This window comes from Anolis sagrei, chromosome 3 (assembly GCF_037176765.1).
Source record: "Anolis sagrei isolate rAnoSag1 chromosome 3, rAnoSag1.mat, whole genome shotgun sequence".
Taxonomy (NCBI): Eukaryota; Metazoa; Chordata; class Lepidosauria; order Squamata; family Dactyloidae; genus Anolis; species Anolis sagrei.
This window is the reverse complement of record NC_090023.1, coordinates 208,748,508-208,820,596: the sequence shown is the minus strand read 5'-3', so window position 1 is coordinate 208,820,596 and position 72,089 is coordinate 208,748,508. Positions and strand designations below refer to the sequence as shown.

Below are 72,089 nucleotides of genomic sequence, written 5' to 3'. Positions count from 1 at the left end.
GGTTCAACTTGAATGGAATTTTCACACACATCATTCACAAATGATCTCTAGTGAAACCTTCAGAAGTAGAACCAATATCATAATTCCTTCTTGTATCTCTTGTGAAAGAAAATGGAAACATGAATCTCCTGCAGCTAGATTGACAGAATATACCTCTGTTGCCAACAGTGACTGTAGTCTGGTATGTCAGGATGGGGAACATTTATCAACCCTATGCATATCCTACAGCATTGAATACATGGGTTTAATTAATTTAAAAAGTTATGAATGCATAATTCTATCTGAACATTAAGAAGAGCTTCCTGACTGTATGAGCTGTTCAGCAGTGGAACTCTCTTCCTTGGAGTGTGGTGGAAGCTCTTTCCTTGGAGGCTTTTAAACAGAGGCTGGATGGCCATCTGTCAGGGGTCCTTTGTTTGTGCTTTTCCTGCATGATAGGCAGTTGGACTAGATTGCCCATGAGGTCTCTTCCAACTCTATTATTCTATGCTTCTAACCCTACATACATTTATAACTGCAATAGTAAATCTCAGTCATAGAATATTCTATGGATATAAATATGTCCATAATTTTGAGGACAATGAACTCTTCTTGCCTGTGATTCTGTTGAGAAAAGAGAATCAGGCTTAGGGAGTATGCTGCCTTTTCAGAACAATACATGGGAAAATTGGTTACCAGGAGATTTTGTGGGAAATCCTCCTAGTCTTCCCATTGCCTATTCGCAGCCCACTTTATGTGATCGTTCTAACATCTTGTGTGAAAAAAGAAATTATGATGTGCTTTCTGTTATATTTTTAAAGAATAACGATAAATTCTAAGTTCCCTTTCTCGAATAAAATTCTGTTAAACTTTTCTGGAATTTCTTGTGAGCAAACTTGCTCAATTTCAATTCTAAATGAGCTTGGTTGCTCCCACCTCAAAACAATAACTCGGTAGCTTAACACTTCTAATGTTTATTTTCCCTTGGTTGTACTCTAGGGCTTCAATAATTTTCATAGACATACTGGAACTTAATTGCAGGAGTATCATTTCAGTATGTGCAACTATGAATGTCAATGCAGGTCTACTAACATCCATGATTCTTGAAAGCACTTGTAAATTACAATACGAGATTGAAACCTGCCTCATAATTAGCAAATCGTATGCACAACGCAAACTCATTTTCATATCATCCTTAGAATAATTCATGAGGAATTTCTAAATGTTCTAATGTACTGTATTTGCTTTACAGAGCTTTTTGTTTCTTTTCCTATTTAGAAACTAAGTTTTATTTAATTACTGATGGTTAGCAATTACTTTTTTACATTTTCTCTGCAGTCTCATTTACTCTATTACCATTACTGTTGGAGTAATGCAGCAACAGCTATTTGGCATTAGATGCACTCTCAAGGATTGCAAAATCATTAGGTTTTTCCATAGCTACATATGAAAAGGTAAACTTTTTTTGAAAAAATCTAGAGGGTTATGGGAAACCAAAGAACTGATGTTTCACTATACTCTATGGCAGGGGTTCTCAAACAGTGCTCCATGGAGCCCTTGGGGCTCCATGGGTGATAGTGAGGGGCTCCATGGCACCCTACTACTTCCTGCCTCCTCTTCTTTACTCCTCCTGAGAAATGCAGGGAAATTAACATTTTGAGCTGCTGGAAACAGCAGCAGCATCTTCCCGGGACACAGACCCTTTCTCACTCACTTCCCTCATTGCCCAGACTCTTTACCTTGCTGCACAGACCCTCCCAGCCCCCATTTTCTTTGCTTGCAAAACCCTATTTCCCTCTTACCACTCAGAAGGTGCTTAGATTGTGTTTTTCCTGCATGGCAAAAGTGGGTTGGACTAGATGACCTCTGAGGTTTCTTCTTTTATTATTACTGTAAGGCCTGCATTTTTTGTAAGAGTATCTGTTGAGATTGAAAAGAGTCCTGCGCAGGTTAAAAAACACTCTTCTCCCCATCTTTATGCAATTATACAATTATACAATGGGAGGTCAAGTACGCTAAACCATACAAATCAATGATTCAAGAACTGTATTGTCGAAGGCTTTCATGGCTTTCTGTATAATTGTATAATTGCTACATTGAGCATTCTGTCCTTTCTTCTGATTTCTCTGCCTACACCTCTCCCCCGCCCCTTAATTCCATTCTAAAAGTGGCTTAATGGGGGGGGGGGGGGGTTAACAAAACCCATAATATTTCTAGTCATATGTTGGCTTACTTATTCCAATATAATTAAAATTGCCAGATATGTCATATTTGTTTTTCAGATGTGGCATTAACATTTCAGAAAGCACTGCATTGTGAAATCTGAATAGCTCTTCTCTCTGACTGCTTTGCTTCAATATCACAATAAAACTCTCTCTCTCTCTCTCTCTCTCTATATATATATATATATATATATAATATTTTTATTCCAATCAGCATTTTCTTTGTTGCCATTTAAACATGATAACATATCTGTCATGGTTGCCGGTGCTGCATTTTTGTTCTGTTTTTAATGAGTATATTGTTTAATATGGTATTGTGATTGTCAGTGCTTCTAAGCCATCCTGAAGGTTAAAATGTGAGCCCAGAGGCAGACATTCATGTCTGCTTGTCTTGACCTTTAAAATTAAGAATTTTGGATAAACAGATTTACATCACCCGCTAGCTCAACTGTTGGAAAATCATTGGTGATATATTAGATAACATAGTGAAACTTACAACATAATGTCAGCATACAGTAATTACATCAAACATCCTCTTTAAAATATAATTTGTCAGTAGCAAGATATGCTCTATATAATCATGTATAAGTCTAGAAAAAATAGTTTTTAAAAGCCCCCAAAACATGGGTTAATGGGTCAATGGGAGTAAAAAACAACAACAACAAATGTTGGCCTGCAAGGTTTATGGCTCTTTGAGAAATGACAATGACAAACAAATGACAAAGTGCCTCCATCCTGTCATTTCCCCATTTTCCCTCACCTTGTTTGCTTCTGGAGAGCTGGTGTGCAACTCTGCAGAAATTGGGGGGAGGGTTCATGGAGTGGTTTGATGCCATGCTCTATGGTTAATGCAATCACTTACCTGATCTCAAACATGGCATTCTCATCATGGCAGTCCATCCCAAACTGCATTGCAATGTCAATGTAAATGTAGATGAGGCCTTCTTTAAAAAAATCTAATTTATTTAGCTAAGTTCTTCCTCTAATTTATATCTTCTAATGATCAAAATATAAAGTTATCATACCATTGTCTTTTTTCTGCAAAGAGACAATCAAGTGTTCCTGGTCTCATATTTTTCCTTTTTTACAGTAGTTTCCTTTTGACCAGTCCCTGCCACTAGGCAGGAAGAATCAATTGACTTTGAAACTTCTTGAGATAGTTATGTATATTGCTATATTCACAAGACATTGTGTTACTTTTGCAAATACAGTAGAGTCTCGCTTATCCAACCTTCACTCATCCAATGTTCTGTATTATCCAATGCAGTTTGCTCCCATCCAGATCCATAGCTGTTTCAATACATTGCAATGTTTTGGTGCTAAATTCATAAATACAGTAATTACTACATAACATTATTGTGTATTGAACTGCTTTTTCTGCCGATTTGTTGTAAAATATGATGTTTTGGTGCTTAATTTGTAAAATCATAATGTAATTTGACATTTAATAAGCTTTTCCTTATTCCTTCCTTGTTATCCAGCATTTTTGCTTATCCGGCGTTCTGTTGGCTCATTTATGTTAGATAAGTGAGACTCTACTGTATCCATACAATAGTGGACTACATTGTAACATATTCATCATTATCACTTCTGTCATCCAATTCGTTTCTTCACCAGTGCTTCCCTCTTTCCAACTTGGGAACTTTTTCACTTCTGCCTGCCATAAACTACACTATAATAAGTGTGACTGTTGACTGTTGTAGTACTAGGGCTTTTCACAAACATGATAAAGATATATCCTATACTCTTTTATGCAAATAGCTCGCAGTCCACTCAAAGTGTAGTGGGCTGGTCAATGAGCTGGTCAGGGTGAGAGTCAGCATGATTTGAGTGGTTTGAATTTTGAACGAAGACTCTTGAGACCAGAGATCAAATCTCCACTCAGCCATAAAAACCAATTGGATTACTTTAGGCAAATCTCACTCAGAGAAAGGCAATGGCAAACCTCTTCTGAACATACCTAGGTTTAGCTTAGGGTCACCGTAGATTAGAAACAACTTGAAGACACACAACGACAACATGAATGGCTGAATACTGCTTTGGCCAGGCATGATCAGAATAGCCATAGGATTGAGTGGAAAGCTGCCAGCCAACCCCACCCCCCCCCCCCCAACTGGCTAACACCATCTTCTATGTGTAAATGAACTGCTAGAAGTGTATGCCCCACTGGCTCTAAACAAGATGACAGCTACAATTATTTATGTCACCATTTAGGCTTAATTCTCAAATTACTTCTGATGCTTTCAAATATTCATTGTGAACACTCCAAAATAAATTAGTTGAACAGAAGTGCCAGACTGTTTTATTTTTAATTGACATGGATACTGGAGGGGGGAAATATTTGTGGGATGGAAAATAAGAGAAATAATCTACAGACTTTCAGAAATGTAACACAGAACACAGATTAGGGTGAATGTTTTCAATCCACTCTTTTACTATCTGACTCATCTGAAACAAGGGTGATGAGGCCACTTATAAATATCATTTTATATAAACCATGCAGTTCTTTACCTACCACCTTACCTCTGTTAAATAGAATCAATTGCCCTATTTACACATTTCTAAGCAATATAAAATTGGGTGAAATTGCAGGCTGTCTTATTTTTCAGTAAAAATTCAGCTTGTTGCTGTATTGCCAATTAACACAAATCTTAAAGAAACACAAAAAAAAATGAGACAAAGTAATTTGGATTGGCAAAGAAAGTCAACACAGTGGAAACAATCTTTGATTCAGAAAGCCACCTTAATGTGTTTTGTGAAGACAGAGAGGGGAGGGAACTACCACAGCTTTTGAGACAAACATAATGAAAGCTACTCTTCAAGATATTTTAGCTTTGATTTTCTCGAACATTAACTCAATCTCCTGCTGTAAAGTTCCCTTCTTTCATATGCTGTTCCTCCAGCTACCAGAGATTTGTAGCATAGGTATTTGCTTCTATATGCTGGATTTAGGATACTATTAATGCTGACTTATTTTTATATTTTAAAAAGGTACTAAGGATGCCTATAAACCAGGTGAACTTGATAGTTTGAATTGTAAAGAGATGTTAGAGAACAATCTTATGTGGAAAAAGCCTAAAGGATTGAGTGCTCCAATTTCAAAGCCCCTGCTCTATCTAAAATCTAGTTGTTTCTGCCCTGCTCTATCTAAAATCTATCTTACTGGCAGGGCAGAAACAACTAAGAAGCTAAGCTCAACTCCCCATTTCTCTATGGACTAAAAATATCTTTAGAAAAGAATAACTCTCTTTGAAAGCTAGAGGAAAGAAATCATTTAGAGCATATCTGTGCGTATGGTTTTGGAGCTGAGAGAAGATTCTTGTCTTCTCCCTTCCTGGAGGAAAATAAGGTCATTTCCCCCTCTAAATGATAATTCTACCTCCATGAAATTTTCCATTTAGTTTTCAAATATCAAGCACTGCCAAAGGTAAGACACTGAACATTGTTCACATCTAGAACTCTTATACAGAACCCTTTGCAACTTCCTGCTCCTTTCCTTTGGATGCCTATACTCTATTTCTGAATGCTCAGCTGAGCTTTTCATTCGAAATGTGGGAAATGATGTAAACTTATATTTAGGGACAAAATTTATATTTGGGGACTATGCTTTCCTCTCTCTCTCTCTCTCTCTCACACACACACACAAACACACAGACACAGTCACAGTGACAGCCACACCCACAAAGCCACACAGCTTCTTCTTCACCTCTAGAATTGTCACCATGGAAATCTTGGTCACTTGGTGGAATCAAAGTCCAAGAAGAGGGAATTTGCAGTCTTAAATCTGATCTGTTCCTTTGAGATCAATGCTTTTTACAGACTTGAGGGTGAAGATATCTGCCCTATCCTATGATATGAATTCAGGAATATTGGGTGCAGTTTTAAAATTTGGAAGCCCCTGTTTTGGAGCTTTTTTCATTCTAAAACACAGGTGCAGTTGTATTTGTTAAAAAAAACTCTACTGTACTTTTGGTAGGCATAATAACTTTCTGTAATCTAGAAATGCATCTAATTGTAACAACAAATTATAAGTGCTGATTTGTTACAATAGCAGGAAGCTATTGTATTATATTACCTATAAAGCCCCAAACACTTTGGATCCAGCTTATCTTCAAGACCGCATCTCCTTCTTTGAACTGGCGCAGGTTCTAAGATCTGACAGGGAGTCCTTCCTCTCAGTTCCACCTCAGTCTCAGGCATGGTTGGTGGGGATGAGAGAGAGGGCCTTCTTAGTGGTAGTCCCCCAGGTTTGGAAGGCCCTCTCAAGGGAGATGGTTAGCCCCCACTCTTCAAGTTTTCCAATCAAACTTGATGGTTAGCCCCCACTCTTCAAGTTTTCCAATCAAACTTGAAAACATGACTCTTCAAACAAGCCTTCAACCATGATTAGAATCTTAATTGTTAAATTCGAGGTGATTTGTTTCACTTTATGAGATTTTTTGGTCATGTCAGGAGTGACTTGAGAAACTGCAAGTCACTTCTGGTGTGAGAGAATTGGCTGTCTGGAGGGACGTTGTCCAGGGGATGCCCGGATGTTGAGGTGTTTTAACATCCTTGTGGGAGGCTTATCTTGATACTTGAATACAGTCTATTTTATTTCTGCAGCCATTGCTGTGTTTTACTGATTTTTTAAAATAAGACTTATGTGATGTTTAAGTAAAATTGTTATGTAAATTTACATTGTTATTTTATATGCTCATGTACTGTTGTACTTTATGTGTGTTGCACTTTTGAGTGCTTTTGTGAGCCACCTCAAGTCCCTTTGGGGATATGGTGGCGGGATACAAATAAAGTTTTATTATTGTTATTATTATTAAGCAGAAAGATTTAGATCTATGAACTAATATTTGGATTCAGACCCAAATTGAAACTGAAGGCCTCCAACTTAATCCAAAGTGAAATGGGCAGGTTTTTTTTCCTACCTTGCTGAATCAAATTTGTGGTCAATGTGCAACCCTAATATCTGTATGATTGCTGGTCATCAGCGATGTACTTCCAAACGCTCAGAGAAACAATTGAAGAAAACAAACGGTTTGATAAAAATATACATTAGTACAAGAAACTTGAGTGCTTTTTATTTTTAAAAGAACTGTGCCAATCAGAACTTTGACATAATTTGCAAGTTTTTAGAAAACAGAAAGCTTTCAATTTTTTTCAAACTACATCTGCTTGTTCCGTCTAGTTTATCGCTATATATTTATGCAATCTGTTCCAAAATATCTCTTTGATTAATACTTTGTGCTTAGATATTTATTTTCTGGATACTGAGATGACAATAGATCATTTAGGTAGCAAATTGTTATTTGTGCACTATATTGATAAATATTTTTGTTTCACTGTCATTTTTATTGTCCTGTAATGCTCTTTTATTGAGATGCTTATCTGTATCCAGCTTTAATGGGCTTCTAAGAAGTAGATCCAATGCTATAGAAGTGCTCTTTCTACTAGAAGTTTGTGAATTTAATCTAACAATCGCTCCATATAACTGGGTCTCTGTTTATGTTATTCACTTTAATTTTAATAAAAGACAATGTGTACCTACAGGTGCAGGTGCAAAATCCTTCTTGTTTTTTTAAATCAACTTAAATAAACAAAATATCTCTCTATTCCATCTACTGATCCATATGCAATTCATGTATCCAGTTCTTTCATTTCCCAACAGCTTTAGTTGCACTTCAAGGAGAAATATTTAAGCTCCTGTATCTCAGCTTTATCTTCGTGAATTTTATTTTTCAAGGAAGGGCAGCTTAGGATTTTTGTCATGTAAACTCTCTGTGCCAAACAGTGTCAAGTCTGGATTTCATAATTATTAGAATGGCTTTGTAATGATAGAAAACTGTTTAATCCCTCTCCTTAGCTCTCATAATACACTAGATGAGAGGGAAACCTTTCCTGTTTTGCTATCTCCAAACATTCTGGACTGCATAGACAAGATAAACATGCTCATTCTCTGTGTCTGTAAATAATGTACAATATAAGCCAAGGAAAGAACTTATTGCCACAAACACATTCTGCTGTATTCTACTCTTATATTCAAGCAAAATTCTTGACTTTGGTTTTGATGGAGAGCAAGGTTAAAAGGTCTTCTTCTGAGAGCAAACATTCTTCATTTCAGTAGTTAGAAATAACCTTTAAATGGTCCTCTTCCTATAATTAGATTACACCCAGTTCAAGCTGTCAATTTGTCAACTAAACATGAACGCCCTCTAATCTAGGCAGAACATGTGAATTGTACACTAGGTGAAATGCTCCCAGGCTAATCTGCGCCAATGTACCTTGTACTGATGTGTACCGCCTTGACTTTGACAACCTTTTGCAAATTGCAACAGCTGCCAGTACTGGTACCGTATTTACATTTCAGAACTTCCTATTTGCTTTTGCTTTGCCAGGGTGAACTGGCTGCTGCTCTGTGCACATTTGTTTATTTATCAGTGTTCTAGTTTGATAAGAACCATTTTCAAAATTGCCCTAAAACACCCTCATTCCTTTAGAGGTCATGGGAAACTTGTTGAGTGCTTTGGAGGTTTCATAAGGCATACTAAAGTGTCACAGTTTTGAAGAGAACTTTCTCACATCTCCAACAGAAGCATATTAAAGGGTCAGAAAGAATTTCTTCTCTCTAAAACAAGCCTTTAAAATGACCAGTAACTATCTTTACAAGGGCTCCAGAAATTGTTATATATTCAGGGGGAACTCTGCCTTCTTTTTTTCCTAAAATATATTTTATGAAGATGCCATATAACAGGCATGGGGAACCTTTAGACTTCCAAGTGCTACTGGAGTATAAACTGCAATCATTCCTGATATTGTCCAAACATACAAAATGGGAGATGCCTGATTCCAAAACAGTCCATGTGAGAAAGATCTTGGAGTCTTTATGGACAAGTTAAACATGAACCAACAGTGTGATGCAGCACCTAAAAGATCAATGGGATGTTGAGCTGCATCAAAAGTAGTATAATGTCTAGTCCAATGGAAGTCATGGTGCTTTTGTATTCTGTTTTGGTTAGACCCTGCCTGGAATACTGTGTCCGATTCCAGGCACCACAGTTCAAAAGCAATATTGACAAGCTGGAAGGTGTCCAGAGGAGGGTGACTAAAATGATCAAAGGTCTGAAGATCATGCCCTATGAGGAGCGTCTTAAAAGAACTGAGCATGTTTCGCTTGCAGAAGAGAAGGTTGAGAGGAGACATGACATTCATAAATAGATAAGTGTCATAAGGAAGATGGAGCAGACTCCTTTTCTGCTGCCCTTGAAACTAGGACTAGGAGTAATGGGTTCAAATTACAAGAAAGCAGTTTCCATCCGAACATTAGGAAGAATTTCCTAACTGTATGAGCTGGTAAACAGTGAAACTCTCTGCCTCAGAGTATGATGGAAGCTCCTTCCTTGGAAACTTTTAAGCCAGTGGTTCTCAACCTGGGGTCCCCAGATGTTTTTGGCCTACAATTCCCAGAAATCCCAGCCAGTTTAGCAGCTGTTAGGATTTCTGGGAGTTGAAGGCCAAAAACATCTGGGGACCCCAGGTTGAGAACCACTGTTTTAAGCAGAGGCTGGATGGCTATCTTTCAGGGATACTTTGATAATGCTTTTCCTGCATGGCAGGGGGTTGGACTAGATGACCCATGTGGTCTCTTCCAACTCTATTATTCTATGATTCTATGTTTGGATCTGATGAGACTTCAATTAGTTATTCACTCTTCCTGTAGAATCTCTGCACAAGTATTCCCTGTAGATTAAATCCACAATGAATTCATATAATGTTTAAATAAATTTTACTAAGCAATAATATGACCACTGTATGATTTTATCCATGAATAGTACCATTTCTGGGGATTTGGGCTTGTGGGACACAATGTTTTCAGATGTTTTACCTCCCTGCTAAGTACATAGAAGCTTAATTAGCTTCCCTATAGGGAACCTCTCAGCAAAGAAGAAACAGGATGGATATAAATGTTATGGCACTTTATTGTGTTTTTCATTTACGTTAAAAGACCCCACATCCAATCAATGCAACACCCACGCAAACATTCTCTTAAATATACATGTCATTTATTTCAAAACACACAAAATATATTCTCACATATATACAAGGTTATTTATATGTGTTAAATATGTTAAATAACTTGTAGGTTATTTAGGAAGTGAGATATTCAGTGGAAGGCTAAATTTCCATCCAACTATTGATTTGAAAGGTGTTGCTTGTGTCAATTTATATTAGAATTTGCAGAGCCAAAATTCATCTATTATCCCTAAGTCAATAAGTGTAGAATACTTGGATGTGTCAGAACATGTTGTGTTCTAATGTACAAAACATGTCCAAACTATCAAATTCCCACCACTACACTTGGTTGTTGGAACTTCTGCAGTACTGAGGCATACTTAAAAAAACATTATTGTTCATTATCTTCTGGGAACACACATATTAGCCATGGCAACAAGGGTCTGCATATCCTGCTCATCTTGGATTTTATTCTGAGAATCTTTGTGACTTGCATAATTTACTGCTTTGCTTTTTGAGAGATCTTGATAAGATGATCACTCTTGTGCAGAGAGATTGGAATCTTGAACTTTTTCAGTGTGTAGAGTATGGAAATTGCAAACTGGCACTGAAGTAAGATCATCAGTTTTGGTGATGGTCCTTATCAGCAACCCATTGCCGATCTGCCACATTCCCACAACAATCTTGTCTCTTATTATTACAGGTAAGATCTGTCAATAGGCCCTGATTGCAAAACCATGTCTTAATTTATTTACTGTGATGATCTCCAGCTGCAAGAGGCACTGTTTTTGATTTTTAAAGACTGTCAGGGCAAAACCATGCCATTCTAGTATTTATTATTGACAATGTTTCCCCATCACCAAATTCTCATAGTTACTTTAGTCCAGTGCATGTGAATCAGTTCAGCTTGCATCATAATTTATCTAACACCCCTAATTAAGTTATTCACATTTCACCCATACTTCCAACACACAAATTACACATTACTATGTAGGGCTTCAGAAAATTTTGTGGAACCTAATTCATGTTTAATTCCGAAGTCAGAATTCTGGAGAACAGGGTTATTTAAATGATTAGAATAACTGGGCTGAACTCCATTTTTAAAAGATAAATCTGAATTGATAATGTTTCCTAAATTTACAAATTACATTAAAAACTGCTCAGTTGGTTGGTGAAAACAGAAAATAGCTTGCATGGTACTTCAGAATATCTTACTTTGCTTGGCATTTGTTCAAAAAGATGTATCTCTGGGCAATATTAATGCATGGAATTGTCTCAATAACAAAACTATCTGAAAAAGATACACTCAGTTATTAATCTACCTTACAATTAATTTCAACATGCAAAATAATCAATTATTGAAAAGGCTTAGCTCATTTATAAATTATGACTGTGCAACCTGAAATTAAATAACGTGAAAGAAAATGTAAAACAGTTAACACTTATAGTTTATACATTGAGGAATGGTAAAGTGAATATAAAGTAAGTAGTTCAAATTGCCCCTGGTGGCGCAGGGGGTTAAACTGCTGAGCTGCTGTACTTGCTGACCAAAAGGTCAGCAGTTTGAATCTGGGGAGCGGGACAAACTCCCGCTGTTAGCCCCAGCTTCTGCCAGCCTAGCAGTTCAAAAACATGCAAATGTGAGTAGATCAATAGGTACTGCTTCTGCAGGAAGGGAACAGTGTTCCAGGCAGTCATACTGGCCACATGACCATGGAGGTGTCTATGGACAACACTGGCTCTTTGGCTTAGGAATGGAGATGAGCACCACCCCGCAGAGTGAGACATGACTAGACTTAACTGTTTGGTTTTAATTGTATAGTTTATTTGATACATGTATGTATGGCATCGAATTGCTGCCTGTTGTAAGGCTGTGGGATACAAATGTGGCAAATAAATAAATAAATAATGTTTTGCAATACATATATTCATAATTTTATATGCTATTTGCAATTATATTAACCATTATTCCTAAAGTGCACTGCCCTAAGTGTATCATCTGTAAAACCAAAAGAATTGGCTTAGTTCCTTCACTTTAGTATTCCATTTTATTGTCCCAGGTAGCAAACCTGTGTGAAAGAATTATACTCTATTCTGTGATGAAAATCGATGAAATGTGTTCAGTACTTGGTGTAATCGTTTGTTTTAATCAAATTTACATGAAATTGAGTTCTGCATATAGGGGGATAATATTATTCATTTTATGCTCCAATGGACTAAACTGAACAAAAACACAAGACAAGTGAAATCGATGGAGATTAAGTACACTCTTACTAAACTCTTACTTTATAATGTTCCAGTGATACTCTTTTTAATAGACTCTTGGTTTCAGCTGCAGAAGCATTTAACCATCATTCTCTTATTCACTCCCCCCCCCCCCCCCTGGAAACAATGAATACCAATGGTATAGCTGCTTTGTGATCTTTCATTTTCCCTACTGTGTAAAAAACAGCAGCCAAGTCTACAACTGTTCTTTGTATCGAACATTTTGATGAGTTGTTTCAGAAAAAAATCTTCATATTTTTAAAGCTATTTTGAACCATTTTAAGGGTTGCTGAAGTCTAGTAAAAAGCCTACCACATTACCAATATCACCAAGGCTGGCCCCACCATCAGGCAGTAATCAACCATAATGCCTGAAGCAACAATGGCAGGGTTCCAGCCATCCTTACTCAGGTACAGCACTGAAGAACAGTGCTGTATGTGCCACACAGGATATCCTTTCTAGTTCTTGAATGTTGAAGATGACCATATCGCATGGTTTCATGTGAAAAATGAAGGGAAAGACATGTTCTTTGGCCCCAACTACACTCACCCCAGAAAGTGTGCACTTTCTAGGGTAGGTATCCAGATGTCCAACTGGGACTTCCTAGTAGAACACCGGGACACTTAACCCCCTCACCAAAAGCCCCCTAAACAGAATTTTTTAAAAAAGAAAAGAACTCACTCGGGCTCTGTAAGATGGTTGCTGGAGTCCTCCTGGCACATACAAATTACGCGCCAGGAGAAGGGGGGGGGGGGAGAAGAACATCACTCCTGCCCCCCTTTCTCTTAGCACATCATTTGCTCCATAAGAATCCGGCAGCCATCTTATGAAGCCCCGGGTGAGTTCTTTTCTTTGGTATTCCCACAGTTTTCCGGGCTAATTTAGCCTGGAAAACTGTGGGAATACTGTCTGGACTGCAGTATTCTGCAGTCCAGATACCGCAAGTAGTGGGTTTAACCTGCACCATCCAAGAAGGTATGGAATAAACCCACTATCAAATCAATTAACCACAAATCAGGGTTTTCTTAATTTGGGTTTGTCCAAGATGTTGTCTGGAAAAAACCCTTTTTATTGAGGAAGTTTCTGCATTAAAGGAGCTGTCTAGATCCACCCTTACAAGAACATATCACAATCATCACATCCCTTAGAGCAGTGGTTCTCAACGTGCCAACTTTCAGTCATATTTGTGGCATATGCCTTCTCAAAAGTAAATTTCATGGAACTCTTTCTCCCAAGATTTCAGGAAAGAGTGTCTAGTATTACAACCTCACAAAGACACTAACAGTGGCAAGATGACATTCCCTCTTCCTCCATATGAAGGATTCAAGAATGGAAAACGAATGGAAATGTTGGTGGGCAGGAAAAGAGAATTAAAGATGGGCTCAAAGTGAACCTTAAAAACTCCAGCATAGACACTGAGAACTGGGAAGCCCTGGCTCTTGAGTGCTCCAGCTGGAGGTCATATGTGACCAGCAGTGCTCTAGAATTTGAAGAGGCACAAATGGAGGGCGAAAGAGAGAAATGTGCCAAGAAATCAATGCCCTCACTGTGGGAGAAGATGCAGATCAAGAATAGGGCTCCACAGTCACCTATGGACCCACTGCCAGTACAGATCTTGGAAGATTATCCTGCTTGGACAACAAGGGATTGCCTAAGTATATGAAGGTTAAATTAACATGGTTTACTTTGTAAGTCCTGCAGACAGCACATAATGCCACTGGATTTGAGGGGTGGTGGTGGAGGGAAATTGGTAGTTTACTGATTGTGGCAAGCATAATATTGCTGGATTATTTTTCAGTTTGTAAATTAGGGAGCTTTTGCATAACTGCATCTACTGTCTTCCAAAAGTAGTTCATTCTGCCTAGTTGTAGGAGCAGCAATGAAAGGCTGTCCCAAATACATAGGGAAACTGCCTATCATATTATAAGATCAATAACTTGAGAGAGTTTCAGGAAATATGAGACTATATGATACCATGGTTGAAGAGAGGCAAAAAGAAATATTTAGCACAACATCCAGATCCTCAACCAGTATCTCCACTGGAAGATGCAGCAAAATAGTTTCTTTTTGGACACTCTTCTTGATAGCTTTTAGTCATCCTGTTATACCTCTGACACACTTGCTGGTAGAATAAGGGAAGGATTAGAGAAGAGACTGAGTGTTGGAAGTAAACCCTCCTTCTAACTACATTATTCCATTGTGTTTTTCTGCAAGCTGTATTGCTATATTACTTTACAAGCTCTTCATCATGCAAAGTTAGATATATAAACTTTTTTGTTCATTTTGTACATCTGCAGATCTGCTCTCTCTCTCTCTTTCACCCCTCCCCCCAAAATGGGTCATTTTCCAGAGAGCACCTGTTGTAGTAAATAGTCATCTATATGATAATGATTTTCCAGGAAGCTATGAGAGGGAAAGGAAGGCCAGCCGTAGTTAGGGCATCGTTTTAAAGGAATCTTATTTGTATCTACGTGTTCACTTAAAGACCTCAGATGAACACTGTTGATACTCTGGCTCAGCTGTAACCCTGTTTTTGTACTTGCTTCACTAACATTCTTGAATAATTGTTCCAGGTTGGTAGCATGTTGGAGCTACAAATCCAAGCAACAGAAACAGATTTGTAGCTCCAACCTGCTATTAACCTGGAACAACTACTTAAGAGCGTTAGGGAAGAAAGACCAAAAACATGGTTATAACTAAATATTAAGAAGATTATTTAAAAAAACCCAAAGCCCGGGACCATAGAGGATTTACATAACTTTAAATAATGTAATTTTTTTCATGTCAGAAGCGACTTGAGAAACTGCAAGTTGTTTCTGGTGTGAGAGAATTGGCCGTCTGCAAAGATGTTGTCCAGGGGATGCCCAGATGTTTTGATGTTTTACCATCCTTGTGGGAGGCTTTTCTCATGCCCCCGTAAGGGGAGCTGGAGCTGACAGAAGGAGCTACTCCATGCTCTCTTCGGATTCGAACCTACGATCTGTCGATCTTCAGTTCTGCCAGCACAAGGGTTTAACCCACTGCGCCACAAGGGATTCCTAAATAATGTAAAGAAGACATTAAAATGGTTAAAATTTCCCTATATCTTGCTTCAATCATTAACAAAAATATAGACCATACCCTAGAGATGACACATGAAGTGGGCAAATCGCAATTACAGCAGGCAATAGCATCTTTGACTGAGACTTATTAAATCTTTTATTTTATAACACAAATAACCCATTAATCTACCTCCTTTTGGAACAACAGAAGAATAATGATGCCATGTTTTTATCTTTCTGCAATTGGTTTTGGGGGAAAGGGGGAAAGACTGGTGACTTTGGAGGACAGCTATCATAAGACATATAGTAGAACACAAAAGTCAAGGTTATCCATATCACATTATTTCTGATTTTGGAGTCTAAAGACAAATAAATGAGTTCCAGAGAAAATCAAGTCTGAATTCTCATCAGAGACCAGGCATGAAGGCATATATCATGAAACAACAGGATTATTGTTAAAAGCAATAATGCTTTGTAATATTGAGGGCTGTAGGAAAAGAGGAGGACTGCATTATAGGTTGTTCAAATTAATCTTGCTGCCAAGGCCTTGAATTTGCTAGGTCTGTGCAAGTTTGCTCATAACAAGATCTCCTGGAGATTTCTCATTCACTGATTCTCCAGAAGACAAAGTCAACTTGACAACACATAACAATTTAGCAGATTACATCTGGACCTTAAGAGGAAATCCAACTGGCATATAATCAATAAAACTGATAGATACATGTTCATGTAGCTGACATGGTTGGTAGCATATGGTTTTATCTTGAAGCAGTATTCCTTGCAATCTTTGAATTTTATACTATCACATTTTAAACTGTAAATGTGCTCACAAATAATTTTTGTTTAGGCTTTCCTTTCTGGATAGAATTAGAGCTTGGAGGATATAGCAGATATAAATATGCTTCTTTCCATGCATTCAACCTGCACAAGTCAATTGGTAAACTATGGTAAGTAAAGGTAAAGGTTTGCTCTGACATTTCCTCTAGTGGTGTCTGACTCTGGGGTGGTGATGCTCATCTCCATTTCTAAGTCGAAGAGTAGACGTTGTCCATAGACATCTCCAAGGTCACATGGCCAGCATGACTGCATGTAGCACCGTTACCTTCCTGCAGAAGTGGTTCCTATTGATCTACTCACATTTATATGTTTTTGAACTGCTGGGTTGGCAGAAACAGCCTAACAGCAGGAGTCCACCCCACTACTTGGATTCGAACCACCAACCTTTCGGTCACCAAGTTCAGCAGTTTAACCCACTGCGCCACCAGGGGCCCTATGGTAGCAGGATAAAATATGATCCACAGAACATTCTGGCTTATCAGTCTTGCATTCTGAACCCCACCAAAGATAGAATTGGGCCAAACTTCCCAAACAGACCCCTATGGACAACAGAAAATACTGTGTTTTCTGATGGTCTTTGGTGACCTCTCTGACAACCATCCTCATGACCCTCCCCCCCCCCCCCCGCAGGTCCCGACCCCCATGTTGAGAAATGCTGGATTAGACCAATGCACTGCTCAGTCCAGCAAATCAAAAGCATGAACATCATCAACTGATGGCTGTCTAGTCCCTGCTTACAAACTTCCAGTGAAGGAAAAGCTTGTTAGTCCATTAAGTATCTGGTATCATGTTCAAATTTCCAGCATCACTGGGATATTTCTCCTTATGTTTACAAAACAATATCCCGGGTGGCCATAATATCACCTAGTAATCTGTGGAAAACAAGACTCTGAGTGCCATTATACTGTAGACTTATTGCAATTTGACATCAATTTAACTATTGTGGCTCAATAGTATGGAATCCTGAGATTTGTAATTTGGTGAGGCACCAGCCCTCTTTGTCAGAGAGGGATAAAGACTTTATAAAGACACCTCTGTGATTCCATACCATTGATCAAAGGCAGTTTAAGTGATGTCAAATGGCATTAATTCAATAGTGTAGAGGTAGGTGACATTCAAGCTCCTTTCAATTGGAGCTTAAACCCAGAAAAGATTTAGTTTTCCTGACTATAGTCAAAAGTAGCCATCCTGGCATTACTGCCTCAATGAGTACTAAATCCCTGAATTGTCAAGTTCTGAAATATACACCTAGCCTTAATTAATATGTTTTTTTAGAAGTAGCATAATATAAATCTCTGAAATTAAGAAGCACCTAGTTTCTTCTGTGAAACTCTTGATGACTCAGAGAGCAAAATAATAGATGCCCAGACACATCGAGGAAAATGTCTTTAGAGCTTGTGGGAGGTTTCCTAAATTTTTACCACAACTCAAATTAAAGCACATGAAAAAATGTGTACAGTCAAGGAATCGTGGAAAACACTTCTGAGTGATTTTAATATAAACTAGATTTGACATATACACTGTCAATTTTGGGAGACTGCAACAGTCTGAGATGTTAATTCTGACCAATGACCAGCTCATATTAGGCATGCTTCCAACACTTTTAAATGTAATGAAAAAACACAACTTGCTCTTTTTTTTGTCGTGTCAGGAGTGACTCCTGGTGTGAGAGAATTGGCCGTCTGCAAGGACATTGCCCAGGGGACGCCTGGATGATTTGATGTTTTATCATCCTTGTGGGAGGCTTCTCTCATGTCCCCGAATGAGGAGCTGGAGCTGATAGAGGGAGCTCATCTGCCTCTCCCCAGATTCGAACCTGCAACCTGTCGGTCTTCAGTCCTGCTGGCACAGGGGTTTAACCCACTGCACCACCGGGGGCTCTGATTTAAATTAAATACATATTTTACTTCTTTTGTTTTCTTGAATCTCAGGTGTTACAAAGCCTCTACAAAGATGCTAATAACACGTTACAACATGGATATTTTGCAATACCAAAGTGACTCTGATTTTTTAAAAATCTTAAAATTGAAGGAGAGTTGTTGAACTTTATAGAATTCACTTTCATTGTGCAATGATACAGATTGCCTATTCCATTCATATCAAACTCTGCAGCATTTTTGACCCATGGGGGGAAGGGGAGGTCATGAGAATGGTTGTCAGAGAGGTCACCAAAGACCATTAGAAAACACAGTATCTTCTGTTGGTCATAGTGGTCTGTGTGGGAAGTTTGGCCCAATTCTATCGTTGGTGGGGTTCAGAATGCTCTTTGATTGTGGGCGAACTATAAACGGAAGCAACTATAACTTCCAAATGTCAAGGTCTATTTTTCCCAAACTCCACCAGTGTTCACATTTGAGCATCTTGAGAATTTGCGCCAAGTTTGGTCCAGATCCATAATTGATTGGGTCCACAATGCTCTCTGAATGTAGGTGACTTATAACTCCAGAACTCAAGGTCAATGCCCACCAAACCCTTCCAGTATTTTCTGTTGGTCATGGGAATTCTGTGTGCCAAGTTTGGTTCAATTCCATCATTGGTAGAGTTCAGAATTCTCTTTGGTTGTAGGTTAACTATAAATTCCAGCAACTACAAATCCAAATGACAAAATCAATCCTCCCCAACCCCACCAGTATTCAAATTTGGGTATATCAGGTATTTGTGCCAAATTTGGTCCACTGAATGAAAATGCATCCTGCATATCAGATATTTACATTAATAACAGTAGCAAAGTGGGCAGTTATGAAAAAGCAACAGAAATAATTTTATGGTTGGGGGTCACCACAACATGAGGAACTGTATTAAGGGGTCATGACATTAGGAAGATTGAGAAACACTGGTCTAATCTCAGTTGAACATCTCAGATTCTATGTCATGCCAAATCTCATGTTGATTTCTTTATATAAAAGGCAAAAGGACTAGTCAGAACTTTGGAACAAACATGTTCCAAGTGTTCCTTTCAAACAGTAAATCAATTATTCAGCCTGGCCTTTTTTTCAGGATAAGAGCATCTTAAAGAGCTATTCATCTGAAAACCATCAGGCATTCATTGAACATGTGAAAAATGGTGTTCAAGCTGAGCTCCTGTTTTCATAGAGGGATTCTATTGTAATGTTAGATGTAGATGAACAGGCAGTATAGAGCACAAAAAATTATGTGGTTGTTACTGGGAATGGTGAAAAATAATAAATACATATCTTCAGCAAAGTAAGGAATATTGCAAGGCAGAAAATGAACAACAACCAGTGCTATCCCCACCCCCAAGAGTACAGCAGAGGAAGAAAAGAAACATTACATTGCATAATTTTCATTGTAAAGTATATACAGGCACTCCCCAAGTTATGAACAAGGTAGGTTCATACATATATTCTTAAATTGAATTTGTATGTAAGTCAGAAAAGATAGATTTTTAAGTAGTACAGGGAAAGGTTAGCAGCCCTGTGGGGGTTGTTTTGCTGACTGTGCCCTTGTTCTGAAGATTTCATCTCATTTTTTGTTCCTATGATAATTGGATTTTGGACAATTTGGCTTGTTGTGGAAACAAAGATTGATTAGAAAGTTTCAGTGGAGATACTTTTTCCCCATGATAATTCTTCCAGGAATTTCCCTTCCAAGGGGGCTACTCTCACTTCCTGTTGCCTCATCCCCATTCTTAATTAAGAGTTGTTTGTAAGTCGGATGTTTATACTCACGGACTGTCTGTATACTATACAAGTACATATCTATACTTACAATGCTTGCCCATGATCAAATACAGCTCATGGCAGAAAGATGAGGAAGAAGAAAATAGCTTTAAATTAGAGTGATGCAGGTAGAGGGAGGATGTGGAAAAGCAAACAAATGGAAATGGGCAAACAAATTAGGAATTACTACAGGCAACAAAGGTTTTTAACTAAGATCATGATCGTTCTTGGGACATGCCTGGCAGGTATAGTTTAACTTCATCCCCACAAGTTTACTGAACTCAAACTGTCTAAAAAGCTGTAAAGTGCACTGATATTTGACAGCCTGAAATTAAAGCCTAGTATACTAAAAGATTGGGAGGAGAGCAATGACCAATTTCGTTAAAATAGTGAAGAGTAGAGACATTACACTGGCAATGAAGATCCGCATAGTTAAAGGAATGATATTCCCCGTAGTCACCTATGGATGTGATAGCTGGACCATAGAGAAGGCTGAGAGAAGGAAGATAGATGCTTTTGAATTGTGGTGTTGGAGGAAAGTTCTGAGAGTGCCTTGGACCACAGGAAGATCCAACCAGTCCATACTTCAGGAAATAAAGCCTGACTGCTCATTGGAGGGAAGGATATTAGAGGCAAAGATGAAATATTTTGGCCACATAATGAGAAGACAGGAAAGCTTAGAGAAGACAATTATGCTGGGGAAAATGGAAGGAAAAAGGAAGAGGTGCCGATCAAGGGCTAGATGGATGGATGGCATCCTTGAAGTGATTGGCTTGAACTTGAAGGAGCTGGGGATGGTGACGGTTGACAAGGAGCTCTGGCGTGGGCTGGTTAATGAGGTCATGAAGAGTCAGAAGCGACTGAATGAATGAACAACATACTTAAAGGTACATTTTCCTTTTGGTGACAGAGTACAGGTAAATACTAGCAAGAGTCAGCATCACATCAGATTAAGCAGTTAAAAGTCACTGACCTTCATAGGCCACCAACTGCAATGGCAAACAAGGCTGCATAGAGTAATGTGAGGCAAAGCCACCGTAATGTGGTCTGGTCTTGTGTTAGTAAAAGTCGAGTGGAACATTTGAATTCTACTACAGAATTTAGGACAATACCACATTAGAGTTCTAAAGTGTAGGTCTGTGTTTTCGTATCACCCAGTTTGCTCCTGCAGAATTCTGGGAAATGTAGTTTAGGGAAGCTGAGGACCTGTCTGGTTATGATTTTTAAGGGCTCTGCCCTAAACTACATTTGTAAGAATTCTGCAAGAGCAAACTGGGCAATAGGGAAACACAGACCTGTGCTTTAGAACTCTAATGTGATATTTTCTTAGACTGTCCCCTAACTTGGAGCCTATGGAGACAATTTGGCGATTTCCCAAACAAAACTGCCTGCAACTGTCCAGTCTGCAGTCTTGTGTTTCCTGCACTTGAATGGCCTGGGACATGGAATGGCATTCCCGTCCCTCACCCTGTTGTGGCAGTTTCTGTCAGTGAAACTGTTCCTACTTGTTACTTGGGGCAGGTAGCCAGGACAATGGAGAGTGATGGAAAGGGAAGGAGAGAAGAGGGAGGTTTCATCAGATCACACAATAGAAAGGTAGGGCCCATGCCATGGAAGGAGATGACCATGATCTGGAAGAACATCAATCAACACTCTGCATGAATTAAAGAGAGAGCAGATCTTTCCTCAAATCAGGGTACAAGTGGAGTCTCCCTTATTCAAAATACTTGGAGCCTACCTGTTTTTGCATATATGTATACAATGACAGACCTTGGTGATGGAACCCAAGTCTAAGCACCAATTTTACTTATGTTTCCTGTGCACCATACACACATAACCTGAAGGTAAGTATACAATATTAGGGGGGGGGGGACAATTTGGGGCATGAAGGTTTGAGTACACTGAACCATCATAAAGCAAAAGTATCAATATCTCCCCATCCATATGGGCAAAGCCTGGAGGATTTCAGATTTCCAGACAAGGGATGCTCAGCATGTATTGCTTTGCAAATATATCTATGTTAGGGATCAGAGAGCACATGCCATATATCCAGACTGATCTGCTATCTCTGCTTTGGTAAGAGTAGGTTGCACCTCCCACCCAAGGAGCAGAAATACCTTGAAGCTGTCAGTTTCTCTCTTCTACAGCTTTCCAAGTTCCTTCTGGTTATGTTTCTCTTCCTGTGCCAGGTCACCATAGAAACAGCACTATGTAACAGCATTGCCATGGGAATTTGACTGGCACAGGAAGGGAAATGCACGCAGAAGGAACTCGGAAGACTGCAATAATGAACGGTATGGCAGTTTGTGGATTGTGCTTTGAAAAATATTACAGGAGGAAACAGCCTTGTGACAATTTCTCCATAGATGTTATGCACATAACACAAGACCTCCAGTCATAGAAAGACAATGCACATTATAGCAAAGCAACTATGGGCTATGCACACAGAAGTGACCTACATATAGAAATAGATGCAGGAGGTGGATCCATTTCTATGATATTTTGGGTAATTGGACTGACTAGTAAGTGAAAAATGTTGACCAAAAATCATTTTAAAGTGTGTGTTCATTCCTGTTTATGTCAGGAACTTTGTCAGATTTTGTCTAAAGTGAAACTCAAATTTGCAGGAAAATTCAAAGTTTTGGTAGAACTTTTTTTCTTTTCTTTTTCTTGTTGTTTTATTGGTTTTTTCCCACTCCCCTCCTCCCCTCCTTTTACATGCAACTTATACATCAAACTACAGACGTTACATTTGGAATATCAATCTCAGTCTTAATTTTTCTACTCCACATCTTAGCACATTCTCTAAATAATTCCTAACGGGTCCCACATCCTCTTAGTTATTGTAACCTTTTCAATTTTATCTATATTATTCAATTTGCAATTTGTTATTTCCACATTTAACATATTAACTATATGGTTATACCAATTAGTCAATGTCTATTTTGTTGTATCTTTCCAACCCCTCACTAAAACGATTTGTGCACATGCTATTAATTTTTCTTTTTGTATAAATGAAGAATATGCATGAAGAAAGTTATGTGAGGCGTTCTACCAGGTCTTTAAGAGTTTTCTTGCTTAACTTTAGCTACTGGGTACTGAAGATGATAAAATGATGATGATAGGGTGATTGTTGATGAAATGGTAGAGTTATGTGTATTAGGAAAAAATATATCCTCAAGGCATGTATTATTAGGAGCACCAAGTCATCAAAGGGTTAAGATGAAGCCAGGGTGAAAGTTCAGACATTCCAGGCTAAGTCACCTTTTGGTCAAGGGTTATGTCATATCCAGAGTTGTGGAATGGAGATAAGGGATTCTGTACGTAAGCCAGCGACATAGGGGAAGACTTTCTCTTTCATCCTCAATCTCCTGCTGTAACCTGAGAAACTTGTAAATAAAGTCTTTGAACTGCCCGGCTGGGCATAAACTGTAGCACAAGTGTACTTAAATCAAAGGGTAGCAGAGAGGGAAAGAGCAAGAAGAGCAGTGCAGTGTGCATACCACAAATTCAGAGAATCTCTGTCTGCAAGAGGAAGGAAGGGAAATCCAGTCCTCCCCCTTAACAGTGATGATGTGGAAGAAAGATTAGACAAAGCATTCATAGAATCATAGAATCATAGTTGGAAGAGACCTCGTGGGCCATCCAGTCCAACCCCGTGCCAAGAAGCAGGAAAATCAAAGCACCCCAACAGATGGCCATCCAGCCTCTGTTTAAACACCTCCATAGAAGATGCCTCCACCACACTTCAGGGTAGAGAGTTCCATTGCTGGAAGTTTTTCTATACATCGATTTAAGAAAAGGTTTGTTGTGTGTTCGGTTTTGTGATTTGAACAAATATGTGTCACAAGGAGTATAATGCAATTTGCTATACTAGTTGTTTTGTATAGTGTGTGTTTATAAGTCCCATCTTGAAGAACTAAAGATGTGGGATGATGAAAATTGCCATCTGAGAACATTTTGAAGGCCACATATTGTTCACCCCAAATATAAAGGAAAGTTTCCCCCCACAACACACACACATTTGGTACAATAGAAAGCAAAATGAAACCAAGAACAAATTCAGCTTTTGTGCTCATAATCCATTGTGCTTCAGATATATTTCATAGTTGTAGTTTTCTTTTCCTTGAGGTCATATAGAAATTAAATTGCATTTCTAGCTGAGAAAGCGAGAGAAAGAGAAAGAAAAGTGGGAAAAGAAAGTAAGGTTGCTTACCTGTAATCATGTTTCTTCTAGTGGTAACTGTGAAATTCACACCTGTGGTATTTCCCTGCGTCCACGCAGCTGACTCGGATCTTTCTTGAAAGCTTTTCCTAATTAGGGACTCCAGCCCCGCCCATCTACTCCTAATAAAGCCAGGCAGCGGGGCTTGGAGCCTTAATTCTGTACTGCGAAAGACAGTCGGAGATAAAAGGCATGACAAAATGTGGGGAGGATGGGCGGGTTGTGTGAATTTCACAGTTACCACTAGAAGAAACATGATTACAGGTAAGCAACCTTACTTTCTTCTGCGTGGTACTGTGAAATCCACACCTGTGGTAGACTAGCGAGCAGTCCCACGGATGGCGGGTGTCATGCTAGTGCAGAAAAAAGTACCGCTCTCCCAAAAGCTGTCTCCTTCTTGGCAGCTAAATCCAATTTATAATGGGAGACAAAAGTATGCGGTGTTGACCATATGGCCACTCGACAGATATCATGCAGAGGCACACTGTGCAAAAAAACCATGGAGGGTGCCAATGCTCTAGTGGAATGAGCATGGATCTGAACAGGTAAGTCCAGTCCTGCCATTTCGCAAACTAGCCGGATAGCTGCAACTATCCAGGTCGCCACCTCTGGGTAGAAACAGGAAGGCCCACAGTATCCCTACGGTACTTAACAAAAAGTCGTAGGGACTTCCGTAATGGAGCTGTGCGGTGGACATAAAAAGCAAGAGCCCTCCGCACATCAAGAAGGTGCAAAGACTGCTCCAGGGGAGTAGAAGGATTTGGAAATAAGGTTGGAAGGACAATGTCCTGAGACATATAAAACTATGATGCTGACTTAGGTAAGAAGGGAATGTCTGTGCCCAGCATGACATCCTTATGAAATTTCAGGTAAGGACTATCGACTCAAGAGCCATAAGCTCGCTAGCGCGACAAGCAAAAGTAATAGGCACTAAAAATGCCGTTTTCCATGATAGATGGAACATGTCAGAAGTGACCATTGGCTCAAATGGTGGTTTCGCAAGGGCGAAAAGAACAACCTCCAACCTCCAAGGGGGGCACAGGCCTACTTGGGGCCAGAAATTTCTAAAGCCTTGCAGAAATCTCTTTACAAAAGGATCGGATAAAGGAGAGGGAAGAGAATGCTCGCTTCTAAACGAATCTATATTTGCCAGATTGACCTTCAAGAATGATAATGAGAGTCCTGAATCTGACAGAGAGATCAAAAAATCCAGGAGGAGGGAAGTGGAAGCAGACAGAGGCTGAACCCCTTGCTTTTGTGAAAAAATGCAAAAATGACACCACTTACAAATGTAACAATGTTTAGTGGCAGGGCTCAGGGCAAGGTCCAAAATGCCCTTTACTGGTTGAGAGAGGGCTGAGGCTGGAGCTGCCATGCCGTCAACCGGAACTGAGTGACCTGGGAGTACGGGACTGGGCTGTTGCTCATAGCCAGCAAGTCTGGTCCGAGTGGCAACTGAATGTAACAGCTGCCTGCAAGTTGGAGCAGAATGACAAACCATGGCTGGCGGGGCCACCATGGCGTGATGAGAATGCAATCTACCTGCTCTGCTTGAAGACGAGAGACCACGCTGGACAGCACTGGCAATAGTGGAAAGATGTACAGGAGGGTGGATGTCCAATCCAGGAGGAAGGCATCTCCCAACAGCCTGTCTGGTGGAGGCAAGACGTGCTCCAAAGAATTGGCACTTCATGTTGGCGGGAGAGGCAAACAAGTCCAGAAGGGGAGTGCCATCTGACAAAGAGTTCCCATGCCTGGGAAGGATGAAGGGACCATTAGTGGTCAGTATAAACTGTCTGACTGAGGGAGCCAGCAAGAGAGTTCTTGATGAATGGCACTGATGGTTATGGTATACCAGTCCCCGATTCTGATGATGAGGGCAAGCAAATCACAATCGTGGTGGTGGTAGTAAGGTGGACAATACTGTCCATGAGCAAATGAGAGATAAGGTGCAGTGCCATTTGTACTGCGAGTAACTCCAAATAGTTGATGTGCTCCATGCCCTCTATGGCCGCCTAAGGACCATGGATGGTGTGACCCTTGAGGTGAGCTCACCACACTGAGAGGGAAGTGTCGGTTGCTAACATCGCCCACACAGAGATTGGAGCGATGAGTCCACTAGTTGAGAGACCTGTGGATGGCTAGAGGGACAATGACACATTCATTGGGCTCATCCTGCATGGGATGAAGTGCCCGAAGAAACCAATTCTGGAGAGGCCGAAGGTGCAAACAGGAGAAAGGAGTGGCAGCTGTGGTGAATGCCATGTCCCAAAAAGCACTGGACATCCTTGGCATGGATGTATGGCTTCTGCCAGACTCAAAGAGCTAATGAATGCAGATTCAGAAACCTGTCTTCTAGCAAGTAGGCTCTTGCATGCCAAGAGTCCAATACAGGCCCCATGAATTGGTTGTTTGGATAGGCTGAAGAAGAGATTTTACCTTGTTGATAAAAAGACCAAGCGTCTGCTATAAAGAGAGTAAAGTGAATGTTCCTCTGTAGATACTCACAGGACTGTGCACCAGCAACCAGCCATAAATATAGGGGGAAACTACTACCCCGTGCACCCAGGGATGAGCTGGCATACAGCCATCTCCTTAGTAACACCTGTGGAGCTATGGAGATACCAGAATGAAGAACTTGAAATGAAAAAACCTGACTGCTAGTAAAAAGTGACAAAAATCTACCGTCTTGTGGTCTAATACCACATGAAAAAAGGCATCCTTCAAATCAATGCTACTGAACCATGTCTTGCTGGATAACAGAGGGAGGATGGTTGGTAATGACAATACCTGAAATTTGCAATATGCAATATATGCATAAAATCCTGTAAGGTCCAAACCTGGCCAAAGCCCACTGCCTTTATTGGAAACCAAAAAACAGCTGGGGAAAAGGAAAAAGAAGGAAACATAGAAAGATGTAAAGAAGCTACTGCTCCTTTGAAACAAGTAATTACCTCCTGCTATAACACAGGAGGAGGAGTGGCCCGTAGAGTCCCTACTGGGGACAGTTTGAAAAATTCAATTGCATAAACATGCTCTGTAATCTCCAACACCCATGAGTGAGAAGAGATCTAATGCCATGCACCTAAAAATGATGAGGTGGAGCTCCAAAAACTGGAGCTGAAGGGTTGGAGGCTATTAAAGAAGAGAAAATGCATGCGAAAAAACTATTGGCCCTGATCTTCTTCTTTCCCTTTAGTTTGTTGTCACCCCTGGATAATTAAGCTGAAGGGCTGGCCACCACAATCTAGGCTAGATTGTGGTAAAAAGCCAAACTTAGAAGCAGGCTATGTTCTGCCATGGGCAGTTATCCTGCCATTGCTCTGCCTACTTTGGAGAGGGTAGAGGATCTACACATGCTGGTGGATGGCTGCTGCAACAGCAGCAAACACCTTAGTACTGTATCGGTGCTGTGCTTAGCCGTAGCGTTGTGATGAGAAGCTAAGGTGAGATACTACTGACAGAAAGCCCTTGGGATCTGTTGATGTTGTAGGGGAAGAAGATCCAAATAAGGTGCTGAGCTATGCCACAAGAGCACCTGAGAGGCTGCCAGACAAGCATGGTAATGAATCATGCAAGTAAGTAGGCTAGCAGTGGGGTGGATCTTCTTATCACAGTGGATTAAACAACTTTGACCACAATAAAGTTCAGTTTAGTAGGCTTAACTAACCACTCTGCTGAAAAGGTGCGTATGCAGTAAAGTGCAGTTACAAACTTAGAAATTCCAGACACAGATACAGGAGTTGCCCTTTGTTTTTCTCCAAGCTTAAGCGAATATGGAAGTGCTGGGAGAACTGGGAGAACTGTACTTGGAGCTTGTTTCTGCTGTTGCTCAACTGAGAAAAGCAGATCCTCTAAGCAATCAAGGAGGAAAAATTAGGTAACACATCCCCTAAGGAAGCTGGGATGGAAAAGTCCTCCTCAAGAGTAGGAGAAATCTGCTACTCATAGGAGTCAGAATCTACATCAGACTCATTGACTGGTTGCAGCTGAAGGAAGCACCAGAATGAGCTTAGGAAAAAGTTTTAATAAACTCCTGAAAACCAAAAGAAGGGACTACAAATCCTTGAAAAGGAAAGGAGGGTGCAGTTTGCCTATGCAAAAGAGTAGCAACCTACCTGTTGAGGCATGGGCCAAGTGGAGATGGGGTCCAAAAGACACAGTACTTACATTCTGAGCCGTCACTGAAGCTCCCAGGCAGCATGACGCAGAGGGAGGATAGTAGCCCGAAGGCCCCTCCAAGGAGTTATATTCCATGGGCTTAGACCCAAAGCCTTGGCAGCCATCACTCACACAGGTGGCGTGGCTGCCTTGAGCCTCCCCTCCCCTGAGGGGGGCAAAAACATGGCAGGAATTGTTGCAACCCGAAGGCCCCTCCAAGGCGTTATATGCCATGGGCGTGGAGGCAAAGCCTTGGCTAGCCATCACTCACACAGGTGGCGTGGCTGCCTTGAGCCTCCCCTCCCCTGAGGGGGGCAAAAACATGGCAGGAATTGTTGCAACCCAAAGGCCCCTCCAAGGCGTTATATGCCATGGGCGTGGAGGCAAAGCCTTGGCTAGCCATCACTCACACAGGTGGCGTGGCTGCCTTGAGCCTCCCCTCCCCTGAGGGGGGCAAAAACATGGCAGGAATTGTTGCAACCCAAAGGCCCCTCCAAGGCGTTATATGCCATGGGCGTGGAGGCAAGCCTTGGCTAGCCATCACTCACACAGGTGGCGTGGCTGCCTTGAGCCTCCCCTCCCCTGAGGGGGGCAAAAGCATGGCAGGGATCGTTGCAGCGCCCTCTGCCTGCTGGGGTAAATGGGGCAGAGAAAGCACGGGCAGTGAGAGCAAGCTGTCCTTAAAAAAACAGAGACAGCTGAGAGGCGTGGCTGCAACCCAAAACAAAGTTATTGGCACAAAGCCACAGTGGCAGTTTGTTGCCCCAAACTCTACCAGTTCCTGGGTCTGGAAGGGGTGGTAGGCTGGTAAAAATCTTCTTCCCTCCTGCTTTCTGAGCGAGGGGAACAGAAGAAAAAGAAGGTAAGTTACTGCCCATTGCCAAAGGCAAAAAAGCCTGCGCCTCAGAGGACACGGCATTATTTTTTTTTAGAGGGAGGGAGTGGGTTTGTCCTCCCACTAGCCTAAATAGGATAAACAAAGGTCCCAGAACAAAAGTTGGAATTGCTGTCTGTTAGAGTAGTCAAACTGGAGTCCTAAAGTCAAACCAATAGTTGTTTTAGGAGAGAACACCGAGTTGTTGCTTTCGCGGACAAAAGGAATTAAGGCTCCAAGCCCCGCTGCCTGGCTTTATTAGGAGTAGATGGGCGGGGCTGGAGTCCCTAATTAGGAAAAGCTTTCAAGAAAGATCCGAGTCAGCTGCGTGGACGCAGGGAAATACCACAGGTGTGGATTTCACAGTACCACGCAGAAGAAGTGAGCTGAAGTGTTGCCACAGCTGGATTTTAATAATAAGGTCAGCATACAGATAAATTCAATAAAATTAACCTTTATGACACCCTCATCACCTCATCATCTTGATTTTAGAAAGAGGTAAATAGATTCCATAGAGCAGTTAAGAGTCAGCACGAGACACAGAGAACTATTTTGCAAACTCACAAGACCAATAAAGGAGCGTAGCTAAAATCACTTGAGAGAAGTGCTGCCAGGCTGGTAGGGAAATGTTGCAGCAATAAAATGACAAAATTTGATGGCACCGGCTCCTGCAAAAAAACCATGGAGAGCTATCTATCTTATATGAACAGCCTGCTATATATAGGTTTGAATAAAGGAAACAGCGTGGGATAATATAGGGAGGCTCAGCATGCTTTTCAGCTTTTGATTATATGAGCGCTACAATGTCCGCTTCTCCATTTGTCCGCCAGGCCTGCAAATCAGATAACACACTTTTCTTTCAAGCCATGGGCAACCATGTTTCACAGTGTTTGCATGTGTGTGTGTGTATCTCCATAAATACTTTTTTCAATCTTTAAATGATGTATTTTAAAAAAATGTTTACCAGCAGAATTTAAACCAATAGTACCTGTTTCCATGATAGCAGGTCGAGCAATGTCATTATCCATACCATAAAGCCTCTTTCAAAACGATAATAAGAAAAGGAGAAATAAAATAATGGCATTGTACTTTGCATTATATTTGTTGGTATTTCTGGTACTGGACAATGTTGATTTTGAAAGGCCTTTCATATCATATACTCACAAGTCTTATAGTTTGGTGATATCAGTAAAGAGGATACTTTTATTTGGAGCCATTTGTGTTCTGCCAATACAAGTTTGCTGTATAATGATAACACATTTTCAATGCTTGTGCAAGATTGTTATCTCTCAAATGGTGCTTATTGTAAAGGAGGTTACATGACTGCTTTGCACAAGAACTAGTGGGATTTTTTTGTTTAATTGGATTTAGACCTTTCAACTTCTGAATTTCTATGTGGTTTTATCTTCTTGTAAGCATAAAACAGGTAGACTGATATCATAGGCAACAATGTATCTGCCAAAAACTTGTATGTGGGCCAGTGGGAGTCATTTGACCACAGGGCAACTAGCCCAAATAGATCTTGGCTGCAGCCGAAGAAGCACTCCATCTGTTTCAAGATCCACTGTTTATCTTCCTGTTTCCTATAGCATAATGTCTCTGCAGTTAGAAAAATACTGTTTTGTGTGATATCAAAAGAATATTGATTTTATGCTATTTTAACTTTAATGGATTCTATTAAAGAATGCTGAACTTATTCAGTGTAAATTATTTTTACAGTTGCCAAGATGAAAATCACAGGTCTTGTAGGCTTTCATTTAAAGGTCATATTTTGTGGGAAAATAATGCATTATACATATATATATATAGAGAGAGAGAGAGAGAGAGAGAGAGATTCTGAAAGTAATATTGGGGATGCAAACATAGAGCAAAAATTAATTAGAAGAAAGGTAAGAGAGAGACCAAATGCCACTCAATGTTTATAAGCAATGCTTATATAATTAGGTCCCACAGTTTATGAGTCCATATATGATAATAATTTTTTTGTTTTGTTTATTAAAAATGTATGAAAGTGATTTGCCATTTCCCCATATCTGGCATTTTCTGTGTAGCTCATATAATTTATTTCCTTTTTCTCTCTCTGGCTTATTTATTTTCTCTGTGGGATCAAGAGACTAACCTTTCTAATATTGTTTTAAATAGTCTTCTTTGCTAAGTGTTGGGAGAATTTTCTAGTATGTAGCTATGCAGGGTTTTTTTTTTTTTTTTTTTTGCATATCCACTCACTGCCATGGATTACTCCTTACAGATCTAGTTCATGAATTATATAACAAGGAAAGTTTCTGGCATGGTTTGTCTCCTCTCCTGTAGTATACCAGTTTTTATAACACTTTTTGGAAAGAAGGGAAAAATAAGAAGAACGATTCCTCTCTCACAACATATTTATTTATTGGGCTTATAAAAGAAGGGTGCCCAAGTTCTTATAATGAAACTTCTCTGGTTTGTTGTTGTTAATGAATTTCTATCCTGCAAAGTCATATGACTTTTCCCAATACAGGGACCCAAGGCAGGTTGTGAAAGCTATTATCATTGATTTAATGCCATCTATTCTTTTTCAAAATCTACTGTTCAATTAGTACTCCATTTGACAGATTTCTTGTTTTTAGCAACAGGCGTCGTGATTCTAGCCTAGTGTACAACATTTGCTTATATTCTATGTTCTAAACCTGTCATTTTTATATACATTCTATAACCATTTTTTTTTTTTTTTTGCTTTTGCTGTTAACTCAGACATATGCCAATCTATCATTCAAGGTAATTCCAATGTATGGCAAATCTATCATAGAGTTTTACTGGCAAGCTATGATAAGGGATTTGTCATTGCCTTCTCCTAGGGCTGAGAAAGTGCTGGAAATATTCCAGATTGCCATATCCTGTTGGCAGTCACGCAGGGGGTGTGGGGATCTGTTGTCCCATGTTCCATTCCATCATGGCTTTGCACATTCCTTATCACATGGGGGAAACCTTTTTTGGCGGCTTGACTCATATTTCCTTATGGAAAGATGGGGAGCCTGCCATTATCTGCTGTTGCCATGGAACCGTCCTGGCGGGCATGTAGCCGGGGGGGGGGGGGGGCTTGAGGGGCTTCAGCCCCCCCCCAAAAAAATTCTCATGGTGGTTCGCGAAAAGGCCTTACTGGTGCATTATTTAAACTGTTATATTTATTCATATCATGATCTGATCACCATACTCAATATATCCCATATGCATGGGGGTATTGGGGTAATGATACAAAAGGTTTGCTAGGCTAGACCCTCTTTCACTCAGACTCAGCCCCCCCCCCCTGAAACTCAGCCCCCCAAACCCCCCCCCTGAAAAAAATTCAGCCCCCCCCCCCCGAAACGAAATCCTGGTACGGGCCTGCGTCCTGGAAGGAGTTATCTAGGGTGTGATGGGAGCCATTGGGTTCTGTGGCTAACCCTAAAAATTCAGCTACCACCACCAAATAAAAAAAGTCATGTGATGAGGTCCTTAGACAAAAGTCACATAGTACATTTCCAGGACAGAACATTCAAGGCCTGGTCTCTCAGAGTCCTTGTCCACAAATAATGCTGACTTGCTAGCTGTCAATCAATCAACTTCATTTGCAACCTGTCCCATCTCCCCATGGGGACTCGGGGCAGCTCACAACATGGACAGCAACCATTCGGTACCACACAAATACATAATAAATTAAAAATGCAAATAATAATATAAACAATTAATCATAACTAAACATAAAAAAATGAATCAATAAAACACATATCACAACCACAGTAAAAAGCAAGTTTAAAAGCCAGAACAATAGATTAAAACCCATATCCATTGTTAAAAGACCTACCCATAGGCCATTCCTTATGTGGTAAAGCCAGATATTAAACATTTGATTCTTCATAAGCCTGGGAGCATGTAGTTGTTTTCTGAGAGGAGCATGTCAATAGGAAAATGTCAATAGTAGAATAAATACAAAAAGCTTCCATTTTCAGAGCATAACTGTAGAATTACAGAAGTTCTCGTAAATGCTTGGCATTGGCAACAATTAGAAAACTAGTAACTTGTGTGGAAATATGAAAGAGATTCTCTAGAGCTGAAACATCTAAAGCTGTATTTGGCTAAATTAGTGTCTAAAATGTGTGTGTGTGTGTGTGTGTGTATACACGCCTTCAGGTCACCTGTCAATTTATAGCAATCCCATGAATATCATAAAGCTATATCAGTGTAAATTCTGGACCTTTTCCACAGCATCAGGCAATTCAGAAATCTGAAAAAATAGTGAGGAGCCAAACTTACAGTTCTGCATTATCTGAATTATTTTAGATAATGGGCACCTCTATATTAAGTATGACATTGCATTTAGAAACTCTATCTTTGCCTTTCACTTCAACAGTGTCAAGCAACAGACGTCTGCAAAGATGAAATGTCTAAAAATATTCATATTTCTGACACCTGATATTTTGTAACTTGTGTTGTTTCTTTAAAGGTTAACAAAGCATTGTAAGGTGTCAGGTCATTTGAAATCTTTAAAACTAAGCCACTTTCAAATCAAGTCTGCAAGATATTTCTTCAAAATCATTTCCTAGAGGAATATACTCCATTTTAGTGCAGAAGTAGCTCAAATTCCCCCATCTTCTTATGATTTGCAGATTTCTTTACATTTTTCTTACCTTACAGTAATGAATATATTCCTAACACAACTATCATTAATCTACGTTTGTTTCATACTTTGAAGTATATCATAGAAGTCCCATTCAAAATGGTACTGAATCCAAACATTATTTTTAGAAGTTAGAATATTCATCTGAATGTGTAAGCATCATAACTTATTTGTTGCACATTTGTGTCACACATCTTGTCTGATTTCAACAGCAAAGTGTTTGCTTGGTATTCATTAGCTTTTTGATCTGCCTTTGAAAATTAGCTTCTTTTAGTGATTACTTTAGGGTTTTTTTTTATTCTGCTGCAAAGATGTCTTGTGCTTATCAGGATTGTTCACAGAAGTCCTTAAATAAACAATGGCGGAAGGTGTTAACTACTCTTTCCCAGAAGTGAGATGAAACAATTATTTGCTGTTTTTTTTCTACAACTAGCAGTAGTGCAGGTTATTATGTTCTAGCAGGGCAAGAAAGGTTGCTTCATAAAATAAAGGCTGCAGTACTCTGTATAGTAAGGATAATAATATCGAGGATAGTTTTGATGGTGTGGTGAGTGAATTAGAACCAGACATCCTGAGGAGTGAGGTTGAATGGGCCTTAAGAAGTATTGCTAACAACAAGGCAGCAGGAGATGCTGGGATCCCAGCTGAACTGTTTAAAATCTTGAAAGATGATGCTGTAAAGGTGATGCATGGCATATGCCAGCAAATATGGAAAACACAAAAATGGCCATCAGTCTGGAAAAAATCAACTTATATCCCCATACCAAAATAGGGAAATGCTAAAGAATGCTCAGACTTTCGTACAGTGGCACTTATTTCTCATGCTAGTAAGGTAATGCTCAAGATCGGGCAAGAAAGACTCCAGCAGTTCATGGAGCGAGAGTTGCCAGATGTACAAGCTGGGTTTAGAAAAGGCAGAGGAATGAGAGACCAAATTGCCAATATCCACTAGATAATGGAGAAAGGCAGGGAGTTTTAGAAAAACATCTATTTCTGTTTTATTGTCTATTCTAAAGCCTTTGACTGTGTGGATCATAATAATTTGTGGCAAGTTCTTGGTGGCATGGGCTTACCAAATCACCTTGTTTCTCTCCTGAGGAACCTGTATAAGTACCAAGTAGGAACAGTAAGAACTGACCATAGAACCACAGACTGGTTCAAGGTTGGGAAAGGCATATGGCAGGTTTGTATACTCTCACCTAACCTATTCAACTTGTATACAGAACACATCATGCGATGTGCGGGGCTTGATGAATGCAAGGCTGGGGTAAAAATTGCAGGAAGAAACATTCACAACCTTAGATATGCAGATGCTACCACTTTGATGGCTGAAAGCACGGAGGAGCTGAGGAGCATTCTAAACAAGGTGAAAGAAGAAAGTGCAAAAGTTGGATTGTAGTTAAACATAAAAAAAAACCAAGATCATGGCAACCAGACTGATTGACAACTTACACATAGAGGGAGAAAACATGGAGGTTGTGACAGACTTTGTATTTCTAGGTGCCAAGATTACTGCAGACGCAGACTGCAGCCAGGAAATCAGGAAACACTTACTTCTTGGGAGGAGAGCAATGTCCAATATTGATAAAATAGTGAAGATTAGAGACATCACACTGGCAATGAAGATGCACATAGTAAAAGCAATGGTATTCCCCATTCTAAGCTATGGATGTGAGAGCTGGACCATAAGAAAGGCTGAGTGAAGGAAGATAGATGCTTTTGAACTGTGGTGTTGGAGGAAAGTTCTGAGGGTGCCTTGGACCGTGAGTAGATCCAACCAGTCCATACTTCAGGAAATAAAGCCTGACTGCTCATTGGAGGGAAGGATATTAGATGCAAAGTTGAAGTATTTTGACCACATAATGAGAAGACAGGAAAGCTTAGAGAAGATAATGATGTTGGAGAAAATGGAAGGAAAAAGGAAGAGGGCTGACCAAGGGCAAGATGGATGGATGGTATCCTTGAAGTGACTGGCTTGACCTTGAAGGAGCTGGGGGTGGTGACGGCCGACAGGGAGCTCTGGTGTGGGTTGGTCCATGAGGTCACGAAGAGGCTGAAGTGACTGAATGAAGGAACAACACTCTTTGCCAAATTCCTTTGTGCAAACATAATACAATCTCTTGCAGTATACATAAAGATTTATACATAAATGACACTATTCATTTAAAAAAGAAGCCAAGTCCCATACTTGCAGCCCTTCCATAAAACCATATGATGCCACAGGAACCAGCTGCCTTATGCCACCACTGCAGCAGGGGACTGGCCACACAGTTCAGCCATGCCAAAGACAGTTCAGCAGAGCTGGGCATGGGTGTTATGTTCAACAACTCCTGGTATCAGGGCTGAGGTTTAATAAAACAAAAGCAAGGTAAAGCAAACTGCAAACTAAAGTATTGAGCTACCTACAATGTCAAATGGCTTTCTTCATCCTCTCTTCCTTCGTGCCACTCTTTAGAGAGACTTTAAAAGGTAGATAACAAAATTTAAAAGAAGGAAAGAAAAAGATACAAGCTTTAAATGGACAAAAAGTGTATTAAGCTTCCATTTTTTTTAGAAAACAGCAAGAGCTAATATTACTTGTTGGTGATTGTTTTCAAAATCATGATGTTACCAGTCATTCTTGTTGTTTAGAAAAAAAAGTTTTGCCCTTTATTACTCCAAGAACTAATATATTATAAGTACCATTATTACTGTATAGCATTACTTCCAGGTTCTGAGATCTTTTTACACAACCTAATTGTAGTTCAACGATTCCACTTTAATTGCTATGGTTGAATTCTATGGAATTATGGGGTTTTAGTATGCTGAGATGACAGCATAGAATCATAGAATCATAGGGAATCATCCAGTCCAACCCCTTGCCAAGAAGCAGGAAAATTGCATTCAAAGCACCCCCCAACAGATGGCCATCCAGCCTCTGTTTAAAAGCTTCCAAAGAAGGATCCTCCACCATATTCTGAGGCAGAGAGTTCCACGGCTGAACAGCTCTCACAGTCAGGAAGTTCTTCCTATTGTTCAGATGGAATCTCCTTTCTTGTAGTTTGAAGCCATTGTTCTGCGTCCTAGTCTCCAGGGAAGCAGAAAACAAGCTTGTTCCCTCGTCCCTGTGACTTCCTCTCACATATTTATACATGGCTAACATATCTCCTCTCAGCCTCTCTTCTGCAGGCTAAACATGCCCAGCTCCTAAGCAGCTCCTCATAGGGCTTGTTCTCCAGACCCTTGATCATTTTAGTCGCCCTCCTCTGGACACATTTCAGCTTGTCAACATCTCTCTTGAATTGTGGTGCCCAGAATTGGACACAATATTCCAGGTGTGGTCTAACCAAGGTGGAATAGAAGGGTAGCATTACTTCCCTAGATCTAGACACTATGCTCCTATTGATGCAGGCCAAAATCCCATTGGCTTTTTCTGCCGCCACATCACATTGTTGGCTCATGTTTAACTTGTTGTCCATGAGGACTCCAAGATCTTTTTCACACATACTACTCTCAAGCCAGGCATTCCCCATTCTGTATCTTTGCATTTCATTTTTTCTGCCTAAGTGGAGTATCTTGCATTTATCCCTGTTGAACTTCATTTTGTTAGTTTTGGCCCATCTTTCTAATCTGTCAAGATCATTTTGAATTCTGCTCCTGTCCTCTGGAGTATTGGCTATCCCTCCCAATTTGTTGTTGTCTGCAAACTTGATGATCACGCCTTCATCTAAGATGTTAATAAAGATGTTGAACAGGACCGGGCCCAGGACGGAACCCTGCGGCACTCCGCTTGTCGCTTCTTTCCAGCATGAAGAGGAAGCATTGGTGAGCACCCTCTGGGTTTGCCCATTTAACCAATTACAGATCCACCTCACCGTAGTTTTGCCTAGTAGTTTTGCCTAGTTTGTTTGCCAGAAGGTCATAAGGGTCCTTGTTGAAGGCCTTACTGAAATCCAGGTATGCTACATCCACGGCATTCCCCGCATCTACCCAGCTTGTAACTCTATAGAAAAAAGAAATCAGATTAGTCTGGCATGACTTGTTTTTGATAAATCTATGTTAACTATTAGCGATGACCGCATTTGTTTCTAAGTGTTTGCAGACCACTTCCTTAACCATTTTTTTCTAGAATCTTGCCTGGTATCGACGTGAGGCTGTTTGGGTCATCCTTTTTTCCCTTCTTGAAGATTGGGACAACATTGGCCCTCCTCCAATCTGCTGGAGCTTCTCCCGTTCTCCAAGAACTCTCAAAGATGATTGCCAATGGTTCCGAAATGATTTCCACTAGTTCCTTCAATACTCTTGGGTGTAGTTGATCTGGCCCTGGGGACTTGAACTCATTTAGAGTGGCCAGGTATTCCTGGATGACTTGTTTCTCAATTTGGGGTTGGATGTCCTCTAATCCCTCACCCACTCCATCTTGCTGAGGTTGAAAATGACTTTCTTTTTGGGAGAAGACTGAGGCAAAGAAGGCATTAAGTGCTTCTGCCTTTTCCCTATCCCCTGTCAGCATTGCCCATCTTCTCCTCGAAGAGGTCCTATCGCCTCCTTGTTCTTCCTTTTTCTACTGACATAAAAAGAAGCCCCTTTTATTATTTTTAATGTCCCTGGCAAGCCTGAGCTCGTTTTGTGCTTTAGCCTTGCGGACATTTTCCCTACAGGAGTTGGCTATTTGTTTGAATTCTTCTTTGGTGATTTCTCCCTTTTTCCACTTCTTGTGCATGTCGCTTTTGTGTCTTAGCACAGTTAGAAGTTCTTTGGTCATCCATTCTAGCTTCTTTGACCATAGCATGCTGTAGCTAAGAATCTAAATTTCTGTCCTAAACCCCATAGGAAATAGCATTGACAGTTAAAGTAGAATCATAGCATGACAATTGTATAGTAGTAGTACTAGTAAACCCAGATATGTTGTTTGTATGCATAATTGTCAGCTACACAGTCACACAGGACAACAAAACCCACAAGTAATCATATGAGAAAAAGAAGTTGAAAAGTTAAGAGGCTATAGTTAACACTCTAAAAATTTGTTCTTGCTTGATATTTTAAAACATAACACTCCAATGGAAGCCATTTTTGCCTACATGGTATGGAACTATAAATGCCAGTATTTGCTTTTTCTAATGCTCATCTGGAAGTAAGCTTTGCCCATCACACAAAGGATAGGCAGATGTGAAAAGAAGCTTCTTATCTGGTTAGTCTCACACTTTAAAATGTAACAAAATAATACAAATATCCTGAAAGTATCTATAAAATTATTTGGTCATAATGATAATAAAATATAAAAAGGGAATGGGGAAAGGATGTAAGTTCCCTTCATTAAAAAATAACTCTTCCCATAGGCCTGACCTGAAGAAAACAGTTGTATAAAATTTTAGCAACAAATAGTGTGAAATGCATTGGCCTAATAGTAAAATATTTAAACACACATGGGAATCTTAATTAACTTTTTTTAAAAAAAATGTAGGATATAACAGGGAGAATTATCCACAGGCAATTTTTCTTGACTCACCGCTACAGAGCACTGCAATTCTTTGTGGCATTGAAAGCCTTTAAAGATATCCTCTGGAGTATTAATTAAAGCTCTGTCCCAAAGCAGGCAAACAGTGCAGAACAACTTTTGGGGGAAAGGTTTATTGCTTGTAAAATTGGCTAGATGGTCGCATATTTCCTACTGAAAGCTTTGAAGAAGCTATGTTCATCTTGGAATCAAATTTTTGTAGGAAAACTGCAATTGGGTTTTTTTTAATCACTTCCACCAAAGGTACCTTGACTAAACAGGGTCAGCTCTGGTTAGTACTTGGATGAGAGACCACCAATGAATGCCAGGTTCTGGCATTGAAGCACATGGCATTCATTGGTGTTCTCCCATCCAAGTACTAACCAGAGCTGACCCTGCTTAGTCAAGGTACCTCCAGTGAAAGCGATCAAAACCTCAATTATATTTCAGAAGTTATATTTCAGAGGAAGAAACTGGCAAAACCACTTCTGATTAATATTCATTGATTGAGAAAACCCTAGGAAGTCTGTACGGCAAAAAGTGGCTTGAAGACACATAATATCTTAAATAAGGCACCCCCAAACTGTGGTCCTCCAGCTGTTTTGGCCTTCTACTCCCAGGTGCTCTAGCCAGCTTGTTCAGTGGTTGGGAATTCTGGGCATTGGAGGCCCAAACAACTGGATGGCAGCAGTTTGAGGATGCCTACCTTAAAGGGACCAAATTCTGTCTGATCATGGAAGCTAAGTGGAGTAACTCTGGGTTAGTATTTGAATCAAAGATAGGAAATAAGTAATAGGTGCTGTGGGTTATCTTTCAAAAAAAGAAAATGGAAAAACAATTTCTGATTATCACTTACCTAATAAAACCATGTGGCCACCATAAGCCAACAAGCAACTTGAAAGCACATGTACACAAAAATACACAAAAAACTTTTTGTGTCATTTCTCCAGCTGTTTTCACCAAAGGAGTTCAATGATATAAACTGGCAATGTCCTTCAAGTCTAACAACAATTCTGGTTGACCTATTTGCTGCGTGGACTAGATATTTATCTAGTTTACCGCTTCTTAAACTCTGTGTGCCAACCCTAAATGGGCCCCTCTGAGCTCAATGTTGGGATAATGAAAAATTGGGCAACAGTAAATCTGTTATCAGCAAGATGCAGTGTTTACAGTGTAGTCTGCAGAAAATGCTTCATCTATACTTCATAAAAAGGAGAAATCAGCCTGTTTAGCAAACCTTGCAAATGCTGATTTATTATCAGTAAATGTTTGATTTTATACCTATTTTATATACTTATATTCTAGGCTTGGGTGATCAAGGAAAAAATGGTTCTAAACCCGTTTTATATATGGGGGGAGCTGGCGATTCGATTTTGAAATGATTTTTGAAATTTTCTTGAAAAGAAAGATTGAAAATAGCAGAAATCCGAATCACTTCATTTGCTTCGTTAATGGAAGGTGCCCCTCCCTCCCTCCCTCCAGAACCATTAAGTAACTTTGACAAAGTCAGAAAGCCTAAACAAACAGTTTTAAAATCTCGCAGTTTCCCTTCCCTGTTAGTTTTAAAATCTTGCGGTTTCCCTTCCCTGGCTGACGGTGAAGGGCGATGCAGAGGGAAGAGGTGAGCGTGGCTAAGAACAGCTCTTCCTGAAGGCCACTGGGGGTGTGGCCTTCAGGAAGAAGGCCATGCCCACCTCGTCCCTCTTCATCGCTGTTCACCACCAGCTAGGGAAGATCTGTTCTTAACCATGCCCACCTCGTCCCGCTGCATCGCCGTTTGCCACCAGCCAGGGAAGAGAAACTGCGAGGCTTTGCCAAAGTTGCTTAATTGTTCTAAAAATCAAAATAACTGGGAGACATCCGAAAATAATTCCGAATAATAGGTAAATTGTTTAAATTCAGAATTACTCCTCCCATTATTCCTGCATGGCTCGAAATTGGTTCCAAAGGGATTTTTTTCTGAATTAATTCCGATTTTAGAAGCTTCTGAACGAACTTGCCCAAGCCTACTATATTCCTCCTCCTCCTCCTCCTCCCTTCTTCTTCTTCTTCTTCTTCTTCTTCTTCTTCTTCAGCTATTTTCCCAATGGAAGGGTTACCATTGTGACTGTCATTCCATAGGGCTTTGCTTTGTGCATCCTTAGGTTTCAGGTTGGCAGCACACATGTCTTCGTTGATGGTGTCCTTCCATTTTTCCTTTAGCCATCCACATGGTTGTCGTCCTGCAATCTCCAATTATAATGCAGTTTGTACTACTTATGTTGATTCTGTTCTCATGACATGGTCGTACCGCTGTAGTTTTTCTTCCTGCATTGTCTTGCTGATCACTTTTATTTCTAGTCTTTGATGGATACCATCATTTGGCACATGTTCAAAAAGTGTAAGCCAAGTGTCCATTTCAGCATTTTCATTTCCATTGTGTCAAGGGCTTGTTCTTGTTTCTTTGTTGCTGGCCAGCACTCTGTCCCATAGAGGGCTAATGGGTGAACAACTGTAGTGTAGATCTTAGCTTTGAGTTCTTCAGAAACTTTTGAGTCACACAGAATGCTAGTAGTTTGCCACCATTTCAACCAGGTTACATTTATTCACAACTGTACGTCTGGCATTGTGTCGCTGTCTATGGAGACCAGTAATTATAAGTATTTAAACTGGGTGGCCTTTTATAGAGCTTGTTCATATACTCGGGATCATATAAACATTTCTCAGGGGGAAAGGAGTCATGAGTAAAAAAAAGTTTAAGAAACCCTGATCTAGATCACAGGCTGTGAGCTAAAGTGAAGAACATGCCCCAATTGCAAGCAATATTGACTAGTTGCCATTTTCTTGATGAACAGGAACATCACATGCCTGCTGCAAAATAAGTGTTGTTCTTACTTAGTATATGTTTGTAAGTACATCCTTTGTGAAGCCAGATTGAAGTCAACTTGTTTTAACTTGTTCACTTGCCATAGGCATTTGCAGCTTGGTATCTCAAGACAACTTTATGCCTCAACAATTCAGTATTCTGGGAAATGCTATGTGTGGACAAAGAGAGCATTCAAGCTACACTTGGGTGATTCTTTTCTAGCACAGGTTAGGCTATTATGATTCAAAAACAGAAGGGAGAGAGAAGGTTATCTCAGTATTTATTAAACACCAGCATTTAAAGCATGTGAATATTGCTTTTTTGCTTTAGGAAGAAAGTATCCTGGGATAAGGTATAAGGCTATGCTGCTGACCTATTTTTAGTATAATGTGGGTTCAGATCAGAAGCAGTTGAGAAGAGATACACACAGTTCTTAGTATAAATAAGCATATTTGGCACACTCAGAGCGGGGCAAAAAGGAAGAAAGGGGTGAAACAGCAGATGGCAGATAAAGATAGGGACAGAGAAGATAGCACAGGAAGTACAGAAACAGGGAAAGAAGGGGAGCTAAAAGAGACAAATAATGAACTATGCTTGTTTAGAAGGCCTTGTCTCAGCTTCAGTTCTGCGAGTGCTTATTTACATCACAGATGAGGCAACCAGAAAACAGAAAAAGCAACAGTGATACATGAACCTAGAGACAGTGTGATATTATGGCTTGAGTGTGGGAGTAGTATTTAAGGTGACTAGTGTTTAAACTCCTGCTCGGTGGTGGAAATCCACTGGATGATCCTGGGCAGGTCCTGCTCTCTTTGCTCTAAAAGAAAGCAAAGAGAAACATGAACAAAGCTTGCCAAGAAAACCCCAGGATAGACTCACCATAAGTTATAGCTGACTTATGGGTGCACAGAAACACTCACGGAGCCCCCGGTGGATCAATGGGTTAAACCGGGGGTCCTCAAACTAAGGCCCGGGGGCCAGATATGGCCCTCCAAGGTCATTTACCTGGCCCTTGCACACAACAACAATCCTATCTCATCAGCCAAAAACAGACCCACACTTCCCATTGAAATACTAATAAGTTTATATTGGTTAAAATTGTTCTTCATTTAAATTATTATATTGTTTTTAAGGGGTTTTTGCATTACAAATAAGATATGTGCAGTGTGCATAGGAATTCTCTTTCTCAAATTATAATCCACCCCTCAATCAGTTTGAGGGACTGTGACCTGGCCCTCTGTTTAAAAGGTTTGAGGGCCCCTGGGTTAAACCCTTGTGCAGGTAGGATTGAAGACCGACATGTCGCAGGTTTGAAACCAGGGAGATTGTGGATAAGCTCCCTCTGAAAGCTCCAGCTCCCCATGCGGGGACAGGAGAGAAGCCTCCCACAAGGATGGTAAAACATCAAAACATCCGGGCATCCCCTGGGCAATGTCCTTGCAGATGGCCAATTCTCTCATTCCAGAAGCAACTTGCAGTTTCTCAATTCACTCCTGACACACAAAAAGCAACACTCACAGGAAAATATCAGTGTTTGTTTACTTTTTTTATTCAGCGAACCAGGCAAATGAAGGCAATTGAACCAAATGAATACACCACACAGTAGAGTTTTATAACGCAAGCAGAAATCTGATGTTATTGCTTCCTGCTCTTAGCTACTGTGACTCACTCATTGCTGTATTTGAACACAGGCATCTTCAATATTTCTTCTTTTTTATTCTGTGCTGATCAGTGGCCATACCATGTAGATAATTTTGACACCTAGATCCCTCAGGATTGAACAGTATAAATGTCCGCATATGGAATTACATGTTCATTATATGAGGCAGTCATTGTGCTGAATGACAACACAACAGAACTGAAGAAATGTGCAACTGAATACACATCTAAATGTGCACACACACTAATTCATAAGGAGTGAAACTCAGTGTCTGCACACTTGACTTCAAAGTGAATGTTCAGGTAAAAATGTCCATCTGCTTCTGTAATTGAACTTATGCATCCCTAAAATGCCTGCAGAATTTTGGCCTGGATCTTGTAGTTTCCAATCAGCTTTACAAACTTTACCATTACATAAAAGCAATCCTTCCATAGGTCTATTGGATATACCTTGCATGCCCCTGAAAATCTAATTTAATGTATTTCGGATTCTGAGTAAGAGAACAAAACAGTACATAATTGTCTGGTAGGTGTATGATTTCACACAGTACAATGATATGCAGCTATATCTGAGAATCCGATTATATGAAATAACTGAAATTACAGCCATAACATTTATCCAATTATACTACATAAAACTCAGATTCTCTATTTTCTGACTGAGGTTGATCATTCTGAATCTGATCATCTAGCAAGCAATAATTTTAGTCTCAAAGCTTATGTAATGATTATAGAAAATTGTCCAATGAATTCTGTCACTACTTCTACTCTTTGACTATCAAATTGGAAAAGTGGAGCTTTTGCTGCAATGTCTGGCTTATTAAAATATTACATACAATATCCATCTCTTTAGGTTCACAATAGGTCCATCCCATTATGTGCCGTTAATGGATTCAGTACACAATAGGAGAGATTTGTGATGTCACAGAAGCTGCAAAATTAACACTCTTTTCACAAAAGAGTTTGATGTTACTGGTAAAAATGGATTAACTTTGTGTGAAATCAAAGTTGCATTGAGATTTCAGTCTACATATTGAATGGCAAAGATGGGCCCAAAATATTTGGAATAATAGAAAATGCCTTCCTTGTGTAGCATCATGTTAGATATGGGCCCTGAAAGTATTGATATAATCAGGAATGTTCATTCTCTATAAATATAGGTGTTCAAGGCTCAAACAGAACTACTATTCTTCATGCCACCATTTGAGAGACACTGGACAACTGACTTGATCCACAGACTCTCAGGCCCCTTCTACACTGCCATATAAAATCCACATTATCTGCTTTGAACTGGATTATATAACAGTTTAGACTAATATAATCCAGTTCAAAAAAGATAATGTGGATTATCTGCTTTCATAATCTGGATTATATGGCAGTGTAGAAGGGGCCTCACACTAATCAATTTGCAACAGAAGTTGCCAAGCGATAGATGGTATTTGTGGGTAGACTTCCTATTAAGTGAATGACCCTATTACTCATAGTAGAACAGGCTTCAAAAAAAACTCAGGCATAATACATTTCATGGACAGTAGTTTCATTTAAATACATACATTTCATGGACATTTCATGGAAAGCTGACTGGCACAACTTGGGGATCACAACCAGATACAGTGAAGACATCTGCCCTTGCGCTGTGCTACTCTGCTGCTGAGAAATGCATGCCCAGTGTGGAACACATCTCACCACACTAAAACAGTGGATGTGGCTCTTAATGAGACATGCCACATTATCACGGGGTGTCTGCGCCCTACACCACTGGAGAAATTACACTGTCTAGCCGGTATCGCACCACCTGACATCCGCCGGGAAGTGGCAGTCAATAGTGGAAGGACCAAGGCAGAGACATCTCCAGCTCATCCCCTGTTTGGGTATCAGCCAGCATGTCAACGACTTAAATCCAGACATAGTTTTCTCAGATCTACAGAGACACTCGCTGGAACACCTCAGCAAGCGAGAGTCCAAAAGTGGCAGGCTCAAACCCAGAACCTCAACCAATGGCTGATACCAAATGAGAAACTCCCCCCTGGGCACACAGAGGACTGGGCAACTTGGAAGGCGCTGAACAGACTGCGCTCTGGCACCACGAGATGTAGAGCCAACCTTCAGAAATGGAGCTACAAAGTGGAATCCTCGACATGCGAGTGCGGAGAGGAGCAAACCACTGACCACCTGCTGCAATGCAACCTGAGCCCTGCCACATGCACAATGGAGGACCTTCTTGCAGCAACACCAGAAGCACTCCAAGTGGCCAGATACTGGTCAAAGGACATTTAATCAACTACCAAACTCACACATTTTGTATTTTCTCTGTTTGTTTGCTTTGTTCTGTTAGAAATGTAATATAACTGACTGGCTGCCCTGACACGAGAAAAAAATGGACAGTAGTAGATTGTATGAGAGTATTCAGAATATCTAGAATCATGTAGTTGGAAGAGACCACAAGGACCATACAGTATGGAGGATTCTACTGTGGAATCCTACTTACAAAGCCAGAAACAAACTGGGGGCCCTTCTACACTCCCACATAAAATCCAGATTATCTGCTTTGAACTGGATTATATAGCAGTGCAGACACATATAATCCAGTTCAAAGAAGATATCACCTGATTTGATAATCTGGATTATATAGCAGTGTAGAAGGGAGCTTGGATGTCCTTATTAGTGTCATGGTGAATAAAGTCCTAAACTACACCTGACAAGGTGACAGCCCTCAGCATGAATGGTGGAAGTGAAATGATCTGAGTAGAAGATTTCCAGTAAATGCTCTAGTATACAGTTTAGGGCGCTTCAACACAGGACTTAAATGTGTGCCAAATAAGTGCAGGTTTAAGTTCACATAGCCAACCCAAAACCTGGGCTTTCCCAGGAAGGGTGGCTACATGCCATCTCAATAACAATTGAGATGGCATGCAGCCACCCCGAAGCCCCCCAAAATAACCCCTTAAAACTTGTCCCTTGGTGCAAATTTCCTTGCACCAGGAGAGTGCGAGGAGAAGATCATGATGGCTGGGTAAGGTTTTCATTAAAAAAACATTTAAGGGGTTATTTTGGGGGAGGAGGTGGATGTTCTCCAGGAGCCCAAAAAAATGAGATGGCTGTGTGGATTAGGCCCAGGGATCGCGTGACACTGTCCCCAGGCCCAATCCACATGGGCCCACAACTGGTAAGACCTGGATCTTACCTAAGATCCAGATCTTACCAGGTGATTAATTGATTTGGAACAAATTTGGTTTTACCAGAGACGTCATTTAGACACCTCTGGTAAAACCACGACAGGCCTCGCTTTTAAGGCCTGCCTGGATGGGCCCCAAGTCAACCCTTTCCTTGATGATGAAATCATGAAATTACAAAGTTTTCTGGTATTATGGGAATCTAAACTGCAGTTATCTTTTACAAAGAGAACAAGTGAGTTAAAGAAGAAGTGGAAGGAAAAATGGAAATCGATTGCCTAGCTATTTACCTCCCTTATTTATATTTTCCAATAATGAACTAATCTTTCTCACAAGCAATTGTGGTTCCATGTGAACTTGTTAGAAATATAAAGAATCCTTCTCTGCTTTGGTGTCATGCTATGGAATTCTACACTTTGGCAGTACTAAATGTGCACTTTTCTTTCCTGGCAGGATCTTGAGAAGAATGTACAATCTTGGAATCATTTATGGTAAAATCTTTATGATGAATTCTACAGTATTTTTTTTATTTTTTAAAATTAGTTTGTCTTTTAATCATTACATGTAGCCTGCCCATTGTCATTGTGTTTGTGCTTCTCATAATTTTATATTGTTACGTATTCACATGTTTTATGTAATTATGATGTTGTTTATTGTTCGCGTTTTCAGTTTGCATTTTTGGTTTTACTCTGTTGTAATTTGTTGTTTGGGCTTGGCCTCATATAACCCGTTCCAAGTCCCCATCGAGGAGATGGTGGCAGGGTATAAATAAAGACATTAATTATTATTATTATTATTATTATTATTATTATTGATGCAGCCTTAGACAAGTTTTCCTCCAGACTATATTTAATTTATAATTGTATTAGACTCTATGAAACCTTTTGGGCAGTAGAGGTGCTATCTCAAAAGCCATTGTTAGAAGAGTTATACAAACATACCCTACTCATAATTAACTTTCAGCATCTTTTAATTAACCATGGACCAGGCAGTAACAGCAGTGCTAGATTTAATTCTAATTGGTCAGAATAAATCAACTGGAAATAATGAACAGTTGCTATATGTTTACTTAGCAAGTTTTAAATGCCTGAATAATGCCTGAATAAATATTAAAGTTGGTTAAATGGTGAGGATCTTCATGGTACATTTGTTACAGCTGAGACACCAACATCATTGTTTTATTTCAGGTTGAATATTTATTGAGATACAATGGAGGGGCAACTCCTCCAAATGCAGAAATCACTGATTGAGGAAATCACATTTTCCCATCTGTTTGCTTGGAAGTAAAGACTAAGCAGTTGCTATGAATGTCCCTGAGATAAACAGATGCTCCTTCTATATAGTGACTCTGGTTTTTAATGAGACACACTATTATAATTAGGCTCATCTGTCGTTAACTAACAGCATAGGCATGGGATTAATTTACTGTCTGTATCATTATGGATTTTTAAAAAGAATACTTACAATCTTATCATTGCAAACATTATGCTCCACATCAGATCAGGCTAACAATTTTATGTTATGTAGTTTATCAGGAGCGCATATGCAATAGCAATAATCCAGAATTACCCCAATAACAAGTTGTAAACTATTTGCATTATTGAATGCAAGAGATTGTGCAATAAAGCTTCCGGTCTGGTACAGTATGTACCCACTAGTGATGAATAGTTTGATTAAGCCTTGTCTATCTTCTTCTAATATGATTAAGAGGGATAGGTTATTAGATTAGGGCCCTCAATAAAGATTAATGTTCTGTCTAAGTAAAGCTCAGCATTTTCACCATGAATATTTATTGCAAGTATAGGATGCACAGAAGGGTTTAGTAATGTAACATTTACAACACTTGCCAACTGGTACCAGAAGGCTTTATTTATATTAATCTAGGTGGAGACCTGATCTAACCTATGCTTTGATTGTTTAAATTATATAAGCACAACCTCCAATGACCTTTGATTCTGGCAACCTGATAATATACTTAGCCCTTATTTGTAACAAGGTAAATGGGAAAGCAAGATACAATGGAATTTATGCCAAAAACAATGATAATCAGACTCACCGAACGTTGCCAGATTTCCCATGTATTTCGTAAAAGGTTGCCATTTATTTTAGGACACACCATACAGTGCAATCTGCCAAATGAGTATTTTTGCAAGAACAGTTTGTTTAAAAGTCAGTTGCATGTGGTAGCAAGAGGCAATGACTTCAGTTTATCAGATTTAAATTCCACCTAAGTAAATATAGATAAAAAAGTTGCAATTATTATTATTATTATTATTATTATTATTATTATTATTACCCCACTTTATCTTTCCCAAAGGGGACTCAAAGTGGCTTGATATAAAATCATTAGTATACAATTTAAAATATACAAATATGCAAACATTAGAACAGAATTAAACACAAACAGCACTAAAGCACTAAAAAAAACCCAGTTAAAATCCATCAAATATAAGAAAGAAGGACAGGGCAACTTTCTCTTGTTTCTGTTGTACCTCCTTTGCTGAGACTATGGGCTCTTCTACGCATGCTGTAAAACCCGGAAGTAACCAGGTTAAAGGGAGGATGTGTGGAAGAGGTTGGACAAGATGTAAAAAGCATGTGTTTAAAAGGTGCGCTTATAAATTGATTCAGCCTAGAAGAAAATGCTCACTTACTTGACTCTTTACCCCTGCAGTCATGCAAAACACTTGCTTTCCTTTCCTCTCCCCTGTGTAGACTTCTCCAGTGCACTTGTACTATTAAAAAGTCCAAAACAGCTGATCAGCTGATTGGGTTGTGAAACAGACACACAGCTGATTTAAAGGAAGCACAAAAGGAGAGCAATTAGAACTCTCTGAAAATCTTTAAACAGCTTAAATAAACAATTGCGGGAAGAGAGAAATCCGGTGGAAGTTTTTAAAAAACTCTTTTCATTATGCGCTGGGCTTCATATGTACACATATGAATCTGCTTATATTTATATTCGTATGTGCGCAAATATAATCCAGTGAATAACAGGGAGCTTTTTTTTAACCTATGCTTTTTTAAAGCTTGACAAAAATATTTCAAACTAACTGTACAGTTTTTAAAGCAATCTTGTTAAAAGCAGCCTCAACCTTTAGATTTAATCTGCTATTCCATAAGGTGCTGCAGAAATAGTAATCCCATTTATGAGAATGTATGCTAGTCCAAAATCATAAATTATCCATGCAGGTTCAGCAGCATTTCCAGATTCTAAGCCTGATATTCAAACTTCTCAGTTCTGTGTGTCTAATTACCCAAACAGATGCAAGTACTCTGGATGCATCTACACGGTAGAATTAATGCAGTTTGATACCACTTTGATTGCCATGGTTTAATGATGGGGAATCATGGGCATTGTAGTTTCACAAACTTCCCTTAGTCTTCTTTGCTAGAATGTTAGAGCTCTACCAAACTACAACTCCCTGGATTGCATGACATTGAGTCATGGCACTTAAAGTGGTGTCCAATTGCTTTGTTTTCACAGTTTAGATATACCTCGTATCTTCTATTTGTTTAGCTGTGACAGTGCTTTTTGGAGATAAAATTTTAGTATGTGCCTAGGATATTTTATTTCAGTTGCTTTGTCATATATGGAAAAATATAGCATTAGGATAGATGCATTGTTGCCTCTAAAGCAACAAATATTTAAAAACATGAAGTCACAGATCACTGTTGCAAACTTTCCTGAAAGAACAGCAGAATGGAAGAGTGATAATGAAACTTGGATCCATTTTAAAATGTATTTTTTTAAAAAATGCTTCAATTCATCTCTCAAAGGCACACAATCCATCTTTTGTTTTCTACAAGCAGTTTTCATAGAAAAAGAAGAAGAAAAATCTGGATTAATTTTTAATATTTGAAGGTTTCCTCTCTCTAATTTGTATCCTGGTGCACTTCATGCATAACCTTTTTGGAAAAACAAGGAGGGGATAAAAGCACTGATTAAATATGTATATCATATTCAAAAACAGCATATAAATTGCTCTCTTCCATATGAGCACTTCAATGCTGACTTTGCAGAAATATCAGTATTAGTAATATTGTTTTTATGCTATGCTATCAAAGTAGTAAATGTTTCTAATTTGCAATATGAGATGTGGTTCACTAATCTTGAAAATTACAGTTCTTTAGAAATATAAATTATATTTGTCAAATGCAAGAAATATATGAGGAACTTTTTAAAATTGTTTCTTTTCTCCCTTTAAAAAGATGTACAATATTTTAGAAAATACTGCAGAGAATTTCTTTTAAAAAGCTATTATGGTATTCATGGTTAGCTTCCTGGTTGTTTTGATTTTTGATGTATTTTTTTTTACATTCAGTGGGGAGAATTATTTTCATTAAACAATGCAGATTACTCACTAGTTGAAACGACTTCAAATTTATATGTTTCCTTAATGCAGAGGGATGTGAAGAAACAGAAAATTGTTATTATGGATCTAACTATGGGGCTTTACTGAAATCCATGTCTGGATCTCCTTGGAGGAAGTCTGCACATGATCAAAATCACACCGCTTCTTTAATTGTATTTCACATTTTGTCAAGTTAATTTTGGCCCCATCCACATAGGCCTGAAAATCCAGAAGGATGTGAGATTAAAGGGGATCCACAAAATGCATAACCGCAATGCACACTGAAGTGTGTGTTTAGATTGATACAGTTTATTTTTTAAAATCCAGAAGGTCCAGAATTGGTGATACACTGATCAGTGCATAGTTGCTGCAGAGCAGGAATTCAGGAGCAACAGGGCTCATGTAAACAGTACAATTCTTGGAATATGGCACTCTCAGGAAGATAAACAAACATCTTCTCCCCCACATATTGCTTCCCCTCCCCTTTTTCTGAGTTGGAAGACGAGTCCTAGCACTGATTCTCATCCAATGGGCTGCTTCTGTTTAGCACATTTCTCCCAAAAGGATAAGAAAATAAGTGTTTTGTTGAAATGATTAAGCATAAGGGAGCTTTGTCCCCACATAGTTTCTGGGGTGCATGTGAGACTTTTGGAAGTGGAACTAGATTTCTTTCATCCATATTCTGACCTGAATTATGTGTCTGCCTTTGATTTATGGCAACTCCATGAATAATAGACTGCCTAGTGGCTCTATCAACAACAGCCATGCTCAGGTCTTGCAGATGCAAGGCCATGGTCTCCTTGATCAAAGTCGTGCCTACACTTACCCTGATATCCCAGGTAAAATGCTCCAGATGCAGCCTAGTAGTGTTCTGAAGACATTTTGCTGTCCAGGCTAATCTGAGGACATGTTGGAATCACCACTGCTGTGTGAATGAATAGCCATAAGCAGCTCCCTCCTAGAGACATGATGGTGTTATTGCATGACCTGGATGCCTATTGTGATCACACCAGATATGATGTCACCAGCATCTCTCTGCAAGAGAGCTGCTTGTGGCTGATGACACAGCAGTAGGTCTGTTGGATGTGTGGATAGTGAAGCAGGCCATATTCAACTTGACTCAGTTGTCCACACCTCCAAAACACTAAGGACATTCTGGAAACTTCTAGAAACTCCAGAGTAAAGCCTATTTAATATGGATGAGTATATTACACCCATATCAAAGTCACTCCACTGTTGTAAATTAGTTTCCAGGCAAAGTACAAAGTGTTCATTTTGATCTTCAAAGCCCTACATAGTTTGTGTCCAGGTTACCCACAGGATCACCTTCTCCTGTATAATCTGCCCTTTAGGACACAGATCCCCTGGTGGGTGGCTACTCCAACCAGCCAGAACCTGATTGGCAACTGTCACCCAGAATATCTTTTCACCGGCCGCCCCACAACTGTGAAATGACCTGCCAGAAAGGCTCCAACATCTAAACAGCTGTTAGAATTTAAAATGCAGTTGAAGACCATTCTCTTCCAGTAAGCCTACCCAGTCAATTTTCAAACAAGTTTTGATTTACATTCTATTGCCACAATTCTGTATCTGTTTAGTATAAGTTTTCGTGTGTGTGTGTGTCTTTCCCTGCTCTCTTCTACTGTACCAAACATGAGTCAGCTCCTCTTATGTCCAAACGATAACACTCTCCACAGAGTTTTCCTTGGCTTCTAAGGACAGTTCAGACTTGATTTGCTCTATGACTAATTTATTTATTATTTTAGCGGTCTGTAGAACCACATTTCAAATGAGCTTATATAAGGGTGACCTCTTTCCACCCGGAAGAAACAGTGACATAAGGTAAAACAGTTGTCATCAAGAAGCATAGAAAATTAGTCAGAATCAGATTCAAATATCCAGATGGAACCACTGAAGAAAGCTTCCAGTTTAGGAACTGAATTATAATTTGGTCCTCAAGGCTGATAATTTCTATGTGCCTGGCACATTTCAGATGTATAGCTGCAGAAGATTTATGCACAGTATCTTTAGAACTTGGTGCTTTTTCTTTTAAAAAAAATGACCCCCTACATTTCAGTTGATGTAGGATTCTTACATAAGTTAGTAAATAATAGTTGGTGGTTCAGATAATCAGAAGTCATCACACAAATAAACAGGTAAATGAACGCTAAACCACATTAGAATAATAAAGTGATGGGGTTTGCCAATAATAAAGTTACATTTTATTTACATACATACTATAACATAAATAGTGGTCCATTCAACCCTCTGAAATTTCAAACAGGGTTAAAAAAAACTAGAGTAAAAAATACCTGCAAAGATCTGGATCTTCCATGAAGATCAGAGTCTTTGTGGGTAAAAATACAGTGAGATTGCCATCCACAATCCCAGGTGCTGTCTGCACAACACTAGAGTGTTTCCTAGAATCAGGCAGTCTGGAGAGGTGGGATGGAGGTGCCTCTCTATTCTTACTATCCCTTGCCCCCCTCGAAAATAAATTCATAGAAAGCCTCCTTACTGTTCCTGGAGGCTGTCCATTTCCTTATTGACTCTCACTGAAGACACGATGGAGCTTTGAAGCTGTGGTACTGCACTTGTACTTCTTCATAGTCTCATAACTCTGCCTTCTTGCACTTCTCTAGCTCCCAACCACTACCAAATGTGTCACTTCAGAAGCCTTCTCACGGTGCATATACACTATGGAATGAATGCAGTTTGGCACCACTTTCACTGTCATGGTTCCATGTATGGAATTCTGGGGTTTGTAGTTTGGTAGTGAAGGGCAATATGTCTCTGTAAAAGCTACAACTTCCATTATTCTATAGCATTGAGCCATGGTAGTTAAAGTGGTGTCAAACTGCATTAATTTTACACTGTTGATGCATCCTAAGGCTGGGTCTACACTGTCCTATATCCCAGGATCCAATCCCAGAATATCTGCTTATCCTAGATTTTCTGGTAGTGTATTTGTGTATTTATGTATTCATTTACTTATTGCATTTATATACTGCTTTTCTCACCCCTGGGGGGACTCAAAGCGGTTCACAACATAATCAATGGCAAAAGTCAATGCCTCATATGTATAAACATCACATAACAAATTGACAACATATGACAATAGATGAAAACCTTTAAGACTTAAACTGTAGCAGCAATCACAGACACAACGTAAAACATTTATGCCTTGCATCAATCCCAGTATATATTTATATAATCCATTTCAAAGCAGATAATCTGGATTCAGATCCTGGGATATAGGGCAGTGTAGATCCAACTCAAGTGGAGTTCAGGGATAGCATTTCATATGAAATGTATAGACGATTGATTATAATTAAATATGGTAGATCAATGGCTATATTTCAAATTCATTCTGTATTCTAGAAGAAAATGGTTAAACTTTAAGTTTTCATCATTCTGTTCTGACACACCACAATATGTCTCTGTAAAAATTCATAACAGCAGGCAATCTTTTATACAAATATTGTTTCATCCTTTCATACATATTACATACATTGCCTTCTCTTCATTTAATTGAAACTGAGATCTGCCAAATGGAAAAAGTCCATGTGAAAGATAGGATATGTTTCCTTAGCTTTGCCATTTTACATTCTGTTTGTAAACCTATAGAAAAGGGTGCTGATTGTATTGCATTCTATTTTTGATGCTTCCAGAAATTTTTGAACATACATTATTATTCAGTCAAAACATATGTTTTGTCATAATTTTCACACATTTGTCTGTGCTGATTTAAAAAACAAAGTGTGCCGGAGCGTAATGAAAAGTATCTCATTTTTATGTATTTATTAACATATTTCTTTTTTAAAATAATTTTTATTTCAAGGATATTAGGTAGTGGGGATGGAGGGTGAAGGTAAAAGTGACAAAATACCACATTTACATAAAATAAAAAGATGTTTTTTCTTGATGAAGAAATAACAAAAAGGAAAAAGAATTTTAAAAGTGTATAAGGTAAAAGCCGACTAATAAAAAAAGAGAAAAAAGAAAATACAGAAACTTGGAGGAATGATTATTTGACTTCCATTTTTTCCATCAGAGTATAATATCTATTTATGTATATATATCTTGTTGTTCTCTCTGTCTTTATGTATTTATATTAATGTTTTCTGATTTCATTTTTCCCAATATTTCATATATGTCAGGCCTAATAGATAATATTCTGCCTTCATTTGGAATTTAATTTTCAATATTCCCCATATGGTTTAATTGATAGTTTTCCAGAAGGCTTTTGCAATTCTGCATCCCCACCACATATGGAAAAAGTGCCCATCTGAGCTTCACATTTTCAACAATGATCTTGAATGTTTTTATAACACTTGGCTAATTTTTGTGGCATCATGCACCACTGCCAATTTTGTGCATCCTGTACCACCTTGTGCCAATTTTCTTTATGGTCATATGAATATATCTATTTTAATTTAGTATTCCAGTTCTTCTCCCAATCTTCCATTTTTATTGTATGTCCAAAGACTCAATATGGGACAAAATATTAATATTAACAAAATATAATAACTAAAATTTATAAAATCCCTTTGCAGTGGTCAACAGAAATGGAATAGGTAAAAGACTGCATGACTAAATGGGCAGCCCATCTTTATTAACATATTTCTATGCTGCTTATATCAATTTGAGGGGAGTTTAAAATGCTTTAATTTTTTTTTAAAAAATCAAGGAAATATTTTTTTAAAGTCATTCAATAGTTTAAAAAACAAGCATGATAATTCAACCTCAAACCAAGGTATAAAATAAAGCCAAGAGAACCAATGTGGAATTTGCACTTCCCAGACCAGCATATGATTGTTTGACATTTGCATTGTCATAATTGGACATGCAGTGTTATGAATGATATAAAACAGCTAGAACAGAGAAAAATAATTAGAATAGTTAGAAAGCTACGACCCACCATTTGACTGAGAAAAGAAGAATTTTGGAAAGCAAGAGAATATTTTCCTCTGAATTTTTATACTGCTTCTGCTGCATGGATAGAACTGTTTTGCTTTCTGCAGCTCCTCTGGATAACACATGATATGCAATTTTTCACAAGTCATCAAAGTAGTGACCATAAGAATGGGTTAAACTTGAATCAAGACTTATTTCCGGCATTAAAATGGATTAAGGCACTGCCATTTTCTCATCTTGTTAGAATCTTTGTCAGAAGAATGTGGATTAGATGTGGCTAATGTCTTCCTCTTTAATAGCAAACTATATTGTTTTGACCTTTACAGAGTCATTTGATTTGTTTTGCTGAAGAGTCAAGTCTCTTCCATTCTCTTACGAGAAAGAGGTGGATAAGCAATACAATTAAAGAGTACAATAAAGGTTAAAATATAGTACATTCTTCTTTGTAAACAGTGCAAGCATGAGAAAGGCAGCTATTCTTTGTTCCTAGAATAAAAAAAACCTCATATTCACAGGTTAAGATAAAGATTTGAAAAAGTAATAGGATTTCAATTGCTTTTTGTAGCTCTGAAAGATTGGTGGCTGGAGGAAGAGCAGAAATTGATTTGTAAAATGGCGATGCACACTTTGTGTGCCGGAGCGTAATGAAAAGTATCTCATTTTTATGTATTTATTAACATATTTCTTTTTTAAAATAATTTTTATTTCAAGGATATTAGGTAGTGGGGATGGAGGGTGAAGGTAAAAGTGACAAGAGGGGGCCACTTCACACCGGCAGCGCTCAAGCTGTTTGAAGCCAAGTCATTAGCCCAACTCTTGTATGGTGCTCAGTTGGGCCCCTTCCCCAGTTTTGCCCCATTAGAGGTGGTTCAGTCCAAGTTTCTGAGATCGGCCTTGCAGGTACCTAAATGCGTTTCTAATGCCACCCTGCGACTAGAGACGGGTTTTATGAGAGTGGAGGCCAGGGTGTGGGTGGCCATACTTAACCTCTGGCTCAGACTGTCCCGTGTACCCCTTGGCCTTGCCCCACTAACCATGGAGGATGACTTCCAATCCACATGGAAGCAGGCGGTAGCATCCAAAATCTCCTCATTGGGATTTTCTCCAGATCTACTATTAGCTATGGATTACAATCAAGCCAAAGCACTTATTAAACAACGTATCACAGACACAGAGCGCCAACTAGATCTGGCCTCGGCTCCAAGCTTCCTTATCAGTGAAGACAGCAGATACCTTGCCTCCCCTATGGCATATTTAACATACCTAGAGGTTCCTATTCATCGAAGGGCTTTCACCCTGGCCCGATGCCATGCTCTCCCATCAGCTGTACTTGAAGGCCGCTACCGGAAGATCCCTGTCCCAGAGAGGCTCTGCCCCTGTGACTCGGGTCACGTAGAAACAATAGAACATGTGCTCCTTCAGTGCCCGTTCTACAGGGATATCCGTGCCAGGCTTATCTTACCTCTCATAGACAAGCACCCAGGCCATTCGGGACAATTTTATACCTCCCTGCTACTTGCAGATGCTAATTCAGCTACAACCTACAGTGTTGCGAGGTTCTGTGCAGCAGCATGCAGAGTCCGCCAGGGAATGACTAGTTCCAAAAGTCAACTGTGTGTCCGGTGATCTTCTTCCCTGAATCTGCATTTTGGTGATGGATCTGGGCATTGTATGTTTTTACCCTGTTTCCCCTTCCCTTCTGCTCCCTCACCCATATTGTGTTTTTAGTAGTTATATTTATATTTTTAATGTACCAAGCATGCCAGGTTTGTCTGGAAATGTGACACTATTTCCTGTGCTGGTCAATGACCGAAATAAATATTTTGATTTGATTTGAAAATGGCGATGCAATTAATCCAATTCAGTAAGTGAACAAAAACAGGCAGCATTCCAGTTGTTCCTGTGAATCTAAAAGATGACATATATTATTGTTTAATATATGGATTAATAAAAATGTATTATAACATAATAGTGGGAAAGGCTCTGCTCCCACCTCCAACCTTGAAAATGAGCTAGATAAAAGGTTAGGAATCTTCTCCTATTCCTTCCCTAGATGATTATACTGTGATTCAGTTTTACAGCAATATCTTCACTTACAGATGTAACAATTGTAGAGATTCAGCATTAAGATCACACCAGAATATACTCTCCACATTTCACATAATTGTTTTTCATCCTATTTTGTTCAGTAGATATTTTAGATAGTCAACTCTTCACATTCACTGGAATTAGGGGTATAGGACCTGCATGAATGTGGAGAAAAGTGAATTAAAAATGGCTATTTTTCTAACATAAGAAAACCCCTCTCCAGGAATCTCTAGGATTTCCAACATGATTCTATGGTCAAATTTCAACAGAAACAAATAACATAAAAAATAAGGTTATAGAGAGGAGAAATAAAAAATAATTTGTTCAAAGTTATATGGAAACTTGGGAGCCGCCAGTGACACAACAGGTTAAACCACTGAGCTGTTGAACTTGCTGACCAAAAGGCTGGTAGTTTGAATCCAGGGAGCAGGGTGAGCTTCCACTGTTAGGTCCAGCCTCTGCCAGCCTAGCAGTTTGAAAGCATGCAAATGTGGGTAGATCAATAGGTACCACTCCATGCAGTCATGCTGGCCACATGACTTTGGAGGTGTTTATGGAAAATGCTGGCTCTTTGGCTTAGAAATGGAGATGAGCACCACCCACAAGAGTTGGACATGTCACGTCAGGAGAAAACCTTTACCTTTATCTTTACCTTATATAGAAACCATTTATTAGCGATATGTGCTAGGGCAATTACAGATTTCAACCATCGTTAGATCACATAAGACTTTGGATGAATGACTTAAAGAAGATATGACATTCATTTTAAAAAATAAGACAATTGAATAGAGGATAATTTATTAGAGGATTAGCAAGAAGTAATTTGTAAACATCTATGAATGAGGAAGGTGAGAGAGGGTGGGGGTGAAATAAAAGCAAATTTTTTAATTATAATTTATCGCTGCATTATAATATTGTAGATAACTATAAACATGTAACAAAAATTAAATATTAAAATGCTTATATTATATATAATCAGAAGTTACCCATAAAGACACACTGGAGAACCTAGAAATAAATTTTAAAGCAAAGTAATAAATAATGAAATCTAGAGGGCTGACCATATGTAGTTTTATATCTAAATAATGTAAAACTGTGGAGAGATGATATCAAAAATAAATTTACCTGCAAGTCAGATGTTAAATGTCAAAAATTCTGCTACAGAACACTGCCAATTTTGGTAAAATGTTGGTTGCTGCCAAATACTGCTACTGTACATCAGCTGTCATACTTTATGAATGTTATGACAAATTAAAACAATGTTATGACAAATTAAAACAAATGAAATCTGCTATCAAATATTTACCAAAATTGCACATATGGAGACTGTTCATTATTAATAGTTTAGTAACACTACAAGCATGTGCAGATGAACAAAAATAATCCTTTCAAAAGAAAATAGCTGTTTTTATTCTAACCTCCAACACATATGAGGAACAAATGCTCATTCAGTATTCAATATTGGAATTAGATTTCTTCAAAATCACTTTGTTCAAATAAACTGAAGCAGATGGTTTTCATATTTATGTATTTATTTATTTACTTAATTTCTATCCTGACGTTCTCCCTGTAGGAACTCAAGGTGGCTAACAACAACATGACACAACCCAAAAGAATTTAAAAACAAGGGAAATACAAAGTAATTAGGAATAATTAAATATTTGTTTTATGGATTACAAAAATTAAAATGCAATGAAATTGCAAAAAAAAAATACATTTAAAATAATTCCCCAAATGGCAGAGGTATGCCTTCACCTGCTTGTGACTGGCAAGCAGGGATAAGGCCATCCTGGGGTCTCTAAGGAGAGGATTCCAAAGTCTGGATTTGGACTTACAGTATTTTCAGAATTTCAGGATACTGAACTTACAAAAAAATATGCAAGAATATAGTTTCAGGGAGCAGTGGTATCATTGTTGTTCTGAGAAGAAATGTTGAAAATTCCTTTGTTATCTCTCTAAATCTATGGCAAAGGTTCCTTATCTACTACCGCCAGATCAATGCTGAGTAAGTTTAGCACTTCAGCAATATTATTGAAGCTTCTTTGGATGGCATATAAACGACTGACTGACATAGATAATGTTTATGTTTTAGTGCAGGTTGTGTGCAAGCGGTGGTCCTTAAGGTTTTTGGACTGGAATTCACAATAGCTCAAATCATCAGAGCCAGTTACGAGCCAGTTATGTATTTATTTATTTATTTTGTGTCAAAAGAATTGCATAAAATGGTTTATTTAAAATTGATTAAATAGTTTATCTAAAACTGATAAAATCAAATGATCACAAGCTTCTAGATAGCCAGTGAAGAGGAATTATGGAATTTGCAGTCTTGAGAGCCACACGTTTCTAATTCGTGATCTAGAATAATAGCATTTTCAAAGGACCTCATCACATTGCTGAAAATAAGCATCTTAGGATGCCTAGAGCCTTCTTCGGGGACGGAGCTGCCTGGCAGCCATCACACAACATGGGATGACTTGGCTCTGCCCTCAACCACGGTGAAAGCGTCACTGTATGCTTTCTTCTCAACACAGGAGGCTTCTGCCCTATCTGGGTGACACTTCCCCTGTATGATGGGAAAGTGTCACTGCAGTAGAGCAGCATGTGGGGCAAGAGAGTTGTCCCTCACATCTACCATTTCACCACATTACTGGTGAAATGACACGGGAGGGAGAGGCTCCCCTTTGTAATAAGGTTGTAAAACATACATAGTATCAAAGGGAAATGCCATTATTAAAAAATAACACACACAATCTTAAATTAAAATTCACTTATTTTTAATCTAAAAGATAATCACTTTATTGTATATCAACCTTGATCTACACATTTATTTAATTACTCTACGGAAGACTATCAGTGACACTATAATCCTCAGTGATCAAAAATATATGTTTTTTTTAAACTGCTAGGTCACTTTGGAGGATAAAATTTTTGAAATAGCATAGAGTATTATTAAATGTGGTAAATAAAATGAGACTGGGATGCTAGAACAGAATACTAGCACGAATGAATATTTTCAAGTGGGAGGAAAAAGATGACACACAGATGGCATTGCAAATTTTATGTGTGATACCATATGTTTCTTGGAAGGATTGTGTTAAATAATACAGATTAAATATTTTATGATTGTGGAAGGAATATTGATGGAAGTTGTATTTGCATTTTTCTTGATTGTATATGTGTACATATAGAGGCAGATGTATAAAACTGCAAGAGAATTATGCTTTCTGTGGTAGTCACTGTTCTTCTGCTGTTAATACTGCACATTGACATTCCTGATGTGGATTTCCTTTTCCACTATTCCATATCAGAATTCTCAAATTTGCACATTTAGGGATGCACGATATCACTTCTCCCCTGTATTGCTCCAGGAATTGGAATGAAATGGGGCTGAAGTATGAGGTTCAGGAGAAGTTGTGTAGTAGTGGTGGAAGGGGGTCAAGGAAACCTAAAGCATCATGTTTTTTGGCTGTTTGGATTATTTTTGCCCTTCTTGGCCAATTTCAGAAAAAAATGTGGATCTCTGAGAAGTTTCTGGGCCATAACAAGGCCTCTCATGGACCACAAAATAGTCTTTAGCAGCCACGTGAAGTTCTTTCTCCATTCTATTTATGTTCATCTTTCCTGCAATCAGTGAATGGGTTCATATCACTAAACTAATAAAGAAGATTTTTTGTCTGATATCTTTGAGGCTAAAGAGTGGGGTATAACTAGTACTCTAATAAAAATAAAATATAAATAAACATATCACAATGTCATGTCTGGCTGAGTTAGCATGCTTTGTGAGGCTGGCCGAGAAACAAAGTGGAGAAAGTTCTGTACACAGCAAAGAAGCAAAAGTTTAGTACACAGCCATTTCCATCATTTCTACCATTAATACCAGTCATAGCCCCTTGATGGGGATACTGAACAAACATTCATTTTGTTTCTACCAAAGTAATTTTATCATATCGTTGAGGGGCAAATAATTTGGGACAGAGCTGTTTGAGAATTCTGTTTTTAAAAATAGAACCCTAGGTTTTTGTGTGTACATATATTTTTTTTAATTCAACACTCCTTTCCAACTTAGCAGGTTACAAAAGCAACCTAAGTCTCCAGTCACCAATCAATGCAACAACAGTTTAAACTGTGACCTAAAACTTAATGTAAATCTTCTTTTTTCTTATAGATTATATCAACAGTCAGACATGTTGAAAACCCAGAAAGACATCGGAACTACTGAAAGAGCTAAAAACAGTCATTAGGCATGGGAAATTAATCACCCACTATCTCCAATAGCAATGCAGCATTACTATACATGCATCTATTTGTGAATTATCAATCTTCAATAGCTCTTTGCTTCCCATATATAGCTTTTCACATTTTTTTTTGTTGAGAATTCAAGTTTGGATGGAAGTGGTAGTGGCTTTTAAAAATGTTCTTAGAAATGAAAGATTTTGTGTACCTCTTTGCACTTCATGACCCTTATCCTTCCACAGGAACTGCTTGTTAAAAAAGGAAGAGAAGCTAACTTCTTTGAAACTTCAGTCGCTAACATACTGGGGTTGAACACTAAGCCAGTGTTTTCTAACCTAAAGTTGTTCTTCTCCAAAAATTGCCAAGGACAACAGCAAGAAATAGAACAAAAAGAAACATAGAGAAATCAGAACAGGCAGGCAATATTTCAAATGAAAGTAAGTTAAGAAACAAGCAGATCTCAACATTTGTCATTCTGTGATGCTGCATCCTCTGTTTGGATATCAGCCAGTGTGCCAATGCCTTAAATCAAGAAATAGCTTCCTAAAATCTACAAAGATACTTGCAGGAACACCTCAGCAAGCAATAGTCCAAAAGCGGCAGGTTAAAACACAGCACTTCAATCAGTGGCTGAGACTGGATGAGAATTTCCCTCCTGGGCACACAGAAGTATGGACAACCTGGAAGGTGCTGAACAGGCTGCACTCTGTCATCACAAGAAGCAGAGCTAACTTTAAGAAATGGGGCTACAAAGTGGAGTCTACGACAGGCAAGTGCAGAGAAGAGCAAACCACAGAGCACTTACTACAATGCAACCTTAGTCCTGCCACATGCACAATGAAGGACCTTCTCACAGCAGCACCATAGGCACTCGAAGTGGCCAGCTTCTGGTCAAAGGACATTTAGCATAATGTCTAGTTCTTTTTAAAACTTTGTTTATGTTTTTAAATCCATTTCAACTGTATTCTCAATTTGCTTCTGGCACAATAAATAAATAAATCTGGTGATGAAGTTGTTTGTATTATTGACTTGACAGTATTAAGCATATTTGTTAGATATGATATACATCGATGTTTTAAATTATGATTGAAGCAATCATAAAAAATGAAGACTTGATTTAACCTTTAAATCAAGCAGATTACCTTTCATGATGAAAGAAGATAATAAATGTTGTTTTTCTGTTTGATTCATTCATTCTTTACTCAAATATAAAAAGAATACATCTATTTCCCTTATGTCAATGTTTCATGAAGTTTGTCTCATATCCTGCAGTACCATTTTCTTCATTACACCAGCTACCAGTAGAAGCAAATTGTATCTCAGCTTTCTGAAGACCACCTGTTGTTTTCTTCAAGGGTCTACATCCATTGCCATAATCCTGGGAATACATTTTGTCACATACATGCCTCAGGGATTATTTCTGCTTGCCAGCATGGTGTCTCTGAAGTAAGAAGTCACCATCTGTCAGTTGTTTCACACTAGCAGAATAAGGAAAGAAATAGTCAAGCAGAACACTTAACTCGAAAGAATTCAAAAGCGTGACATATCTTACTTGTCATGGGTTACAGGAAATAGTTTGCCTTGTGTTTTCTGTTTCGTTAAGCTAAATAATGAAATCTTGATTGTTTTATATGCTGGAGGTTAATTTCATACTTTTATGAGACACCTTTATGCCAAACTATAAGGAACAAAGGAAAACCTGGAAAAATACATACATTTTTGTGCCCTTATATGAAAGTAGAAGATGCTTTCCTTGGTCCTGCTACCCTTGGAAGTATTATTTTCTGTAGACCTGATGCATTAAGTTCCTCTTGGCTGCTTCTAGAGCAGTGGTTCTCAACCTGTGGGTCCCCAGATGTTTTGTTCTTCAACTCCCAGAAAGCTTAACAGCTGATAAACTGGCTGGGATTTCTGGGACCCACAGGTTGAGAACCACTGTTCTAGAGTGTGGAACTTGTGTTTACAAAAAGTAATTATGCTCTGCTCTTTGTCCTAAAAGTAAACAAAGACCTTTCAAATTACACAGATGTAGCATTATGATTTCCTTTTTAATTACAATGGATACATCCCATGGTGTCCTAGGGTTTGTAGTGTGGTAACTAACAACAGCAACAACTCAGACTCACATTGAATCCACCACTGATTGTCTACCTGATACATAGGGACTTACAGTGGGTATCCTGGGGTTTCTGCCCTTAACTTAACTTTGTCCTGCTTTTGGGCAAACGTAAGGGATACTTTGGAGTTTGCAGGGAACTCTGGAGTATCTATGCACTTTGCATCTGTCTGGATAGCTGAATGGAACCTGTTCCATTCAGCTCAATCCCCCGTCCATCACACTTTCACAGTGCTGATCAATGCAGGATAAGTGTTTGGCTTGTCCCTGTGTCACCATCACCACACATTGCTGGTCATAGAGTTTGCTGCAACTACTTGGCCATCATAGTCACATCTGCTGATGTCAGGACAAGACATTTGCAGGAGCAGTAAGAAGGAGAGTTGCCCTACTTTCACCTTGCTGATGACATTTGGCATCAGCTGACATGACAGGGGATTGGCCAGGCACTCACAGTGAACTCCATGGCCAATGGGGAGCAGCAACAATGACATGGAGAATGAGGTGCTATGGTGCCACAGTAGGTTTGGTGTATTTGGCCACCATCATGTTCACTCTGGAGCAATTACTCCAGACTTATCCCAGCCAAGAGCCCCTTGGCTTTGTTACTACAAGTAAGACAAAGACTTCATGCCTTTACAATTTGATTGTATCTGTAAATATATGATTGTATCTGTAAATATATGATTAGTGTATTCTAATAAATGCAATTTTATTAGAATACACTAATCATATATTTACAGATACAATCATATTGCCTCCCCCCCCCCCCTCACCCTACATAGGCTGTCCAGATTTTTAAAAAGAGATATTAGGAGAGATGGGTTTTCCTTAGATTGATTTGTTTTAGAGACTGGGATTTTCCTTCATGGATTTTATATCCCTTTTACATCTCTTGTCTCCAAGCAGCAACCAGCTCCGGAGTAAATCATCATTAAATGGTTCCTGTGTGTCATATAGATTAATTTATGGGTAATTTTTTCCAGTATCCAAGACAAGTCCAAATGAATTATTAATCTTTCTACTGAATGGTATGGCTTTTTCCAGCCAGTTCTAATTTGTTCTTCATTCTCTTAGGACAAATCCTAATTAATAGATTTGGTTTCTTTTATTTTATACCCAATGGAAATTCCATACCCAATTCTAATTTGTTTTATTTTATTTCATACCCAAAGGAAATTCCATATCCATTGTCATCAAGTGAAGCCTCTTTTAGGCTCAAGTATAACCTAAACCAGAAACAGGCACAGTGTTGCCTTCAGGCTGCATGCCCCAAAGTCTCCAAATGTTGTGATGGCCCAAAGCCTTCTGAATTTAAATTTTTACCACAATGTTTGGGCACTTTTAGTCCACATGCCATGCAACCCTCCCCATGTGCAAAAACACATGAAAATAACCCTATTTCCATCTGCACCTCAAAACCCAATATCATCCCCAGAATCCCTCACGAAATGGCAATAGGAAGTGGCACAATATCATCTGGTCTTTCTCAGAATGGCCCACAATGTTGAGCGAAGTTTGGTCGTGAATCTTTGCATCTTACATATTGCCCTATACCAGTGGTTCTCAACCTGTGGGTCCCCAAGTGTTTTGGCCTACAACTCCCAGAAATCCCAGCAAGTTTACTAGCTCTTAGGATTTCTGGGAATTGAAGGCCAAAACATCTGGGGACCCATAGGTTGAGAACCACTGCCCTATACTAATATCCAACAACATCTGGAAGGATACATGCTTCCCAGCACTGGAAGTATGGTTGCATACATATAATGAAATAGGAAGAGATGCTAGATTTTGCTGAGGTCTAATCATATTGTGTGTGTGGGGGGGGGGGGGTGGGGGGGATTGTAGACAACATCACAGAGAAAAGAACCTTAATAAATTATTTTTGAAAAAATATATAAAGAAAAATAACATCTATATTATACAAGCAATAATAAAAATATATTTTTTGCATCTCATCTCTATGGGGGAAAATTCAATCGGCTTCTTTGCAGCCTAATAAAGACCAACAACAATAATACTAGTAACAGTAGCCATCATCATCATCATTGGTGATCACTTGTGACCGAATATGACTGTCTTCCAAGGAATGATGATGAAGATGATGATGATAACAATAATGTAATGAATTTATTACCCATCTCTCCTTGTGACTCGGGGTGGGGTACAACATCGTTAAAGAGATAAAATACTAATAAAATACAAGATACACAGAGTTAAAATGCAGGTTAAAATTCAGAAGCTAAAATAGCTATTTGCGAATACCCTTTAGAAGATATTTGTTCTATTAATACTCTCCCCACCAAACTTTTTTTTTTGCGCAAACAAAATGGAACAAAATCAAGATAAAATATGTTCTCGTTAATACAGTAGTAAGATTATTAGAATAATTGTGTTATAATGGAGGAAATAGTGATCTTACATGTGGCTTACGCCATACTCTAATTGTTGTCTAGGAAACAGGTGAGTAACTACGTAACAGGAAAATACTATTAATAAAAGGCAAGATTGAGTTGAGTGGATGTACTTTTATAATACCTCCTGACAAGAATAATGTAGATAAAACAAAATACATACGCAGGGGATATCTTCCTGGATTTACTGTGGAAAAGTGAATAGTACATTCTATTGAAATGAATGATTTTTGTTGGAAGCATACCATAGAATCATTTTGAAGGACTTAGAAAATGTCTAGAGAAGATATCTTTGTAGCATTTCAATATCTTTCACTGTGACTCTCTTGTGAACTTCTAGTGGAAGAATACCATCAAATGCCCTGGAGGACTTTCTTATACCTCACGATTGTTCCCCCACTTTCCTTGTAAATTAAGAAATTCAATAAAAATATATTATAATAAAAAGAAAGAAAATGACAAGAGAGAAATAATGTTTGAAATGGGTAATTGATATCATAAGTATCAGTTCTGTGGACACGGGGGGAGGGTCATACTGTACTACAAAATCTACACTGATACATTTATAGGGCCAACTAAAAAACATAAAAATAACTTGTGAGCTGGTGAGGCATCAAAAATGACAGGATATATTTTATACCTTTTGATACAAGTCTACATTTTGTCTCAGAAGTTACTTTGGTTGTCAGTCAAGATGTTCTAGATTAGGATATCAGTATCCCCTTTCTTGGCAATGCAGGAAGTGGAACTATGGGCAGAAAAATACAAATAAGTCACATTTTATGAATATCAAGGCCCATCGCTTGATCATTCATTGAATATCGGTTGCTGAAATTATCTTTTTAAAACATTCAACCAGACTGGATTAATCTTGGAACATGTTCCCCTTGCTTAATTAATTTCCATTACTATATATACATTAATAGCAAAAGTTACTTCTTTTGGAGGAGTTGTACTGCTCAGAGGGTGCAGTTTACGTAAGTACATAATAAATTTTCAACATTTCTAAAATGGTATAAAGATTTTTCTATATTTTGAAATGGTTTTACTGGTTTTACCGATGTATTTTAATGCTCATATATTTAATTTTATTTTGATGTGTACATGCTTTAGGTTTTAATTTACTCATTGTTATGATTTTTAGTGTTAGCTGTTTTGAGTCTTCTCTGGAGAGAAAAAGTGGTATTTAAATACACATTATAATAATATAGATGATGATAATGGTGATGATGATGATAATAATAATAATAATAATAATAATAATAATACAAAATCTTCTTATAGTCATTGTTGTAACTTGTAAAGTATGTAGGTAATTGTGATATAAGTCTTTACTTATTTTCTTCATGAAGCAGGCGTTGAGGAATTTTAGCCATGCTCTTCTCACTGTAAGGGCCTCTTTACATGAGCAAAATGAGGAATGATGGTGGTGAATGTACTTCATGGTGTCCACATGATTCACAGAGCCCATTTGCCCTAATGCCTACCAAAGCTACTTAAGACTGTGAGGATAGGACTTCAAACTTCCTAAGTTGACATCTTATTTTCCCCTTCTCTGATGTCCAGTTTTTGACTCTTTTCTCAGTCATGTAGATTTGCCAAAAGAAGCTAGGAAGTGGTGCATGCTGCCACCATGGCAACACAGGAAGCTTCCTTTGTTGCCTTTCCAGAAATGAGGGGAAGCCGGGTGGCAACGGTAAGGTGGGTGATGCAAGGAATAGAGCAATGGCTTCCCCCAGCCCCCCATTAGATGCCCATGGATTCACCACAATGCAAGGCAAATCCATGGGACTTTGTGATGAGATCGTTAAGGTTGGGAGGACCATACAAGGCTTCCCAACTGTTAAGTGGCAAAATACTCTTAAATGTGTTAGGTTTATAAGTTGACACTATGATTGCCTTGCTAGATTTCTGGTTTAATTGGATTGTGCTGATCTGTATTTCTTCACCACTACTAATGTCCTACTGAATAAGGAATGAAACATCAGAAGGATGGGACATATAGTAGAACAATCATGATTACTCCAGAAAAACGGATCCAACTAACTAGTGTCAAAGATGAGACCTTGATTGGAAAGTATCGGTGCATTATTTCCTTGTATTTCTTGTTTGTTTTTCTTGACTGAATCCCATATTCCTTGAAAAATATTACATAAACTAAGTTTTCAAACGTTACCTTCTGGAAACCCAATCACTCTTTCCCCAATATTTTCATCCTTCTGTTCGGCCATCCATCTTTATTTCTGAAGTATAAATATGTAAATATTGCTATTCCTCTATGTGCATAATGTATGTCTCCTTTCTTACTTTGTAATGACATACCAAATGACATTAATCTTTTTGTTCAAATTTCCTGGCATATTGCCAGTAATAAAGATTGAGGTGGGATGCCAAAGTTGATCAATTGGTGCCATAGGAGCATATGAAACATGTTCTGTTCATCTTACTGGATGAGATTAAAGCAAATTCTTCACATTGCAAGTAGGAAGTTTATTATGCATCTAACAGGAAACAAGGAGCAATTTTACCCAACACTCAACATTTATGTGGAATATATCCGGTCTGTTCACAGTTTTCTAGAAAGTCTTGTTCATTTTATAATGGACTTGTGATTTCAGAGTCAGTGAATTGACTCCAAGGGCTTATTTTACTAATTGTGATGAGGAAGGGAGCATGTTTGTGTTTGGGGAGGGGGGGGGGGGTGATGCGCATGTGACAAAAAGTGAAAGAGAGTACATTAGATTTTCTTCTTGTGCAATCCTGTGTATGATACAAAACTAAAAGTAATATTTGCATGTTTTCTTGTTCAGAACAAGAACTTGTGCCTCGATACAGGGAAAAATCTCATCACACAATGATGCAACTTTATGATCTTTTTTGTATTTTATTTAAGCAAAAAAAAGGTAACATTTTGATTTGTTGGTATCTGCTCAAATTAATTATTTGCAGTAATAAAATGTGCATAACATTACTAACCCCCTACCAAAAAAGGCATCTTGGAATCTACCCACTGGAGCAATGAAATAAGACTACTCAGGCATGTAGCGAACCACCATGAGAATTTCAGGGGGGGGGGGGGCTGAAGCCCCTCAAGCCCCCCCCCCCTGAAATTCTCATGGTGGTTCGCGAAAAGGCCTTAATGGTGCATTATTTAAACTGTTATGTTTATTCATATCATGATCTGATCACCATACTCAATATATCCCATATGCATGGGGGTATTGGGGTAATGGTACAAAAGGTTTGCTAGGGTAGACCCTCTTTCACTCAGAGTCAGCCCCCCCCCCCAAACTCAGCCCCCCCCCGAAACCCCCCTGAAAAAATCTCAGCCCCCGCCCCCCCTCCCCCGAATCAAAATCCTGGCTACGGGCCTGAGACTACTATTTGAGACACATGAGAGGAAAATGCCATAACTGAGTCAAGCCCACAATTGCCTTCAGCTTTTCCTTAGGCCCACTATATATCACAATGTGTATCGTTTATGACAAAAAGGCTGTCAGTTGTTGCTCTAGATATAACATTGGATTGCATCTAAATAAGTACTCAAGGTATCTATTCACATATCGCAACAGGGTATTACTATGTTAGCAGAGAGGAGCAGCCTACATCCAGACTTTACAGATCCTTCATCATACTAGAGAACGAATCAACTTTAATTCTGATTTCTGCCTCCTGCTGAATTCTGGAGTTTGTAGTTTAGTAAGGCTGTTAAAGGCTCCTCCTTAAACTACAATCCCCAGGATTCTGCAGGAGGCAGCAACTGGATTTAAAGTGGATCCATTCTGTAGTGTGATGAGGTGTGAATGAGATATTCTCCGCAATTGATTTGGGAAGACTGCTTTGCGGGATGTGCCTTCTACAAAAACACAGAGAAGCATTACAGGCTCTGTTATAAAGAATATTTGTAAATGTTATCATCCTTGATCAGAAAAACTGACTCAACAGATCAGAACACCTCATCAGAAAATTGGCAACCACTGAGAGATTTTTGCCATGAATACAGAAGTAAAAAGATAAGTGTTTTTGTATTGATGTCTCCACAATATGTGCAAGAGGTTCCTGCAGGAAAAAAAATGTCACAAAGCAAAATCCACTTGTGGGACAAGACTACAAGTATAGACAATTAACAAAGCTTCTGACAATGATGCTCCTTTTGCCAAAAAACAAAACAAAACAAAACAAAAACTTCAGATCAATTCCCTATCCCCTTCATCTTCTCTAGCTCAAAGGGTTTCTAGCAGAATCAGCGTTTCAGGGCTTGAAAAATAAAAACATTTGGTTTTGGGTTGCAGTAGCATTTCTGTAGTAAACTGCACAATGAACAAAGCTGAGGCAGCGGAAAGAATGGGATTCTACTCTGGCCATTCCTAATATACTTTTGTATTCCTCTAGAACCCCTTACTGTGAATGCATGAACAGCAAAACACAGAGAAAAGGAGAAAGCAGATATGTCTGCCTCAATCCCCATTCCCCAGCTCATTAAAAATAATAGAGAAGTCAGGCCACCAAAATGGAAATCATATGACAAGTTGAAGCTGGAATAAAATGCGATTCCTTGATGTAGTTTGGAAGAAGTCTTCAAGTAGTCTCTAGAAGACTCATGTTTTGTATACTTATTCAAGTTTAACCATGACCAGGCTATTTAATTTCAGATGTGCATTGTGCCAGTTTTGAATATTTTTTTTAAGAAAACAATTAAAACCTGTCATTTTTATGGTGTGTGAATTAAAGAAGTATAGAAAAAATATTTACCAGGCAATGCACAAATATGTTTTGGCATCCATGCAAAAATGCTCATACAATTTATGTACAAATATTCCATAAAAGTATAAGAAATTCTCATCATCTCAGTAATGAGATTTTTCATTCTCACCTGTGAGATCAAAGTCAGA

General features: G+C 38.9%; 1 long non-coding RNA gene across 1 annotated transcript; it reads left to right on the top strand.

Moving 5' to 3' along the window:
• The first annotated feature begins 22,259 nt into the window (after positions 1-22,259).
• LOC132769887 (uncharacterized) lies at positions 22,260-63,664 on the top strand. The gene is made up of 3 exons (XR_009630934.2): positions 22,260-22,322; positions 52,782-52,955; positions 62,600-63,664. It is a non-coding gene; the product is annotated as an uncharacterized lncRNA (long non-coding RNA).
• Positions 63,665-72,089: the final 8,425 nt, after the last annotated feature.